This window comes from Equus quagga, chromosome 11, assembly GCF_021613505.1.
Source record: "Equus quagga isolate Etosha38 chromosome 11, UCLA_HA_Equagga_1.0, whole genome shotgun sequence".
Taxonomy (NCBI): domain Eukaryota; kingdom Metazoa; phylum Chordata; class Mammalia; order Perissodactyla; family Equidae; genus Equus; species Equus quagga.
In genome coordinates, this window is record NC_060277.1 from 98,832,875 (window position 1) to 98,883,610 (window position 50,736).

The 50,736-nt window shown below is 56.3% G+C and overlaps 2 protein-coding genes across 2 annotated transcripts; both read left to right on the forward strand.

The window, feature by feature from the left end:
- The first annotated feature begins 6,554 nt into the window (after window positions 1-6,554).
- Window positions 6,555-31,070, forward strand: CRHR1 (corticotropin releasing hormone receptor 1). The gene is made up of 12 exons (XM_046676320.1): window positions 6,555-6,669; window positions 13,783-13,902; window positions 18,696-18,781; window positions 25,698-25,804; window positions 26,572-26,692; window positions 26,894-27,047; window positions 27,352-27,412; window positions 29,288-29,360; window positions 29,611-29,696; window positions 29,937-30,072; window positions 30,248-30,289; window positions 30,930-31,070. Exons 1-12 carry the CDS (start codon window positions 6,555-6,557, stop codon window positions 31,068-31,070), a joined length of 1,242 nt encoding a protein of 413 aa, XP_046532276.1.
- Window positions 31,071-39,991: 8,921 nt separating this feature from the next.
- On the forward strand, window positions 39,992-42,043 carry SPPL2C (signal peptide peptidase like 2C). The gene has a single exon (XM_046674825.1). The coding sequence runs from the start codon at window positions 39,992-39,994 to the stop codon at window positions 42,041-42,043; it is 2,052 nt and encodes a 683-aa protein (XP_046530781.1).
- The last annotated feature ends 8,693 nt before the right edge of the window (window positions 42,044-50,736 follow it).

Below are 50,736 nucleotides of genomic sequence, written 5' to 3' on the forward strand. Positions count from 1 at the left end.
GTTCTCCCGGGGCCTCGGGGGCTCCCCAGGCCAAGCATCAGCGGTAGTTGTGAAGGGGAGGGAAGGTAGGCCCCCTTCTCCTCGTTCCTCATGAACTTTTGGGGGGAGGGGGCCACCCCAGGTGCCTCCAGGCCACCCCTCTTCTCCCTCCAGTGGCCCTTCAGGACGTTCCCTAAAAGGTTAATTACCACATCATCCTATCAAAGGAAATTGCACTTTTCTGCCCTAAAGACCAAACTGAGCTTCAGCAACATAGTTATTTATGGTCTCTAATAAGCATTTTCTGGGTGTGATTAACCTTTATGCCAAAGTCACACTGGGAATTGGGATGGCAGCTTCCATTCCAGCCACGCTCTACCCGCTCTGCGCTGGCCTGGGGGCGGAGATGTGGGCAGCAGCTGGGGCAGGCAGCTGTCAGACTCTGGCCCTCCCGATCCCCCTCTCCTGGGGCCCCTGAGCCCTTCCCTCCCCTCTGCCCATCGCTTCTGCCAATGCCCTATCCTGACCCGGGCCGCCCCCTCCTCCATCTTTAACCTCCTTGAAAGACAGACCCGGGTTGCCTGTTTGCTCGATCCCAGTCCCCACTCAGCTGCTACAGACAGTTCCGTGACGTTGGGCGCCTCAACTATCAACCCCTGTAAAATGGGGGGCGTGAGACTGCCCCGTCTACCTTCTGCGGGGCCTCGCCCCTCCCATGACGGGACCCACTGGGTCCTTGGACACTCATTTTATGTGATGCTGTAATCAAGCTCAGCACACCCTTGGCCTTCTCAGATTTAATGTTCTTTGGCAAGTGGTGAGATTTGTAGCTGAGGTGCAGGTTTTATTTGGGGCCTGGGGGCTACCAGGCTGGCGTACAGAAGCAAGGTACTACCCAGTGAGATAGCCTAGTGCCCCATCACCTTCCATCCTCAGTGCCATTTGGGTGTCCTCTGCCAGCTGTTGGAAAATGAGAAACCTCACAGAGTCCAGAAAACTTGGCTTGTCAAAAACGGTTCTGAAAGGAAAGCCAGTGGCTCGGGTTAATGACGGAGGAGGCAGCAGACGGAGGGGTCCAAGAAAGTGGGGTTCTCAGGCCAAAACCCCATTTGGTTTGCTGTAAGAGAGGATGACTTGTCCCATGTGGGGAGCCCAGGCCTCTCATGTAACCCATTCACCACATGCTCCGGTCGTATTTTGGGGGGGGCTAGACCTCACTGAGAAGTAGACAAAGCTCTCCACCCTCCCCAGGAAAATGGTTCTCATTCCGGGCAACATTCTGCATTTAATTACAGGGTTTCCCGCCCCCTGCCCTTGGGTGTGTGGACCCCAGATCGAGAACTCTCTGCTTTAAAAGGAAACAAACAACATCCCTGAAACTTTGGGGGCCTGTTCCTACAGGGCAGTAAGTGCCTGTTGATGGAGATGGAGAACCATGGAGGACGTTGAAGAGGAGACCAACGTACGGTGGGAGGAGATACACAGGGAAACTCCAGGCTCTTGGTGGAAAAGTGATTCAGGAAGAAGCCAAAAGCCTTCACAAACTTTTCCGCCGAGCGAGAAGTGACACAGGCACAGATTCCTGCAGAGCCGAGCTTTCCTGAGAGGAGAGGTTGTTGGGGAATTTTAAGAAGGCTTTTTCTTTGCATAATGCAAAACCAGCCCTCTATTGGTAGAAAGACTTTGTGAACCATCACGTCCAAGAAGGAGACGTGAGGGTCGGGGTTGTAGGCGGCCAGCCCAGCACAGGCCAGCCCTTCGCCTGTGGTGTCTGGTTGGGTTTCATGATGAATCTGGATTTGCTCTGCTCCTCCATGAACCCCAGGACATTAAGATGCGAAGCTCAGACCTTCTGACCTGTGTATTTGCCAGTTAATTAGAACCCTGGGGTGTAATTCTTTGTACAGAGGCGGTTTCATGCATTTGGGAGTAGTCTGAGGTCTCTGTTTGTGAGTGTCAGGGGCACCAGGGCGTACTGAGGCGACATGTGCACATTGATGGGGTGACTGAGTGGCTTTGCTTTTGCATGTTGGGGAAGATGCTGCCCAGGACAGGGGCCCTGGAACTGGCTTTGGAGGGCTGCGGAGTTCACCAGGTGAAGGGGTGGGGTAGGGTGAGGAGGGGCAAAGAACTCCAGGGACAGGGGTGTACAGACACCAGCAGGCTCCCCGGGTGCGCTGGGGATGGGATAAGTCATTCCATGTGAGTAGAGGGTGGCGTGATTCCAAGGGGATCTGAAAGACCAAAGCAGGGATCATGGCGTCAGGCTCAGAAGGATGACGGTGGAACGTCAGGTAGCAGGGCTGACATTTTCGAATAGGGTGTTTCCGGTTTTTTTAATTTGCCTGTGGCTGAGCAGGTTCTGGGAGCCCCACGCCCATTCTGTGTGTGCATGTGTGTTGGGTGGTGGCAGGGGTAGGGCGACAAGCTGGGGGCAGAGATTTCTAGTCCCCTTCCAGAAGGGGCCTCTGACCCAGCTGAGCAGCCCCCCTCTGGGGACCGCGCAGAGCTGGGTCCCTGCTGACTGCTGAGCTGAGCAGCAAAGGTTTGTCAGCAAGGACACTGCTGTCTGCTTAGCTAACAAGAGCCACTGGCTGGCCTGTGGCTTCCTCCTCTCTCTGCTTCTGCGTTTTCATTTGGAAAATGAGGGTAAAGATATTTCTCCATCCCTCTGGGGACTGTGAAGTGTAATTACTGATTAATAAAGTGTTGGAAGTTCCTTGGGGCCAGAGAGACGAACGGGTCTGTTCTAATCACTCCGGACTCCCAGGAGCGAGGTAGCTAACCCCAGAGCCATTTGCTGAGCATCCTGAGCACTGAGCACAGGAGGGGGTGCAGGGCGGGGGCCGTGCTCGGGACCCTGGAGCTTGGCCCATTAAGAGCAGGAAGACCCCTATGATGTGACAGGAGTGTGCCAGCGAGGGAATAGAGCAAACAAGCCCACTAAGGACTCAGGCACAGCACTGAGGGGACGATATGGGTGAACCATCGGGGTCTAGGGGGGCTTCCTGCAGGAGGTGGGGGCAGGATAGGCTCTGAGCCAGAGTGGGGAGCGTTTGATGCCACCTTGGAATGTAAGGTGGGAAAGAGGGGAGCAGAGCCTGCCTTTGTCATGGGACAGGAGTGGGAAGGGGCAGGTACCGGAGAAGGTGGGTGGCACTGGTGGGGGTGGGGCAGCGTAGGAGAGGACATTCATGGCAGGTGAGCGAGGAAAGTTCTGGAAAAGAGTAGGTCAGTTTGCTTCTAAGGATTGGGGGAAGGTCCTGAGGTCCAGAAGGGGTGAGTAGGGAGGAGTCCAGGGGAAAGGAGGATGTTAAGCCACAGGGAGGGGTGAGATGGGGTGGAGTCCAGCTTAGGAAGAAGGCACAGGGGCGGGGACTAGGGTGAGGTGAGTGAGGCAGCCTCCTCAAGCACAAAATTTAAGGAGGTTCCCAAAATCTCAGTAACCAAGATACATAGTATTTAGTATTTTAATGTTATTACTGATTTTTCCTTTTACCCCACGCTGCAATATGGCCCAGCACTGTCACTGATCCTGATTTTTTTTTTAAGTTTTTGATATTTTGTTCATCATGGATTTTTTTGCGTTAATTTAGAGTTTTGAAAAATATTGCCTTAAAATATTGTCTATCTTGACTACTAAGTTTTTTGGGGTCCCCTTAAATGTTGCACCTGAGGTGAGTACCTCACTCTCCTCACCCTACTCCTGGCCCTGCAGGTGATGGCCGTGTTTTGCTCCCGTGGGCCACCGCCCCAGCTCTAGGCTAAACTGGAAACTCGCTCACCATGGGACTCGGACAAGCTGCTGCCTCTCTCCCGATCTCACTTTCGCACTGTGAAATGGCTACGACAGCTTCTGGATCTACGTCTGTGTCTCAAGTTCTGCAGAGAATTTTGCAGACTGTGTGGAAATGAGCTAGGGCTGAGATGCCACGGCTGGGGGGCCCAAGAGAGGGTCCCAGCGAGGGGACCCCGGGAAGAAAGAGCAGGGGAGCAGGGGTGGCATGTGGAGACAAACCTCGATGGAAGTCAATGTCCCGGGAGCCTAGTCAGACAGACGGAGCTCTGCTGATCATCAGCCGCCCAAGTCCCCACAACTGGAGGGAGGGGCTGGTGACAAGGCCCCCTATCCCCACCCCCAAGCGCTTCTCATCCCCTTGCAGATCAAATCCCAAGGGCAACAACTACCTGGACTCCAACCCACGGCTAAATAAAAATCACCAAATTCAAATCCATCCACGCAACCTATGGTAGACCTGAAACTCAACGTAGTTCATTACCGTGTTCAGCAAATCTGAGTGCAATGAACAAAACCAAACCCTGCCGTCAGGGAGCGTGCTGTGCTCCACCAAGGACGTCCACACACACTGCACGTGTGAGCCTGGGAGGGGGCTGTGATACCAGCCTGTGTCACTTGATGACGGGGGGTCCGTTCTGAGAAGCGTGTCGTTAGGCGATTTTGTCGTTGTATGAACATCACAGAGTGCACTTGCACAGAGCACAGGGTGGAGCCTGCTCCACACCCAGCCCACATGGCATAGCTCCTGCTCCCGGGCTGCAAGCCTGTGAGCACGTGCCGTGCTGAATACTGCAGGCGATTGTAACACAGTGGCAGGTGTGTGTGTATCTGAACACACCTCACCACAGAAAAGGTACACTAAAATATGGTATAAAAGATCAAAAATGGTACACCTGGCTAGGGCACTGACTGAGAATGGAGCTTGCAGGACAGGACGTTGCTCTGGTGGGTCAGTGAGTGAGGGTGAGCGAATGTGGAGGCCCAGGACACCACCGGACACTGCTGTAGGCTTTATAAATGCTGGACACTGAGGCTCCGCTAAATCTGTAAAAATACTCTGTCTTTGATAATAAATTAACCTTAGCTTACTGTAACTTTTTTACTTTATAAACTTTAAATTTTTTTAACTTTGTATCTCTTTTGTAATAACACACTTTAAAATACAAACACAGGGGCCGGCCCCTTGGCCAGGTGGTTAGGTTCGAACTCTCCGCTTCGGCAGCCCAGGGTTTTGCCAGTTCGGATCCTGGGCGCGGACATGGCACCACTCATCAGGCCACGCTGAGGCGGCACCCCACATGCCACAACTAGAAGGACCCACAGCTAAAAATATACAACTGTGTCCCTGGGGGCTTTGGGGAGAAAAAGGAAAAATAAAATCTTTAAAATACAAACACGTTGTACAGATGTGTACAATGAAAACTTATAGACCGTTTACACAAATATTGTACACCAGCTGTGTACAAAAGAAAAATATTTTCTTTCTTTATGTCCTTATTCTATAAGCTTTTTAAATTTTTTTAATTTTTAATTTTATTTTTTTACTTTTTTTGTTAAAATCTAAGACACAAACACACACATCAGTCTAGGCTGACACAGGGTCAGGACCATCAATGTCACTGTCTTCCGCCTCCACATCTTGTCCCACGGGAAGGTCGTCGGGGCAATAACACGCACGGAGCTGTCACCAGCATCAACATGACACAGGAGTGATGTGTGGTACTACGTCATGGCTATGAGGTCACTAGGCCATAGGAATTTTCCAGCTCCCATATAATCTTATGGGACCACCATCGTATACACAGCCCATTGTTGACCGAAACATCATTACACAGCACATGACTGTACCTGTCTTTACAGGTGAGGAAACTGAGGCACAGAGAGGTCAAGTAACCTGCCCATGGCAACACAGTGATACCAGGTCTCTTTTGACTCTAAATCTGTAGGGAGGGTGGTGACCTCAAGGGAGGGGACACACGATTGGGTGGGGATGGGAGTTGAAGAAAGGCAGCCCTCCAGGTGTGAGGCCCATCCCATTCTCCTCCCAAGTGGGCTGAAATTCTGGAATCAGAGTGACATGGAGCCCCCGGTGAGGGTGAGGGGCAAAGATTCTCCCCAGAATAGGGCAGCCGTCTTTCCACACACATTTATCCCTTCAGCCCCTGGGCCTCAGTTTCCTCATCTGCAAACAGGGAGAGCCACACCAGCCCAGGGCAAATTAAGTGCCGTCACAGATGTAAAAGGGCTTGGTAACCGGTGAGGCACAGTTTGTAGGGACCCATAATTACCAGGCCCGGGATGAGGGCCCCGGAAGCAGCTCAACAGGCCCTGAGCCCTACAGCTTGGTGGAGGGGTGCGAACTAGTGAGGCTCTTCTGTGAGCCTGTGGGTGTTCAGCAGGCAGGTGGGAGGGGGTGTGTGTGTGTGTTTGCGTGTGTGTGTGTGTGTGTGTGTGTGTGTGTGTGTGTGTGTGTGTGTGTTGGGACACAGCTGAGCCATCCTTGGGACCCCTTGGGGATGGAGGCGACTTCCTCAGGCAGAGCCTCCCTGGAGGCCCCCAGCCCTCAGGGAGAAAACTCACCTCTCCCTTGAGAACCTGGGCTCCTCCTGTTATCAGCCTCCCTTCCGGGCCCCTCAGCTCCAGACCTTCTGGGTAGAGAGGACACGGGGGAGGAGGGCAAAGAGGCTGGGGGGAGGGGTGTTTGGGAGGAGACATGCAAGGCGAGGAGAGAGGATGCAGGAAGCTGCAGCCAGGCTGCTCACGGCACAGTTTAACCATGCCCCTCGCCTCCCTGTGCCCACAGGCCCTTCTCCTCCTGGGGCTGAACCCCATCTCCGCCTCCCTTCAGGACCAGCACTGCGAGAGCCTGTCCCCAGCCAGCAATATCTCTGGTGAGTACCCCCACCAGCCTCCTGCAAGATTCCAGGTCCCCACAGGCCCCAAATCACCCCAGGTCTCCCAGGGCCTGCACACAGAGCTGTGCCCTCGGGCAGGAAGAGCAGAGGCATGTCCTCTCTAGGGCTCCAAGCCATTCATTGTAACTCCACGGAGTACTGTGTTGAGGAGGGTCCTGAGGTTGAGTGTAAGTGTGGTGGGAAAGAGAGCTGCAATTAGGGGACAGCATCTGCCACAGGCACCGCAGGGGCATGTGGCAAGTGTGCCAAGTAGTTATCTTCCCAGCTTTGGGGCGGGCAACAGGGGAAGTCGCCCCAGCCTTGCTGCATGAGAATCAACAGAGCGGAGGGCTGGGCTGTGACTCAGGCATCAGCAAGGAAGAAAGGCTGCTCTTTTCTCCGCTGAAAATGCCCAAAGCGTAAGACTGTGTGATGCTAGCCCTGTGCCAGGCCCTGCTGGGGGTACTGGAGGTACATTAACCCAGTTTTCACAACGACTTTCTGAGGTAGTGCTGTGATTCTCATCTTACACATAGGGAAACTGAGGCACAGAGGAGGATTAGTCAGTGCTGGAGCCACAATCTGAGCCCAGGCAGCCTGGCCTCCTGATATGTTCTTTAACACCCTGCTCCACAGCCTCCTCAAGAGAAAATACCGCGTGACTGCAAACGTTACTGACACTCGTATAACCTCACCATTGACAAAGTGCTCTTGTACAATTATCTTAGTTCATGCTCACAAGTGTCTGAGACCCAGCATCTGTACAGACGAGGAAACTGAGGCACAGGAGAGTTAGGTCTTCGGCTTCCAAGACCAGACCTTTCCCCACTTTGGGTGTGGTTTCTGACCCCTCACCCTGGCCCCTGTCACCAGGTGGAGAGGGTCCCCTGCACCCGAGGGTCCTTGGGGGGCTCACTGTACTTGGGTGATTCCTTTTCCTCTTCAGGTCTCTCCAGATTCAACCTAACTCATTAACTGAGCAGCTACTGTGCGCTGGGGCCCATGCAAGGCACTCAGGGGACAAAGAGGGGCTTGCAGTCTTGTCCGGGAGTCAAGTCCACCAGCTTGAGTACTGGGAGGCGGCACGCAAGGCGTGCGCTGGCAGAGGAACGACCTGGGGCAGCAGGGCAGCTGACGCAGCAGTCTTGGCACCCAGGCCCGCAGGAGAGGCCTTTACCACTTGGAACTGCTGCCACCAGGCCCGCCGTACCCTGCCTGGGGAGGCCGCAGGGAGAGGAATGAGCACTGCACTGGAGAAGGCCCACTGGGGTCCCGTGCTCACAGGGGCACTCGATCTTGTCCTGTCTGCCTGAGGGGCCCCACTGGTAGCAACAAGGATGAGCATGCCCTTGACGCCCTTGAGCCTCACTTTGCCCAACTGTAAAAGGGGGTGGGGGCAGGAGGGGTGATGCCTGCCTCAAAGATCTGTTTTGATTGAACGCACTACATTTTATGGTGATAATTCACAAACTGAGTACTATCTATTATTGTTGGTAACATCACCAGGCTTTTTAAAGTGCTTACTGTATAGCTGGAATGAGGGGAAGGCACTTGCCATGAATTGCTGACTACAGTGGAGGTGGCAGGAGGTTAGATCAGGGGTGGTGTGAAGCCAGGAAGGCTTCCTGAAGGAGGAGGTTTCAAGGTGAGTCTCTGAGAGGCTCTGAGCATGGACCGGCAGAGAAGAACCAGTGCTCTGAGCCAAAGCTAGAGCTGACTGAGGGCCAGCAGGTGAGTTTGGTGGAAGAACAGGGGAGGGATGAGGAAGGAAGAGCAGTAAGCCTGGGGAGGTACTGGGAGCCCGGAGCATCTGGCTGCAAAGCTGGCTAAGCCGGGTCATGGGGAACAGAAAAGTTCTTGAGCAAGATTCTGGAGTTCTGGCAGAGAGAAACTGGGAGGAAGGAGACGTGCTCCGAGGCTGGGCCTCAGAGGAAGGGCCCGGCCTGCGGTCCCCCACGCACAGGGGCCAGGTCAGGCTCCATTAACTTGCTTGTGCTCCAGAGGAGTGACATCCCTGAGCCCACGCAGGTGTCACCTGTCCTTGGAGGCAACAGGCCGTGATGAATGTCGTTCATTCCCCAATGGTTTGTACTCTGTGCGCCTGCCCCCAGCCCAACCCAGCCTGGCTGGCTCCATGACGCACGATCCATCACCCTCCACAGCAGCCTCTGATAATGCGCTATTTGTCTTCTGACACCGAGACCTACCATCTACTGACGGGCACTGGTAGAGACAGATGGTGAGGGTGGGGCGGAGGGACCAGGACAGATGGATGGGCGTCTGGCTGGGGTGGCTGGCACTGAACTGGGGCCTTTGGAGGGCCTCTCACATGCCAGGAGCAGGGAGGCGGGGTCCCCAGGGCCGAGGCTCCATCATGTGGCAGATCACAGACTTCGCAACTCATAAAATCATGGCATGAATACGACAATGCCAGAAAGTAATAGGATTATTGACTAATGACATCAGAGACAAGCGGAATGACATCGTTAACAAGGACCCAGGGTCATCAGTTCCCATCCCCTGTCTTACGGTCATGGATGATAATAATAATTCATGATAGGTAATATTTCTTCAGTGCCTACTATGTGTTAGACACCATTCTAAGTGCTTTAATCTCAGTGAAGCATCACAACGATACTGTCAGGAAGAATTTTTATCCTCATTTTACAGACGAGGAACCAAAAGCTCAGAGAGGTTAAGCAACTTGCCCAAGCATACACAGTTACTAAGCAGTGGCTCCAAGATTAGAATCAAATGGGCTTGATTCCAGACTTTCCCACCACCACGCATGTGGCCACCCAGAGAGCCATAGTGCCCAGGGCCCAGTGTGGTCAGTCATCCAGGAGCGCAGAGTCATCTTGCAGTTTCCCTCGCCCATATTGGGTTGGCACACAGCCCCCAATTTTCCTCGGACCTACTATGTGCCTGGCACTGTACTAAGTGCTGAGAATGCCAGAATGAAGCCCACAGACCCACAGGGCAGGAGGCTCCCACCCACCTGTCCTGATGAATCAGAGGCCTTACAAAGGCATCTTTCCACCCTGCCTAGCCGAGGAGGAGCCCAAGCACAAGGCAGCGAGCGAAGCGCAGGACCCCCTCCCTGCCCTCTGCCGCCCTCTCCATGCCAGGTGACCCAGGCAGAGCCCCCGCCCATCCATCTCAGCAGCACCTTCCTCTGAATGGGCGAGATGCGTGTTCGGAGGCCGCCCTCGGGCCAGCTGGCTGCTCCCGCTCTGGGCGGCCTTGGCTGAGTCCTTCTCTTGGGCTTAAACCAAACGGGGGGGATGGGTTTCTTAGCCGCAGGGCTGCTGCCAAGCGCCCACCTACGCTGGTTCCTTCAGAAGCGTGTGATGGGAGCCCGGACAGAACTGGGGACAGGAGCCAGGTTCCCGTTCCCCTCTGAAGTTACCGACCGCGGAAGGATCTGCTGAGCACACATGGACCCCGAGTCCGATGGGAAGGGAACTATGTCATCCACCTGGGGGGAGAAACCGGTGCCTGACTGTGCACAAGCATTAAATGGGCCACCTTCAAAGCGTTCTTCTCCGTTCATTAAAGCAGGCCCCGGGACCCTGACTGAGCAGGGTGGTTTCAGAGGCGGGTGGCAGCCCTCCACACTGTTCCTCTCTCCTTTCCCCCCATTCGCAGCGATTTGGTGCAGTCCCACCACAATGCTCCCGACAGCAGTCGGAGGCTGGGCCCCGTGTGTCTGCTCTGCGCATGTGTGGGGAAGGAGGAAGCCACCAGCCCAGGCCTATGCGTTACTTTAGTCCATTTGACACACACACACACCCCTACCCACCCACTCTCTCTAACCCCCCCCCCCCCCCCCCCCCCACGCCAAAGACCCTGAAGGGATCTAGCTGCCCTATGAAAGAGGGGCTGAGCCACCAAGTGATGTCAACACCTCAGATACACTGAGCATACACCTGCCTCAGGCCCTTGGTACTTGCTGTTTCCTCGGGCTAGAAGATTGCTGGGCCTGCTCCCTAAAACCACAAGGCCAACCCCCCTATTGAACTTTCTTGCCATGTTTCCGAGCCTGAGTTCCGCCGCCACTCCTGATTGGCCCTCTACCTCTGGCCACGCCCCATCTGGCTCCACCATGCCCTCGACCCGCCCCCGCCCCCCATTTGTCTCCTGACTGCTTTAGTTAAGCTTCTCTTCTCTCCTGCAGCCTCTTCCTGTCTCTCACACAGACTTTCATTCCCTCCAGGATTTTCTGGGCTCTTAATGTAAAGGTCACGTTTGCGGCAGTGTCCCTCGCGCCGCCTCCACGCAGCCTTCTGTGCAGGAGGAAGGGAGGGAGGGGGCACGTTGACACGGAGGAACCCCGGGCGCAGAGACGGGTGCAACCAAATGCTATGAGAACCAGTTGCCCAGACCGGGGCTGTCTGTGGTTCCCTGGGAAGAGCCCTGGGCTGGCGTCAGAAGACCAGCGTTCAAAACCCACTTCTGCCTCTTAGTGTCTGACTGCGGATAAGTAATTTGACTGCAAAACAGGAAGAATTAGCGCCCACGTTGGCAGGTGGTGTGAGACCCATAGTGGGTGCTATGGAATCCTAATCCATACAACAGACTAGGGGCAAATGGCATCTGCCCTGTGCACTCCCACCCCCATATCCCACGAGCAGCTGTGGGCGAGGTCAGGGCTCTGGGCAGGGGCTGGTACCTGGTCCCCAAGGCCAGAAGGGCCACCCGCTCAGTGGCCGGTCCCTGCCTTGGCTCTGGCCTGGTCCTGGCTGTTGTTGGTGCCCAGTCCTACCCTGCCCTCTGTTCTTTGCAAGAGGAGCTCTGGGGAAATGTCCAGGGCAGGAGAGAGAGGGAGGGAGAGAAGGCAGAAGCCATGCTGACTGACGGGGTCTGGTAGGCCGTTCCAGCTGCTGCCCCACCGGATATCCCATTTAATCTTCCCAGTGCCTGGCTCGGGAGATGCTGTGCATGAGTGAGTGAGTGAATGAATGACCAGCCTCTAAGGAAGGTACGATGGTGTCCTTAAAAGAGATGGTGTACGCAGAGCACCTTGCACGTGCCTGCACACAGTCAGCCCTCAGTAACTGCTGCTCCCCTCCGCACTGCCTCCTTGATGTCCCCTCCCTCTGTTGGCACACCACGTGGTGTAATGGAGAGAGCACTCAATTTAGAGTCCAAAGCACCCGATCCTGAGTCTCGTTCCTTCACTCATTGACTCGTGAACTTGGGCAAGTCACTTGACTTCCCGAGGCCTCAGTTTCCTCACCTGTAAGAAGGGAATGCTGACATTACAGAGCAGATGAGGATCAAACAAAATATATGAAGAAGGGCTTTGAAAAAGCTGAGCACAGGCCGCAACATCCCTCCCTCCCCGCGGCCATGTGCCTCCGCCTCCCCACCTCCTCTGGACTCCGCACTGGCAGCATGACCCGGGACAGATTAAAGTCCCAACCAGGTGCGCTCTTGCCACGCACGGCCCTGCTTTCCTGGCGTTCCGGCCCCCACCACTGTTCCCTGAGGCGTTCTTGGAGGCTCTCGGTGGCAGAGCACCAGGGCTTGGCCCACCCCAGCTGCCAGGCCTGCCGGCTCCTCGTGTCCATTAAGCCCCGGTCCAGATTTCTTTCTCTTTCAATTAAACCACTTGGCCTCAAGGCCTCTGCCCTTGAGCCCTGATTTGCACGAACACCCTCTGAATAGCTTTGATTAGAAAGAAAAAGCAGCATTTGGTACAAGTGGTGCTCAGCGCTGCCCTGTGTCCAGCAGGGAAAGGAGGCCAACTGAACCCGGGGCTGTTTCCTGAGAGACTGGAGTCAGGCTCATCTGGGCAGGAGAGGGCAGGCGGGCGCCAGCCAGGGTTTGGCAGCTGCTCATGCCCAGCCCTGAAGAGGCTGCCCCCACTGGTTCATGGCTCTGCCTGGCTTGTCTGTGCATTCCTGTGCCAGTCCCAAGAATTACTCACCCTCTCCCATCATGATGGGCACACTGGTTCTTACAGGCCCCGTGTGCCAGCCTTACGCAGGAGAGGGGCATCCAAGGGCAGAGAAATAAGGGGCAGCATCAGGGAGGGGAATGCCAGGACTGTCCTCAGCCCAGCGCCCACCTGTTGGAGACCAGAAGCGCCCCCCTGCTCTCCAGAAGTGTTAGCATGGCCTCAGCTCTGTCCCAGCATAGGCACACACACACACACTCCACTCCAAAAAGCTTTTAATTCAGGGCAAATATTTGGAGGAGGACTTTGACATTCTCTTTCCGGTTCAACTGTGTACATCCTTTTCTGAGTCACAGACCCCTCTGAGAATGTAAGGAGAGCCTTTCCCAATTAAAATACATGTATAAGCCAAATTTTTCATTTAATTTCCAAGACTGTGAACCCTTAAAGCTTCCAGTAGACTGAGATTAAGAATTTCTGATCAGATCCAACCACTTCATTTTGTTAGAGATAAAGACACTAAGGCCCAGAGAAGACAAGCAACCTGCTTACGGTCGCATAGCAAATTAGTAGCACAGCCCAGTCTGAAGCCAGTGTTCCAGATTCCTAGTTCAGTGTCCTTTCTACTCCCCCAGATGGTGTCTTCCTCCTTTTTCTTCCTATAGTCCCCTCCTCAGGCAGTCCTCTCTTAGGGCCCAACACAGATCAGAGTACAAACAGTGTATGTTCAGTAAATGCAGTTTTCAGGCCAGCTGGAAGGTGGGCTAACTGGTTCCTCCCTTAGCTGGGTCCTCCCTGCAGGCCAGCGCAGATGTGGTTTGACTCTAGAGTTGTGTGAGGGGGCTGGGTTAAGGGTTGGCTGGGTCTGTTCCAAGCTGTTCCAGGCCATGAAGTCAGGGCAGGGGACCTGAAGCATGTGCAGCCTTCCTCTAAGTGCCAGCCAGGACCTCAGCTTTTGCCATCACCTCCAGCATCTCTGTCCTCCTCTGCTCTGGAACCTACATTGGCTCCTTAGTGCCATAGCCTTGAATTTAGATTCCATCCCCCGGTGTCTCCTCTGCATAGGATGCATCTCCTCTGCATCTCTGCTCTGGGGTCATTGCTCATGCTCTGTCCTCAGCTGGCGTGCGAGTCTGGGCCAGTGGGGAGTGGGGTAGGACACTGGAGTGGGGCTCTCGCTCTGCCTCACCTGCCGTCTCTGCCCCCAGGACTGCAGTGCAATGCATCCGTGGACCTCATTGGCACCTGCTGGCCCCGGAGCCCCGCGGGGCAGCTGGTGGTTCGACCCTGCCCTGCCTATTTCTACGGTGTCCGCTACAACACCACAAGTAAGGGAGCGTGTGGAGGGGGGGCCACGTGCCGGGAGGTGGGACAGGATGGGGACAACTTGGGACTCGTTGGAGGTGGGGAAATAATAATGATAATGACAATAACAATAATCACAACTATACCTCTCATGGGTACAGCTACCATTTACCAAAGGCCAGCTCTGTACTCTGCTGGGCGCTGTGTGCTCTTTACTGCTGACTCATAGCACCCCCTGCAAGACCCTGCATGGAACTGTGTAGTGCTCAGCATGCAACTAAGGCCTCTGAGGCTGAGAGAGGTTAGAGAACTTGCTCGAGGTCACCAACCGGTAAGAGGGGCAGCTGGAACTGCATCCAGGTCTGTCTGACACTTTCTTCTGCAGTTGACAGACTGGGCCAGTCGATGTGACCCCACGACACCCCCTGAGGTAGGGCAGGAATCGTCAGAATAGCCCCAACGTGGCTGACGAGAACCCTAGCCTCAGAGAGGTTACGAGGCCTCCCCAGGGCCCTCCAGCCAGGAGGTGCGGACTCAGAGTTTTAGATCCGAGGCAGGGGCCTTGGCCCTGCGTGCAGGCCCACAGGTGGGTGGGGCGGGAGAGGACAGACCCAGGGTCAGTTTGGATACTCGATCCCCATATAAACACCTTGCTCCCTGGGGCCCTGTGCCTGCCCCTGAGGGCTTTGCAGCTCCTTGCTATACCACCTGCCACCCACAGAATTAATTTGCTCTCCCCCGTCAATGACTCACTGACCTCTGCTTATCAAGAGAGCAGCAGCTGCAGGCCATGGGCCCTGAGCTATCTGAGGGGTGGGTGGAGTCCCTGGGTGGGCCCTTGGGCTCTGGTGGGCCTGAGCTCAGAGCCCCAAGAGGGTCCCGAGGGTGACCAGTGACACGTGGTGGTTCACTCCAAGACTCACTGCGTGACCTTTAGCACATTTCCCCCTCTTATGCCTCCAGCCCCTCGTCTGAGGACGGAGAGGGCTGGTTGACATGGCTTCTAAGACTGTCCAGCTCAAACTCCCAATTCTTTCTCCTGCCCCTCTCTCCTTTATCAGCTGGAGGAAGGGGGTTGGGCTTGGGGGCTGCAACCAAGGAGGGGTGGGAGAGCCCTGGGGAGCCGTTGAGCCTGGGCAGGAGGCGGGAACAGCCGGAGCACGCATTTTCACATGTCTGCAACCACATCCTGGACCCCAGAAGGAGAAGAAAGACTGGGCGCGGGGAGAGGAGGAAACACGGGCAGGAGGACCTAAAAGGAGATTTGGAGTACACAGCCCACCAGCCTCCAATTTAGCAGGGCCCATTTTACTGTTATGAAATGGAGACAGAGAGGCTGGTAGCTGACGGAGGTCACAAAGCTTGGAGGTGGAGCCAAACCCGGAAATCAGGGTCCTCCCAGCACCCCCTTTGCATGCTGTGCGCCCACTGCTTCTGGGCTGGGGCATGGGTGCTTCTAGGAGGAGGCCCCTCTTTCATGACAGCACTAGGTCCTGTCAATTCCACCTGCAAAGTGATCCTCGTGTCTGACCCTCCATCCCCAATGCCGCTGCCCCGTCTGAGGCACCCCAGTCTCTAACCCTAGTTCCTCATCTGACCCTGTCACACCTGTGCTTGGAGTCAACCTTCTGTGGCTCCCCACTACCTCCATGGTCTAGTCCATACCCCTGAATGGGGCCAGCCAGGCTTCCGGTGGCTACGGCCCTGCCTACCTTTGCAGCCAGCCTTGGCCACTCTCCACGAGCTCCTCCACTTGTGTCCCTAAGGGTGAACTGACAGGCCCCAAATAAACTTTTAGTGCCTGGGCACATGCTGCTCGACTTGCCAGCCCGGCCTTAAGTGGAAGCCGGGAGTCCCGGGTCCCAGCCCCAGCTCCGTCTGTAGCTGGTTAAGAAGCCCTCGGCACTGGCCCTCTCCCGGCCTCGGTGTCTCCACCTGCAGGATGGGTGGGAGATTTGGGTGAGGTGCTCTCTCTCGGCCCCCTCGACCTTCCCTCTGTGATCCCAGGAGAGGAGCTTGGGAGATGGGTCCCTGACGTGGGGGCAGGGCTGGAAGCCTCCCCAGTTCCAGGTGCTCCCAGAGCCAGAATGATGAGGAACACACCCGTATAATCAGTAGCAACTGGGAACCCAGAGCTGCACCTAATCATTAGGCACTAATTAACCCATTTACTGATGAGGTGCTGCCAGGCCTTCTAGGCCTTTCCTTAATGTCCTCCCTCCTGCTGCATCTGATCTTCAAATGGATGGGAAGCATTTCCAAAAATATCCATTTTCCCGTGATTCTCCCGGAGGACTGCTCAGCTCAGCAATTAAAGACGAGGAGGTCGCCTCCTCCTTGGTAACGGCTCGCTGCTCGTTCCTTGGGCCTATTTTCTTTCAGGATCCCCTGCCCCCTTCCCAACAAAGCCTACTTCCCCCCTACCCCAGCCCATGACCCGGCCTGGGAGGGACTCCAGGCTCTCACCCCAATGAGGGTGCGAATATGGGGCTTGAGCCAAGGGGACTCCTCCCATAATCCCCACTTGTACCCCCTTTGATAGAAATAAGTGACATGCTCTGAATCTTATGTAAGGTTGTATAAATACAGCTTCAAGACAATAATAATCAATATCACAGCCCCCACCACACGCCAGGTAGAGCTCCAGCACTCCGCTCGTGTTAACTGAAAATGTTGAACGAGGAGCCATTGTTAAGATCGTTTCCATCCTGCAGATAAGGAAGCTGAGAGGTTGAGTGACTCGCCCAAGGTCACACGGCTAGCAAAGGGTGGTGCCAGGATTTGAACCCAGGCTGTCTGGGTCGAAAGCCATTCTCTTAACACTACTTTGTCCCGCCTCTCCTAAGGCAAGAGACCCCCCTTCGCCCCCCACCCACGTGCCCCTTCCAACCAGCTCTCTGCCCCCAAGCCCCTTTCTTTGCAGACATTCCGGAGCAGCTTCTGGCCCATGGCAGACACACTGGATTCCCCTGGTTCCTTGCCTCCCCCACATGTCCCTGAAAACCCAGTCCTGAGCTCTTAGCCCCCTGGTAGCTTATCCCTCATTTAGCAATTAGGAGGGAATCAGCCGCATCTTCGTGAATGCTGCCCAAGGGCTCAACTCTGCAGAGACTCAGGCCTTCTGGCAGGGAAGCTGCGCGGAGCTTTAAAAATCCACTTAGCCTCATTTCCCCACTGGCGTGCTGCGGCGTGAGTAGAGGGGCCGGGAAGCGGGATTAGAGAGGAGGCCTCCGCGTGGGAGCCCTGGAGGCCAGGCCGTGGCTCCCACTGAGGGGAGGCAGCAGCTCCCCTCCACTGCCCCCCCCCCCCGTCGTCTCCCTCCAGGCCTGATGCTGCCAGCAGAGAAGAGCGCTGAGGCTGGACAGTGCCTTGGGGATCAGCTGGTCCAGCCCTTCCTCTTACAAATGAGGAGAGGGGCCCGAGAGGCCGCTGGCTGAGGTCGCTGCCATAGTGCAGTGGCACTGAGCTGGGCCTAGGGCCCCGCCTGTGGCTCCCACACAGTGCTCTGTCTCTGCCCTGGGACTCAAGCAGCTTCCCCAGCCCTCCTCCTGCCCCGCTGGGGTGGGGCTGTGATGTGAGGGTCACCGGGAGCCATGGAGCCTGCAGTAGGGCAGGGGGTCCAGTGGAAATAGCTAAGGACTCAATTTCTCTTCTAGCTAGATCTGCCTGAAGTCAGGGCCAGAATTAACTCAAGGAAACACATCTAGAGTCACTGATGCCAGAGAGGGGCTTGGGGTAGGGCAGGGTGACCGCTGCCAGCAAAGGAGAAAAGACTCAAGATTCGGAACCCCTTGGTCTTTCCCCTCTGGGTTTCAGGGCCCTGGTGCCCCAGGGGGAGGCAAGAGGCAGGGGGCACTCTGTGCAGCTCCAGCCATCCCAGAGCCCTGAAGCCAGGCCTCAGTTCGGACCACAGGGCCCCTCCCCACCTCCTTAGAAGGTGACAGGTTCTGGGCTGCAATCCAGGCTGGTGACCGCATGGCTCCCCGCTCCTCCCCAGGCCACTCTCCTGTCTTGTCTCCCAAGTGCCATGTGCCAGGCTGGGAGCCAGTTGCAGCAGACCCTAATAATAAGGTCCCTGCTACATGTGCTACATGAAAGCCACCCCCTGTGACATCCCCCAGCACACTCCTACCACCTGTCATTTTCCATCCCAGGAAACCTCTACCATGGATGTCCCTACAACATGACCCTCTGGCATAAGGCCTGCTGTAGGGAAATGCCACCATGGGGACCTTCCCCAACACCTGCCCTGGGAGCCCCACCCCATGTGAAACCTGCCATGTAAGGAACCCCCACGGGACACCTCACCACAGAGAGTCCACCATACGAAGCCCTGCCATTTCAGTGTGCCACGTGAGCTGTCACCACACATCCTTCCGTCACGTCATGCCCAGCCACATGAACCAGAACTGACTCATGAGATCTCACCATTCTTTTTGCTGCCACGTGAGACCCCAGAATGGGAGATTTCTCAGAAGGGCACCCACCACGTAATCTGCCACCGCATACAGGCTTGCGTGGTGAACTGGTCAAGCCTGCCCTGGGCCAGTCCCACGGGCATGACCATGCCAGCTTGGGTGGGCAGAGCCGTGGCCCTATGGGCAGGTGTTAGGGTCACCACTGTACCCCTGTTGGGGGCCAGTGGGCAGGAGGGTGGGGGTGGCAGGGAAGCCCCTCTCCCCACTTCACCCCAGAGCTGCCTAGCCAGCAGGCCCTTGTGCTGGCCCAGATGGATGGATAGATGGACAGACAGATGCCCAGGCTACTCTTCGGGAGAGGAGTCCAGGGTCACTCTGACTCTCTCTTCTTTTTCCAGACAATGGCTACCGGGAGTGCCTGGCCAATGGCACCTGGGCCGCCCGCGTGAACTACTCCGAGTGCCAGGAGATCCTCACCGAGGAGGTGAGGCAGGGCCCAGCGAGGCTGCCCGTGTTGAGGGGTCTGTGCCTGCTTCGAGGCCAGGGGTGGTGGTGGGCAGAGGCTGACACCAAGGCCTGGCGCAAGGGAAGCCGACTGGGGAGCCAGAGCTCACGCCCGGAGCAGGCATCCCCCGGGGGAGGGCGAGCCAGACGTGCAGTGGGCGGGCTCTGGCAGGCATGAGTTGGGCCTTCGTCCCTTCCTCCCCTCCTCCTTCACTCATTGGGTCGGGTTCTCATCCGTTTTCCACCACACCCACCTGTGTACCACATCCAGGTCCAATGGGGGCCTGTAACGGAGTGAGGGATGGGGTGAGGGGAGCAGTGCCGTCAAAAAAGCCCTTAGAGAGCTTTTTAAATCTTCAAATGTTTCTGAGAAGATATTGCTTTTGCATAATACAAAATTCAAAGATACAAATGGAAATACAGAGAAGAGTCTCCCCCCCTGCCCCACCCTCCCCCCTTCCCAGCCACGGGTTCCCTCCCCAGAGGCAACCATTTTGCAGCTCCTTAAGTGCTCTCCCAGAGACATTCTCTGCGCATGTGTGTGATCGTGTATATATATTCTTTTTTGTTTTTGCTCAAATGCTGCATATTACACACACTCTTTGGCACCTTGCTTTTTTGGTGTAATCATCCATCTTGGAGATTGTTCTGTATCAGTCCATAAAGAGCATCTTCATTCTTTTCTACATTTGCATAACATCACGTTGTGCAGATGTACTGTAATTTATTTAACCATCTTTATTCTCAGTCTTTGGTTATTACAGACAGTGCCGCAATGAATAATCTTTTAAGGGTGACATTTAGCAGGTGCACGGGTGTATCTATCCTCCTGGTGTTGCTGCCGCCTCTGTGCCCCTTGCCCCCTCCCTGGCATCTCCACCCACCCCTCAGTGAGTGCTGAGGAAGGTGGGGGTCATGTAGCTGGAAGAACCAGTGGGAAGAAAGTGAAGGGCAGAAGGGAAGATGCCCCAAGCCGTCCGAGGGCCCCAGGTTTCCAGGGTGTGGAAGAGAGGGGCTGGTCCAGGCAGTCCTGAGAATTCCAGCACCTAAAAGATATGAATCGGGAGGGAGGTTGCGGACGCTCCATCCCATCTTGTGGTCCCTAGACCTGCATGGTTATAAGAATCACCCGGAGCCCTTGTTCAAACATAGGTCCCAGGGCTACACCCAACACCCAATACATCAAACTCTCCAAGGATGAGTTCGGGATCTGTATTTTTAACAAGTGCTCCGGGGGAGCCTTCTGATGGGGAAAAAGTGAGAAGCTCTGATGTAGTGCAACCCATTCACCTCACAGACGGGAAGACTAAGGCCCAGGAAGGGGGAGTGACTCACGCAAGGTCACATGGCCAGAGTGAGTCAGAGCCTGGAACCGGGGGCCTTGGGGTCCAGCTGTCCTTTGCCCACCGCCAGGTACTGGGTGTGAAGCGAGGTGGGTGGTGAGAGGACAGCTTTCTACCCCTAGCACCCTACCCCGTCCTGAGCGCTTTGTTAGCCCCTCCACCAGGCTGCCTGACCTCACGTCCCTGAGATCTTGGGGCTCTGCTGTCTCCTTCCAGAAGCTGCAAAGAGAGGGTGAAGCTTAGTCTGAAAGAATAGTGCTGCTTTGGCAGGATGAAAAGGTTCCCTGGGATGCAGGGGGAGAGGCTCCCTGGCATTTCAGATCACACAGGCCAGAACATGTGGCCCACCCAGGCTGGGGTGGCCTGGCTGGCTCCCTGACCACCTGACCTCAGCAAAGAGAGCCCCCAGGTTGCTAAGCATGCACACAGTGAGCCCACTGGGAAGTCCTGGGGTGGGGGATGAGGGCACTCCCTAAATGGGGGAGGGAAGTGGGGTTCCAAGTCAGGAAACAGTTCATCCAGAAGAGCTGGGCTTGGATGGGGTGGGGTACTGGCAAGAAGACCACTCAGCAGGGTGGAGAACTCCTTACCTGGCACACAGTGGGGCGTGGGGAGGGCGTGGCACGGGAAACGGGGCTCATGCTTAGAAAGGCAGATCAGTGCAGTCGGTGACTCTTAGGACCACAGCTGATGCCCAGAGAGGATGGTAGGAGGGAGGGATGGCGAAGGCAAGGAGTCTTCAGCCCCACCACTGCACCCCACCTGGTGTTCTGAGCATCCTGCTGGGTCTGCAGAGCCTGAGGCAGACAATGTATCTCCAACTGGATGTATCTCCAGTTGAGGGTCTGGTCTCCAGCCTCCTGCCTTAGGACAGACACCCCTGCCCCCACCCCAGCAGAGCAGGTGTCTGTCCCCTTCCTGGACAGTGGCAAAGCTGGAGATGTCGCAGCTGCTCCCAGCCTCGCTCCCTGCACTGGAGCCTCCTGAATGTCAGGGGAAGTTCATGGTTCACCCAAAGCTCTCCTGCTCTAATTTAAGCCCTTTTCTTGTAGTTGGCTGACTGGCGGCTCTCAACAACCTGCCTTTCCCCCAACACCCTTCAAACTCAAGGTCTTTGACAGCTGCCCTCAGCCTTCCTTTCTCCTCGTCCTGCAGCTCCCATCCCTTCCACCGGGACAGGGGTCTCTCCCTCTCTCCACCAGCAGGGTAAGGGCCAGAAGGATGGGGGAGCACCAGCTTCTCATCAGTCCCCTCTTGGGCAGTATCACAGAACAGTGTGAGCTTTGGAGGCGGACGGTTTGGGGTTTGGATTCTGGTTCCAACACTTGTGCTGTGCAACCCTGGGCAGGTAATTCAGCCTCACTAAGTCCCAGCTTCCTTGTCTGTAAAAGAGCCGAGAGTAACACAATCTCTGCCTCCTGGTAGAGGGAGGGTGGGGTCCGCCTGTGTCTTGGCCTGTGGAGGGCACTCCATCCATCTGCCACTCCTCTGCCTCTCACCTCACCTGGGGTCAGGGGAAGTGGCAGTGTACACCTGGGGTGGGGGTGGGGGTCATCCATGAGGAGACCACAGGTAACATGGGCACCCCCTTCTTCTGGTTACCGACAGGATAGGGGCTGCCACCCCCATCCCAGCCTGCCCTGCCTGGCTTTGCCACCCACCCCCTTCCCCCGCAGTCCCTGCCACCTGGTTGCCTAGCACTCTGGATAATCAATTAATTTAATTAGTTAAAATGCCATCCCCTTCTGCCAGCTGCAGCCTGGCCAGACCCCTCCCCACTCCCAACACTCTCTGTCCTCTCCCGGAGTCACTGCGAAGAGGAAAGTCTCCAATTAATGGAGCAGCCCCGTTTCTCAGCTCTGGGCCCAGGCTAAGCCCTAATTAAGCACCAGCACCCCAAGGGGATTGCAGATAATGGATTCGCAGGACGGCTGCCTGTGAAATGGGACTTGTGAGGGCGCCCAGAGGCCAGGCGGGGAGGAGATCTGCTGACAGCCATCACCACCAGGGATGAGCCCCCAGAGAGGGAGCTTGGCTTGTGCATGGCCCAGCCCCTAGGGATGGCACTGACCCCCCAGCACCACCATACATGGGCCCCTGCTCCCCATATCAGCACCCCCGCGCGCGCACACACACACACACACACACACACGCTGTCTTTTCCACTGCAGGGACCTCCCGACTGCCCCAGACTCTCCCCTCCCCCGTCTCACGAACCTTGCACGCTCTGCTCCCCTCCCCCACACTCTGCTGAGCACAGGGAGCCTGGGCCTTAGGCACATCCTGGGAGGGCACACCGTGATGGGACATGAAAGGGACTCAGGGGCATAGGCTTGTGGGCCGGGGTTCCCTGCTTACAGCGGGGGGTTGTTGGACCAGGGCTTCTGAAATGCTTTGGAATCATCTGGGCTTCTTGCTAAAATGAAGATTTTGACTCAGTGGGTCTTGGGTGGGGCTTAAGAGTCTGCCGTTCTTAAGATTTCTGCAAGCTCCCAGGTGATGCTGATGTTGCTGGAGTGCCCACTGGTAGGGTGAGGGAGTAGCTCAGGAAACCCAGGTGGAAAGGAAGAGCCACAAAGTGGGGCCAGCTGGGGATGGGAGAGAGCCCAGGCAGCGGGGACTCTGCCCCATCCCGAAAAGGCTTCTAGACAAGTCTGACACTGCTGCCGTTTGGGACAAGATGTGTCTTGCAGAGAGTCTGGTCAGAATTGACCCAGCACTAATTACTTATTGGATTCTGGTCACTGGGGGTGCAGCAGAGTGGCCTCTGCCCAGTGCCACACTGTGCCACCTTCCTCAGGGTAACTGCCAGTCTTAGGTCTCCAAATTGGACAGGGACAGAGTACTGATCAGGTCCCCGGAGATTGGCTGTGTCCGTTTGTCCTTCAAACACCTAGCTGCGTCTGCAGTGAATGGTGGCTTTCTCTCAGGAGGTCACTGATGTCTCTTAGGGTGTCATTAGGGTCTCTTGGAGTGTCACTGGGTATCTCTTACGATGTAGCTGGCTGTTCTTTCTGGTGTCACTGACCGCCTCTCAGGATATTGCTGGCCATCTCAAAGGGTGTCTCTGGCTATCTGTCCTGGTGACTCTGGTCGTCTCTTGGGGTGACACTGCTGTCTCTCCAGCAGTCTTCTCGGCCTCTCTCTGCACTGTAACTCCCAGCTGACTCGCTGTTTCTCAGCTTCACACAGCTTGAGTCACGCAGACACGGCACCCCGAATGGTTTGGCCGAATTCTCCCCTTTGAGCCTCGGTGGAGAAAATCCCTGTGGAGCCCCATCCTCCTGCAGAAGCTCTCCAAGGATCCTGGGCCAGGATGGACAGAATGCCTCTGTCTTCAGCCCCTCCTTTTCCCCCAAGAAGTGCACTGTGGGGACAGGGCACGAGAGTCTTTAAGGTCAAGCAGACCTGAATTCCAGTTGCTGGCTGGGTGGCTTGGGCCAGAGATGCAGCCTCTTCAGCTGGAAAAAAGGACAGATGGATAGTCTCCGAGGGCAGCAGCGACAAGGAAAAGCAATGACGTCTGTAAAGTGCCTGATGCAGTGCCCAGTATACAGGAGGTGCTTAATAAATGACCCATCCCACCCTAAAGCAAATGACCCAGGCATGGCCTGCTGCAGTGGCCGGGGCGGGGGGCAGCTGACGGCAGGTGGTGGCAAAGGGCCTCCCTACACACTCTGCTGTCTCGTCCACCTGAGCCTGTGAACAGAGCGGGGACACCATGTGGGTCTGGGCTCCCACAGACATTGTTACTACCCAGGGGCTTCACAGGGTAGATTATGGAAAATTTAATAAAAGGAAATGAGGTACCAGCTGCAGACAGGCTGGATGTGTGCACGTCTTCTGGAGTCTCTGGATTTGGCATCTATGACAGCCAGGCACTCAAGGACGCTCCCCATTTGCGTGGCAGTGATGACTACCCTCTGCCCTCTGCCCTCTCTCGCCTGCCTCCATTTACAGCCCCCTGGGTCTCGCCCCTTCCGAGACCTGAGTTGCTAATGTGATTTCCTGCTATGCTCCTGACAGCCTCTGCCAGGAAAACCAGGCCCTAGCACAGAGCTCCCTGGGCCTCCTGGACCCCAGAGCTTCTTCAGTGAGGACGCCCCTTCAGAAGGGATGCGGCGGGGGCCAGGGAGAGCAAGGAGGGAGGGCTTGGCCCCTTCTCAGATGCCTGCTGGGGTCCTGCTGCAGAGGCGCATCCCTTGTCCCTGGGTGGGTGAGTTTGGGCCTCAGTTTCCTCAGCTGGAAGATGGGTGGGGCTGGATTTGATCCCTTAGGACTAGCTATGACATCCGTGGGCTCTCTAATTCTGACAGGAAGGTCCACGGAGAGCCAGGAGCTCTTTGGTGGCTCAAAAAACACACAAGTCCTCTGTGAGCTCACCTTTTTGTCAATACTGGCCAGTTTCTGTGCATCATCATTCCCTAGCCCCATCCCAGAGCTTGGAAAGGGTAAGGGAGGGGGTGCTAACAGGGACTTCTCTTTGAAAAGCCGGTTGTTTTCCAACATCCACACTCTGGCTCTCTAGCCCTGCCCTCACAGGACCTAGAAAAGGGTGAATGGGGGCTTTGCTCTTGGGGAGCAGAGGTCTGCATAGAGCCGGGCACTGGGGACCACCAGCCCCCCATTATTGGGTGGGGACCATTTGCAGCCTGAATACCTTGTGCAGGTAAGAAGCGGTTTGAAGTTGAGTGGCCTTGAATGAGTCGGCATACTTCTGGGCCTGGTTTTCTGCAAAGTAAAGTCCACACCCCTTTCAGCTGTTCCCACGGGGTTCCTTGAGGGGTTGAGAAGATAACAGATATGAAATACTCTGTAAATAGGAAGGCTTCGTCACTCATGGAGCTTACATTGCTTGGAGACGGGACCACGATGTTTCCAGCTTCCTTCAGTGTATGAAATGAACTAATAACACTGGAGACTCTGTTAGAGTCCCGGGTCAGGACCCTGTTCACTTCGAGCAGACCTCCTGGGCCAGGGGTGGGACCGAGGAAGCGAGTTATGGCCCCTGAGAGATTTTCTCTGGTTTCTAATGATTCTCTGGATGCTGCTCCACAGCGACCACCCTTCCTCTCCTTACCGATAGGAGCGGCCTCAACTGTGACAGGAGGGAGTTAGGGCTGATGGAGGAGATGGTGGGTCAACTCAGAAATGGGTGCAGGAAGGAAGTCCTAGAGGTCTGCACCCATGAGGGCCCCCCGGTGCTAGGACTAAGTGGGAATGTGAGCGTGAGAGCACAGCTGTGAGCTGTGCACACGCGTTTGTGCACGCAGAGTGGGGAACCCTGCGTGATGTGGAGACTCAAGGTCACGGATACTTGTCTGACAGCACAGAGCAGTGGACAGAGCGTGGGATTCCAGGGCAGAGAGATACCCTCAAATTGGACGCCGCTGCCCTCGGCAATGCTTGACACGGGTCGGGGCGCAGGAAGAGGGATAGCTTTGTTACCGTGATCACTCTGTCCCGGCCGCCCATGGGGCCGTCCTCACACGTCCGTGAGCGCAGGGGTGCGGCTGTGTGGAGCCTCACTTCTGCCCCTCTCTCCCACCTCAGAAGAAGAGCAAGGTACACTACCATGTCGCTGTCATCATCAACTACCTGGGCCACTGCATCTCCCTGGTGGCCCTCCTGGTGGCCTTTGTCCTCTTTCTGCGGCTCAGGTGAGAAGGTCCCAGCACTGTCCCTGGGCCTTAAGCAGGGTGGAGAAGTAAGAGGCAGGGCAACTCTGGGCTGCAGCTGCTGGGAAGGGGGATCCTGACCCCTCACCTCAGTGGGAGGGGTGACAGATGTAGGAGTCCCAAGTGTCTTGGAACTCCTAGGAGGGGCGCTTCTGCCCCTGCCCAGTAACTGCTGGCGGGAAGATGGGATGGCCAAAGCCCAGGCTCACCTGTATCACCCACTCCCAGACCAGTTGCACACATTTAAGAGACCAGGATGCTGGAGCCCCTTTGGGTTTACACCTGCCTTGGTCCAGCACTACTGCCAAGCATGCCAGTGGCAGTGCCAGGCAGGTCAGTGCCAGGAATGGGGGGGAGGGAGCAGAGCTGAGCATGAGGCTGAAAGCTGGGAGTGAGGCATCTGCTGGAAGCCTTTGATGTTTTCTGGCCCTCAAACCTGGAACCATAGGGAGCAGAGGGGCCCCCGGGAGAAGGGGCATCTCCAACAAGTAAGCAGCCCCTGGTCCCTGGAGCACCACCTAGGTGCCAGGCTCTGCCCCAGAGCTGGGCAGGCCACAAGTAGGAAGGGCCCTGTGGAGCATCAGGAGAGCCTCTGCTACCACCTCCCAGTGTGACCTAGCCAGTCAGCTCCTTGCTGAGCCTCAGTTTCCTCAACCATACACCTGGGCTGGGGTGATGCTGGCAACTTGTCCCTCATCCTCTCTCTCCTCCCCTTGCTTCTATCACCCACCCTCCCTTGCTGCTCCTAGGAGCATCCGATGCCTGAGAAACATCATCCACTGGAACCTCATCTCGGCCTTCATCCTGCGCAATGCCACATGGTTCGTGGTCCAGCTCACCATGAGCCCTGAAGTCCACCAGAGCAACGTGGTGCGTCCTGAAGGGGCAGGCCCAGGGTCAGAGGAAGGGAGAAGGAGGGCCAGGGGCCAGGCCTTATGGTCCATAGAACAGGAGTGGAGCCTGGGGGGTGCCCCATCCTGCCGAGAGGAGGCCCAGGCAGAGGGTCGGTGCTGCTGCTGCCCCCACCCGTGCCCTGGCTCATCGTCATCTCTGATGGGGGTGGGGCTGCAGGGCTGGTGCCGGTTGGTGACAGCCGCCTACAACTACTTCCACGTGACCAACTTCTTCTGGATGTTTGGAGAGGGCTGCTACCTGCACACGGCCATCGTGCTCACCTACTCCACCGACCGGCTGCGCAAGTGGATGTTCATCTGCATCGGCTGGGGTGAGCGGGCCAGCCCCCTGCCCTGGCGGGGCTGCCCTCTCCTCCCCCACACTCAGCCCAGCTGGCTGGGCACCTGAGAAGTTGAGGCCAGCTTGGGGTGGGGGTATGCACCACAGCCCTCTGCCCCTACTTGGGGGTTGGGGGTGGCGGGGACATCTTGAAGGGAGCATGTGGGCTTAGAGTACAGACTCTACCCCGGGGAACCACTGCCGGCCTCTAGGCCCTGGGCTGCACGGGGGGCCTCCAGGTCCTGCATCCCCCAGACCCCACTGTCAGGCTCTGGGACAGCCGGTCTCTCCCCCAGGTGTGCCTTTCCCCATCATCGTGGCCTGGGCCATTGGGAAGCTCTACTACGACAACGAGAAGTAAGTCACCTCCTTCCCTTCACTGCCCTCAGGGCCCCTGAGCCCCGAGGTCCAGGCTCCCAGCCCAGCTCTGCCTGACACTCCCCAGGGCCCTGCAGCCACATCACCTGCCCTGTCAGGGCCACAGTTTCTCCATCTATAAATGGAGGATGCTGGGGCTGGTCAGTCCGGGCTCCCGACTAGTGCTCTGCCTGAGCTGGGCTAAGCATTTGGAATAGTATCTGGCACATAGTAAACGTCATATAAATGTTTTCTATTAATATTAAGATTGACTTAACAAAAGATTCCATGGATTTAATAGAAATTGATCCAGACCATCTCAGAGGCTCCTTCCAGCTCTGCAGTCCTGAGGTGCCTGGATAAATGGAGGAAGGTGTTCCCAATCACCCCCAAAAACTAAGTTTCCGCTGCAGTGGGTCTCGGCCTCAGCTCACGTCAGAATCACCCAGGAAGCTTACAAAGTACTGGCGCCCGGGCTTGACCTCTGGGTAGTTGGATGTAATTGGTCTGGAGTGTGGCCTGGGCACTGGGGTGTCTTTTAACTGCCCAGGTGACTCTGATGTGCAGCTAAGATCGAGACCCACTGAGAGAGAGACAGAAAAAGGGGACATGGACAGCTGAGGGAGGGGCCAGGATCTTCTCTGCCCAAGTGTTCTCAGGAACCCACCATCTGACTGGGGTGCCAGGCACCTCCGTCACAGTGACAATTCTTCCCCCCACATAGAAGGGAGCGGGGGCCGCCGCAACCTCACTGGGCTCGACAAGGAGCCTGGAAAATGATATTCATGTTTATCAGGGTGACTCTTTCCTGCCTTGGGCCCAGCTGGCGCTCACGCCTCTGCACAGCTGGTGGAGCTGGGAGGGTGGCCAGCTGACAGACAGAACTGGGGGTCTGGCAGTGATGCCCAGAGTGGTGGCCTGGGCAGTGGTGCCTATGCCTGGAGGTGTGCAGGTGTGAGTACAAGGGAGGAGAGGAAGAGCTGCCCGGTGTGGGTGTCTCTGTGTGTGTCTTGGATGGAAAATGTCGCCTAAGCTGAAGTTCCTCCGAGCGGCTCTGGAGCCCCACCTACTGGTAAGATGCTGACACTGCAGCGAAGGGATCCAGGGCTGAGACATCAGAAACAATCTTGACATCCCGAGGCCAAGGCCTGGACCTGGCCCTAGACAGCTTGCGTTTGGTCTGCACAGTGTTTGTTGAAAATTTGAATTTGTTGCCAACCTTTAAAAAGTCAAGAGGTTTCACATAAAAATCTCAGTTCTGGTTTATGGAAGCATCATGAGATCTAGGCACATGCACGAGTCTGCATATCCCCGGGGCCATGGTCTCTGGACAAGGACATGGGACCTCCCTGTCCCTGACCACCCCCCAGACCTCCCCAGAGCTTGCTGGAGGGAAACTCAGGAAAATGCAAAGTGATTCTGCCTCTCCCAACAGGTGGGACCTGTGGAATCTGCCTCGAGGTGGTTCAAGCTGCAGTTAAACGGCTTTAGAGATTGCTAGCTGTTGGGTGCCCACTGTGTGACAAGGTGCAGTGCAAGGCACCACATGGGCATGTGTCAGAGCCGCAGTGGGGACCGAGGGGAGCAGTGGTGTGTTGGGCCCTGCCTGTTCTGCTCAGTGGTCTTTTCCACAATCCCCTCCTGCCACAATTCCGTGCCTTCAGCTTTACACCTCCTAATAGAGGATGCTATCCATTCTGCAGGTGGGATAGCTGAGGCACTGTGGTGGGGTCAAATGGCTTGACCTTCTGCCAAGGTTGGAATTGGGGCCCCCAGAGCCTGGCTTTCAGCCCCAGTCCTACCCACTACCCCTCCCTGTGCCACTGAACTGGACCCACATGACCCTCCTCTCGCCTCCCCTCTGTGGCCTTCTAGGTGCTGGTTTGGCAAAAGGCCTGGCGTGTACACCGACTACATCTACCAGGGCCCCATGATCTTGGTCCTACTGGTAAGAACCTGGGCAGGTGGGCAGGAGAGAAGGGCATGGGGGGAGGGGCCATCAGCACCTCCCTAGCCAAAGGATCCCTTTGCCTAGAGGTGGGACATGCAGGGCCAGGATGTGCCAATGCGAATGACAACAAGGGAACCAAGACCAGACCTGAGATGGCTGAGTCCCTGACCTGTCGGCCCAACCTCCTGCCCCTAACATTTTGCACTCGTACATGCCCACACCATCACACCGTGTGCTCAAATTGCAGATCAATTTTATCTTCCTTTTCAACATCGTCCGCATCCTCATGACCAAACTTCGGGCATCCACCACGTCTGAGACCATTCAGTACAGGTAATTGGTCCTGCTTCCCCCACCCATGGGGGCTTCGGAGAGCCTAGCCTCTGAGCCAGGGTCACCCCCCAGGCCCTGCAGTCCCTCCTGAAACCCCAGCTCCCCTGTCTCAGACCTTCCTGGGACCTGCCACCCACCTCCCCCAGACCCGGTCCTGTTCACCAAGACAGAGGCCCCAGCCCCATCCTGGGGTGGCCTGTGACCCTGGGCATCCCCACCCCTGGCACCCTCCTCCTCCAGGAAGGCTGTGAAGGCCACTCTGGTGCTGCTTCCCCTGCTGGGAATCACGTACATGCTGTTCTTCGTGAACCCTGGGGAGGACGAGGTCTCCCGGGTCGTCTTCATCTACTTCAACTCCTTCCTGGAATCCTTCCAGGTACAGCTGCCCCACCCTCACTCCCCCCACCGCCCCACCCCACGTCCCCTGCCCCTCCTTGGGTGGGGATTCTCCTAGGCAGAGGCACAAAGCTGGGGAGAGGAGGGGGGCAGCCAGAGGCTGGGGGCGCCACACCCACCCCAGGCCCTTGACCCGCCTTCTCCCTCCACCCCAGGGTTTCTTCGTGTCTGTGTTCTACTGTTTCCTCAACAGCGAGGTAAGGACCCCGGGCTGGGCCCAGGAGGGCAGGAGGCCTGTCAGACCAGAGCTTGTCTGTAGCCACCTCCTGCCCTCCACATGCAGGCTCTCTCCTCCCTGCTCCCAGGTCCCTGTCGGGATGCTGCTAGGAGCCGAGGAGGGCCCCTGGCCCCCTTTCCACACTGCTCCTGCAGTAGCAAGCCCACCCTCTTTGTTCTCATAGGCAGCTGACATGGGGGGCGGCACAGAAGCTGGGGCTTCAGTCTCATCAATGAGTCTATGAAATGGCTTATTTAAACTCAGGAAGCTGAGCTCTCCAGCAGGGGATTCTTGTGGGCTGAGGGTAGGGGTTCTTCATGGCAAAGGCCCTGTGGCACTTTTGTGTGGATTTAAAAAAAGCACCCCTACCTCAGAACACTTGAGAAAATTGTCCCAACAGATATGCAAATCAATAATGTTGATGATGTGAATGTCGCCACCTCCTATGTGGCCCCCTATGCACCTCACACCTGTATACTGCTCACCTGTCCCGCTGCTCACCTGTGCAGCTGCTCTCCTGTGCAGCTGCTTACCTGTATAGCTGCTTGCGGCAGCCCTAGGGGAGGGAGGAGGGTCCTGAGACCCAGGCTCAGACCTTATGCTCTGCTCTGCGCCCACAGGTCCGCTCTGCCATCCGGAAGAGGTGGCACCGATGGCAGGACAAGCACTCCATCCGTGCCCGGGTGGCCCGCGCCATGTCCATCCCCACCTCCCCGACCCGTGTCAGCTTTCACAGCATCAAGCAGTCCACGGCAGTCTGAGCTGGAGGGCCAGGGAGCAGCCCCCGAGATCTATGGTTGGGAAGATGATCACCAGGCTCAGCCGGCTGCCCCGTCTGCAGAGGGACCAGCTCCTTCCCACACGTTGTACCCCCAGGAGCAGCTGGTACTGAGAGCCTGGGAGGCCCCCCCAACCCCAGGCTGGGCAGCAGTTCTAGACCTGAGAGCAGTCTGGGCCACGGGACGACGGACAATAACTGATAGTACCAGGCTGGGCCACAGGCCCCCTGGAGAAGAGGCTGAGCATGGCGTGGAAATGGGGAGACGGGAAATTCAAAGCAGCACATGGGTCCCTCTGAGAGGAGTCTGCTCCCAGAGCACAGAAAGGTCAGCCCACCAGAGCCCTGGGGCCATCCTCAGCAAATGTCGGGCCGCTTGCTGCCCCGGGGGCATCACAGGAAACTCCTGCGACAGCATCCAACATGAGATGATGCCCCTGGGCCTTAGCAATGCCTTCCAGCACCACTGGGAACCAAGGCCACGTTGTCAGAAGCCCTGGTGACATCGTTAGAAATTGGGTGACATCATCAGACATCAGGCCACATCACTAGAAACCCTCCCAAGCCACCAGAACTTCATCCAGCACTGTGGCACTGCCCCCAGAAATGCCCTGTCTTGCTGCCTTGCACCTGTGGACCTTTGCTACCCTGCTGGCCACAGGGCCCCCCCCCCCCACCCAACCACCAACAATAATCTCACCCTGATTGCTGTCACTGCCTGCCCCAGGGGCATCCCTTTGTGAGCAGATGGGGGTGGGGGAGTGACGGAATGGCCTGTGAGCAAGAGCCAAGGGGTGTCTCAGCCAAAGCCAACCTCTCTTTGAGGGGCAGAGAGTATTTGGGGCCATCATCCTGCTGGCTTCAGGGGCCCAGCCTCTGGGGCAACCCCTCTCCTGGTCAGGGAGCTCATGCCCCTGGATGGCTTCTGGGACAGCATCATTAGCTAAGCAAAGAAAGGAGAAGGGACAGGTGCTCAGCACCTCTCTGCCCCCAGTGCCCCAGAGCCGGACAAGTGGCTCTTGGGGCAACCAGTCAGTGGACCACTTACACCCTGGGGTGGACTGGCCCAGCACCCCCTGGACCTACCCATGTCCAGAGGCACTGGACAGCCAGAGCAGAGCCTTGGGGGTACAGGGCTGGGAGATGAGGGTGTTGGCTGTGAGGTGGGTGGTGATGGAAATAATAGTATTTATCTTTTCAACCAGCATTTGTGAAGGTCTGGACTGTGCTGGGGCTGGGTGGAGAGGGCCCCCAAGAGAAATGGAGGCCATCTCAGTCTTCAGGGATGCTGTTGGCTGGGAAACCTGGTAGCACTCACACACTGTCAAGGATGGGGTGCTAGGCGAGTCCCAGAAGGCTAGTAGAGGACTTAGGAGAAGGGCAAGGGTCTGGCCAGGCCCAGTTAACAAGGTCAGCTCTGTAAGCGGGCGAGCTATAGGGAGAGAAGGGCCAAGGGCCATGGGTGAAGGGTGCAGGTGAAGGACACCATGGGCGGGGCACAGCTTGAGCAAAGGGTGTGGCCATGGGGCCTGGGGAGGAGCTGAGCTGGAAACAGGAAGCAGAGTTAGGAAGCTGGGGGTGGGGGGCTGAACAGGCTTGAATGCTGTCTTAGCTTGGGCTCCCCAGAAGCACACTGGAGCACAGGGATCTGGTGAGAACGTGAGGCCAGGAAAGGAAGGTGGCGAGGAAGGGTGGGTGTGGCCACAGGGCCACCGCTGTGGGCAGCTGGAGCTTAATCCTGCTGGAAGCTTGGGGACCCAGAGTGGGACAGACACTTCCATCATCCCACCCAAAGGGTGAGGGCTATTTATCCACCAACTCCATCAGTCACGGGTGAAGGCTGCACCCAAGGGGCATTAATCCCTCTGCACTTCCAGTGGCCACATGGGCCACAAGGAGGCCAAGAGAGCGCGCTCAGACACAGCAGTATGCGGTGGAAGCCAGCGTGTCCTGTGACCTAAGGGGTGGGGGGACACCAAAACTCCACCTCTGGCACATACCAGGACCGGGGCATCCCTGTCTTGCCTCTGGGTCTCTGACCAAGGAGGAGGGCCGTGCAGGTGTAAGTGTGTGCCCAGGACACACAGACCGAGACGACTCGTGCTGAGAGCTCTGAAGCTCCTACTGAGGGAGGGAGATCTGATGGGGGAGGGTCTGGCCCCAGGGAGGGGCTGGGGGTGTCCCTGAAGGCTGTGTTGGGTACCCTGCTCTGCCAACTCCCCTAGCTCTGTCCCCTTAAGTAGAGAGATGGGGGGACCAGCTGAGCAGAGGTAGACGTGAGGGGGGGGACTAGGGGACACCGGGATGGAGATAGGCTGACAGCTTCCAGAGCAACTTGGGGGTGGGGGAGGAGCCCCATAAAGGGTCCTGACTGACAGGAGGGACCAGAAGTGACCAATGAGTCTCAAACGGCCTCAAATTGAAGTATCTTTCTCAACTCACATTTCACCCAAGGAAGGAGGAGAAGTGAGACAGCGAGGCTGTTCCTGGACAATGACACAAAGAGGGGGCAGGGGCATCCCAAGGAGGGAGGAGTGGGGGCACTCTGTGAGGGGTTCGCATAGACAAGGGGTCTTGAGGGGGGCAAGCCGGGGCAGTGCCCCACTTTCCTTCTTGTGCCTCCTCGTGGCTTTAGCTGATGGGCTCCCTCCAAGCGCCTACTGTGCGCTCAGCACCCCTGGCCGCTGAGATGGGGACAGAGATGAGCAGCTCCCCGGGACCCACACCAGCAACCGACTATGAAGCTCAGAGCTGCTGGCTCTGGAAGGTCATCAGAGGACACCCCCAAGACCAGGCTGGTGGTCATTAGAGAAGCTGTAGGTGGTCCCTGGGCAGGCAGGGGCTGGTCCAGATGAGCCTTGGGACCCCTTCCATCCAGGGATTGTGAGGGTGGAGGGGCTGCTTCAGGGGCAGCTGGGAACATCTGGACCCCAAAGAACTTCAGCCCCTCCTGTCTGAGGCAGGTGTCCAAGGGTTAACCCTTCCACGGCTGGTGTGTGTTCTGGGCTCTGGTGGTGGGGTCAAGGCACACCCCACCTCTGCCCTGAGGTTTGACTTGTGGGTGGGTGGGAAGAGGACCCTCGGGGGTGAGTCTGGTGTGATGGGCCCACAGACACACGTCACTACTCTGCGGGGAGGGGCTGGACAGCTGCAGGGTGGGGGTCACTGTGGGACAGGCTGCTCTCTCCAGCCTGGAGGACTTCTTCTCCACGCCACACCCAGAGGCTGCAGTCCCCTAAAACGCCCACCGCCTGAGCCCATTCCTCCTTGAGACCCTCCCTCATGGGTACAGATCAGCAGTAGAGGAAAAGCCACACTGTGGAGCATGGTTTTCCAGTTCAGGCTCCTCCTGCCTGCCTGAGTAGGACAGCAGAGCCCATGCCCTGGGCTCCTGAGCTTCCCCTCCAGGCCTCCTCAGGCCCCCTGCTGCTGATAGGCAGACCAGGACTGGGGACGGAGTCAGATCTGGGAACGAGGGAGGTCTTGGAATCTGGATAATAATACCTTAATTGTGGGCATTTGTAGATTGCTTTGCAATCCACAAAACCCTTTATAACATTTATCATCTAATCCTCAACTAGCCCACGGAGGGAGGAACCAGCCCATTTTACAGCCGAGGAAACAGGTGTAGGGACTCCCCTGAGATCACAGGTTTTCTGGCTCCAAGTCCAGGGCTCTTTCCAAGCGCTCGGTTGACTGAAGTTATTGAGCTTGGGTTTTGGGAGGCTGCGACTAATAAAGTAGCTCCAAGGGGAGGCAGCAGGGAGGAGACCTCAGGGTTTCAGATTGTCTGTTTGGGGACATGTCCCAGGGGAAGATGGGACCACCCAAAAATGGCCCAGCTGGGGTCCAGCTGCTGAGCCTGGCTAGGTGGGAGCAATGAGGGTTGGGTACATCCATCCTGGCACCCAGCAGCCTCTTCCACTCCTTCCCAACATCCTCCACCCTCTACTCCTTAAAATGATGCTTAACTGTAAACAGTGCAGCCCAGGCCACCAGAAGCCTCTGTGGGTCTCTCTGCACCCACCCAGGCCCTGCCCAGACCATGCGAGGGTGTCCCTGGCCTCCAGCTCAGGGGTCTCTCAGGCTTGTCTCATCTAGCCCCCTGACTTCAAACTCAGCTGCTCATCCCTGGTCAAAACAGAGGGGGTGCTTCCAGCATTTCACCAACAGCTCTCCTGACTGTCATTGACTGAGTGCTTCCTGGGCTCCAGGCGCCAGAGCCCCTCATGTGTGGATCTCACCTACTCTTCGTATCGCCTTATGAGGCCGGTGAAGCTATCCCCACTTAACAGATGGGGAAAGTGAGGCCCAGGGATGTGCACCCAGGCTGGCCGCACTCAGCCTCCAGTGTTTAACCCTTCTGCAGCAGGAGTCCTTTGTAGGGTGCCCCTCCCTGCCCCACTGCCCCCCTAATACCCTCCCTAAGGAAATTCTTCACTTTCTCCAGTTTGTGAACAAACAGCATTCAGAGATGAAGCTGGATTTAGGAGTCTGCAAAGCATGGGGCTCAGAGGCCCACTCCCTGAACCCAGCTCAGCCTCCAGGCCAGCCACCAGCTACCAGCTCCCCAGCATCCTCAGCCCTGTCCCTGCTCCATCTCAGAGCATCACCTCCTGGTCCCTACCCTCTACAACCCGCCAACCCCTGCAGATCCTGCTGGGCAGGCTCGGGGTCAAGAGAGGCCTGGACCATGTGTATTTTTCAAAGCTCTCAGTGTGTTGGAAACACCAGTGGGATCATCATTTGGGGATAACTCCAGAGACCACCTTTGGTCACCAGAATGTCACCCACTCCCTCTGCCCCTCCAAGGAGTCATGGACAGATGCCTGCTGCCCAGCCTCATTGCCCATTGGGCCAAGGCAGGGGAGAGCAGGAGCAGGAGCAGGAGCAGGGTCCGGGCACTCAGTGCACCTAATAGGAGACTGGGAGAGCACAGCGGGCACCTGACTAGGGTGGGAGGGCATGGGACCCGCCAGTGCGCTCCTGCCTCTCTCGCCTCCTTTACTAGGGTAGTGGGCGAGAAAGCAGATGGCAATCCAGTCCCTTCTCAGCATCTGCACCATCTCTAGAGCATGCAGCTAGGAAGACACTGGGCCAGGAAGTGGGGTCAGTGACTGGGCCAGGTGAGATAGGCACCCTCCCCATCCTTCCTGAGCAGCCACCCTGGGCTGAGACCCACTGCCTGGGGTCTGCTGCCCTCACTGCCCCGAGTGGATGAAGAGAAATGCTCCAGGTGCCACCTGCATCCCAAAAGGAAGGCAGAGACATTCCCCTTGGCCTGCCCTGGGTAGCGATCCTGAGAGCCCAAGCCATAGCTAAGGGGGGCGGCAGGAGGGAGCAAAAGCTGCAGATTCAGGGGACGCCCTTGAGGAAAGGGATAGAATCTGGGGGATGTACGGGTGGGTGCTGCAGAGTCTTGGAATAGCAACAGACTTGGGGAGTGGGCCAGAGCCCCAAAGGGCATCGCCCACTTGTGTGACCACACCTGCCAGGGCAGCACACACCAAGCGGCCCTGGAGAAGAGCAAGTCCAGGGCTGCTGGATCGGGGGCTTGGGGCTGGTGGCAAGATGGGGAGATCTGAGGAAGCAGCGATTGCACAGACACCCAAAAGCCTTCAGTGAGCTGGGTCCCAGCAAGAGCCTTGGAGGAATGAGGCTACAGAGAATCTGAATTCAGGCCACTAAGAGCCCAAGGGTAGATGTTAGAGGAAGGGCAGGAGCAGGCTCTGTTTGGGGTGCCCGTGTTTTCTGAGCCCCAAATCAGGTGACGTGCTCGTCTGACAGTTCCAGAGGAGCTAAAATGAGGCCTCTCCTGTGCACAGTGCCCCTGGAGGGGACTGGAGTTGGTCCTTGTTTTGTTCTTTTTAAAATGTGGTAAAATACACATAACTTAGAACTTACCTTTCCAACCATGTTAAAGTGTACAATTCCGTGTCATTAAATACACTTGTGCAACCATCACTACCACCCAGTTACAGAGCTTCTTCATCAGCCTAATGAAAACCCCACACCCATTAAGTGGTCGCTCCCCACGCCTCCTTCCCCAGCCTCTGGCCACCACGAACCTGCTTTCTGTCTTGATAGATTTGCCTATTCTAGAGATTTCACAAGAGTAGAATCATACCATATTCGTCCTTTCGTGTCTGGCTTCCTTCACTTAGCATAAAGTTTTCAAGCTTCAGCCACATGGTAGCCAGCATCAGAACTTCTTTCCTTTTTATGGCTGAATGATGTCCCATTGTATGGGTCCACTACACTTTATTTATCCGTTCATTGATTGAAGGACATTGGGTTCTCTCCACCTGTTCCGAGTTATTGTGAATGGTGCTGCTATGAACATTGGTGTACGAGTTTTCATTGGAACACTCCTTTCCAGTTCTTTGGGGTACGTGCCCAAGTGTGCAATGGCTGGGTCACACGTTATCTCTGTGTTTGTCTTGTTGAGGAGCCGCTAAACCGTTTTCCACCATGGCTGCGCCATTTCACATTCCCACCAGCAACATATGAGGGTTCCACTTTCTCCACATTTTTGCCAAAACTTGTTATGATCTCTGTTTTCAATAATAGCTACCCCAGTGGGTGTGTTTGTCCTTGATTTTTAAAAGACCTGAGACTCCCTATGTGGAGAGCGGAGCCCTGAGTGATGATAAAGGCTGAACATAAGCAGTTGGGGGGGCCAGAAAGAGTTTTATTATCACAGCACACAGTAAAGGGCTGGCGTGCCCTGCTGTGCCTAGCACCTAGCTGCTCGGACACAGAGAGGTGCACCCACTCTAGACACTGCTACGATCTAATAAGAACTGCAGGGGCCAGCCCCGTGGCCAAGTGGTTAAGTTAGCGCGCTCCGCTTCGGCGGCCCAGAGTTTCGCCGGTTCAGATCCTGGGCAGGGACATGACACTGCTCATCAGTCATGTTGAGGTGGCGTCCCACATAGCACAACCAGAGACACTCACAACTAGAATATACAATTATGTACCGGGGGACTGTGGAGAGAAGAAGAAGGAAAAAAAAAAAAAGATAGGCAAGCGTTGTTAGTGCAGGTGCCAATCTTTATTAAAAACAAAAACAAGAACTACATAAGCTGCCCCCTTCCCTAACCAGCCCTGACCAATGCCATACTGAAGGGGCAGCTGGGAGGCTCCTCCCTGGGCCTGCCAGCTCTCCCCACATCAGCTGGGGGTGCGCCCCCCAGTCACTTGACTTTGTTTCCTAACACATTTCTGACTGTTAACTTGCCCTTGTACTTACTGTTTGTAACCTAATTAAATGTTACAGTAATGCATGAAACAGAAGGACACAAGGAGAGATGCTGTTTCTTATGAAAATGCAGTCAGATGCTTTGAAAGACATAATCTGTGTCATGTAAAAAATTAGCTGTCAAATTAGGTGCGGGTGAGACTAACGTAAATAATTGGGTGGGAGGAGATTGTCAAAGTCTACACGGCTCCACTTGCCAACCACTTGTAAGGTCCTTTCAAGCTCTCCCTCTTCTTCAAAGAATCCAAAGCTGGACGTTGGAGATGGCTCATGGGTGTGGATTTCACAAGGAAGGCGACTGCTCCTTAAGGTGGGGCCTTAAGAAAGATCAGTGACCGCATGCTTACTCCTTGGAAGTTAAAGTAAAATGTGTTTTATGGGTTGCATTGTGTTTTCAAAAATGATATGTTGGAGTCTCAACCCCCAGTACCTGTAAATGTGACCTTATTTGGAAATAGGGTCTTTGCAGATGAAATCAAGATAAGGTCATTGGATGGGCTCTAATCCAATAAGACTGGTACCTTATAAGAGGAACAGAGACACAGAGACACAGGGAGAGCACCATGTGACAAGAGGGGCAGAGATTGGAGCGAGGCAGCTCCCAGCCAAGGAGAGCGAGATCTAGGGACTGGGCTGGGCCCACTGGGTGGGCCTCTCTGAGCCTCAGTTTCTCTCACCCATGAAGTCGGGGTATGGGGGGAAGGTTAACTGCTGGAACAGAGGCCCACAATAAGCCAGTGGCTTAAGGAAGTCCGCGGTGAGCATCCCACACCACTGCTCCGTGCAGACACCCGGGGACCCGGTTCCTTTCACATCCTTTCTCCTCGCCCCTTGGGACAATGTCTTCCTCTCCATAGTCAAAGGCCCGCCCATGGCTGACTTGTGAGAAAAGGAAAGAGATGAACAAGGAGCCCCACAGTCTCTGTCCAGGCCCCTGACGGGCTCACATCATTTCTGCTCAATTCCATGGACAAGAAATGGCCACGTGGCCGTTCCTAACTCCAAGAGAGGCCGGGAATGAAATTCTACTCATGCGCCCATAGAAAAGGGCATGGATTTTGAAGGACTGCTTGCAGCCCCAGGCTGGGTGGATATAGTAACATCTCCTTGCAGGGGTGCAATGAGTATAAATAAAGTATCTGGCACTTAGTAAGTGCTCAATAAAAGTGTGCAATGTCATTGAGGTCAGGGCTCCCAGAGGTCTTAGAAACTCTCTGCTCTTACGTCCTCATTTCTTTGCAGCTAAAGAAACAGGCACAGAGAGGAGAGGCACCCGCCTACGTCACCCCATGGGCAACTTTGGTCCAGAATCCTGTCTGGGATCCTCAACCCCTCACCCTCCCAGCGCTTATTTCAAATTACCTGGTCCCGCCCCACTGGGGGCTGGGCAGAGAGCAGGGACCCAGAGGACCTCTCTACCTGGAGACAGGACTGGGGGACAGGATTCTGAGAGTGGCCCTGTGCTCCACGACAGTGCCCCGGGCCCAGGCTGCACAGCTTTATGACTAGATAGGTGTGGCTCTGGTTTCCTGGAAGGGAGGCCAAGCTGCTCTGTGACAGAGGGCCACACCCACTCCCTGGGAGGGGGAACTGGGCTGTGAGCAGCTGCGACGTTGGGATGCAGCGATAGGTGCCTGAGGAGGATGGCGTGCCTGGGTTTCCTCCTCCTCCTCGCCAGCACTGTGGCCCAGGGGGAGTACGGTGTGGTCCACGTGGTGTCGGAGAACTGGAGCAAGGACTACTGCATCCTCTTCAGCTCCGACTACATCACCCTACCCCGAGACCTGAGCCACGCCCCACTCCTGCCCCTGTATGATGGCACCATGGCACCCTGGTGCCCGGGCGAGGAGGACTCCTTCCACCAGGCCCAGCCCAGCTCCCCCAGCCAGCGGCCCCTCCGCCACACCACTGCCATGGTCATGAGGGGCAACTGCAGCTTCTACGCTAAGGGCTGGCTGGCTCAGGGCCAAGGTGCCCACGGGCTGCTCATCGTGAGCCAGGTCAGCAGCCACCAGTGCTCAGACACCACCCCGGCGTCCCAGGACTCCCACCAGCCCCTGCCAGACCTCACCATCCCAGTGGCCGTGCTCCGCTACACTGACATGCTTGACATCTTCAGCCACATCCGTGATGGCGCCGTCGTCCGTGTGGCCTTATATGCGCCCCCAGAGCCCATCCTTGACTACAACATGGTGGTCATCTTCGTCCTGGCAGTAGGCACTGTGGCCATGGGCGGCTACTGGGCCGGCATGACTGAGGCTGACCGGCAGCAGCGGCACCGGGCCCGAGGAGGAGGGGGGCCTGGTGGTCACCATCAGCAGCAAGCAGTTGCAGCCCAGGGAGGGCAGGAGGAAGAAGAGGACGCCCCAGTGGACTTCACGCCGGCCATGACGGGCACAGTGGTCACCATGTCCTGCTCCATCATGCTGCTACTCTACTTCTTCTACGACTGCTTTGTCTACGTCATGATCGCCATCTTCGGCCTGGGCGCAGGCACCGGCCTCTACAGCTGCTTGGCACCCCTGGTGTGCCAGCTGCCCCTGCAGCAACACCAGTGGCTCCTGCCTGGCCGCCAGGCCCGTCTGCAGCTGGCCCTGATGCTGCTGGCCAGCCTGTGCACAGTGGTGACCATCCTCTGGGTGGCCTACCGCAACGAGGACCGCTGGGCATGGCTCCTGCAGGACACGCTGGGCGTGGCCTACTGCCTTTTCATCCTGCAGCGCGTGCGGCTGCCCACACTCAAGAACTGCACCTCCTTCCTGCTGGGCCTGCTGGCCTTTGACGTCTTCTTTGTCTTCGTCACGCCCCTCCTCACCAGGACTGGCGAGAGTGTCATGGTGGAGGTGGCCTCGGGCCCGGCAGATTCCTTGAGCCATGAGAGGCTGCCCATGGTGCTCAAAGTGCCACAGCTGAGCTTCTCAGCCTTGACCCTGTGTGACCAGCCCTTCTCCATCCTTGGCTTCGGTGACATCGTGGTCCCAGGCTTTCTGGTGGCCTACTGTCACCGCTTCGATATGCAGATCAGCTCACGCCAGGTCTACTTCATGGCCTGCACAGTGGCTTATGCCGTGGGCCTGCTGGTCACTTTTGTTGCCATGGTCTTCATGCAGATGGGCCAGCCTGCCTTGCTCTATCTGGTGTCCAGCACGCTGCTCACCAGCCTGGCCGTGGCTGCCTGCCGCCGGGAGCTCACCCTCTTCTGGACTGGCCAGGGCAGAGCCAAGATGCCTGCCCGGCCTGTGGCAGGGCTCTGCGGTGCCCCCTCTGTTGGCTCTGAGCAGAAGCAGGGGGATGCAGCAGATGTCCACACAGTCAGCAAGTTTGAGGGGGCCACCAGCCACCTGTCAGGGGATTTAGACAGCAACCTTGAGGAGGACACAGCTGAGATTGTCACCATATCTGAGGATGAAGCCACCAGCCCAGAGAGCCACAGTGATAGCTCTGAGGGCTGGAGTGATGCCAATCTGGATCCTGATGAGCTGCCTTGTGCCTCCCCTGGGGCCTCGGAGGAGCTGATATCAGTAATGCCGATGGCCATGCTGATACCACTGATACCACTAATGCCTCCGCCCTCGGAGCTGGGCCATGCCCATGCCCAGGCCCAGGCCCACGATGCCGGCCTGCCCTGGATGGGGTTCCACAAGAGGAAAGGCTTAAAGATAAAGAAAAGTATGTCGACTCAGTCCCCCTTGTGAACCGGGGTCCCGGGACATGTGCCTCTGCAAGGGCACAGAATATCATAGAGCAAAGTCATGCGTGGCAAAAAGTAATCAGGGCATTAAAGATATTCCATATCTACCCAAAGGAGCCTCTGTGTTTGTTAGGACTGTAAGAAAGCAGCGACCACGGAATAAGTCCATGCGAGGCCCAGAGGGCCCTTAGGATAGGCACCATCGCCAAATTGTGCAGAGCAGGAAACAGGCTCAGAGAGGGCACGTGACTTGCAAAGAGCTATTCAGCAAGGTCAGGATTTGCCCCCAGGGCTTACTTGGCAGTGACTCCCCTCTCCCTGCCTGCACAATGCCCCCCACAAGCCAGAGTGCCAGCCCCTTAGCCTGGTGGACAGGTCCCATCCCGTCCCTGCAGCCCCACCTCAGCCTCATTGCCCATCTTTTCCTCGTGCTCAGGTCCAACTGAACCATTACTGCTCCTTGATCGTGCCACATCCTCTCCCTCTTTCTTTGCACATGCTGTTCCCTCTGGCTTGGATGCCCTTCCCATCCCAGACAGAAACTCCCCAACCCAGCTCCCTGACTCACTATAAAGCATTTCTAAGCATCCTTCAAGCATCAGCTGACATCCATCCTTCCCTGCTCAAGACGTCCTGGACAGCAGCACCCAGCCCAGCACGTTCCTGCACTCATCCACCTGTCCATCCACAGACACCGAGTGTGCACCTGCTGTGTGCACTGCCCTGTGCTGGGCACCGAGGGAGGCTGCTGTCTAGCTGGGGGATGAGTAGGGGTGGAGAACAGCCAAGAAACAACCTGAGAATCATCTCGGATGGAGAGGTGGCAGCTGGAGTGGAGGAATTTAGGAGACCACACTCTGGTTCCCTTACTGGCTCTGGGTAATGGACAAGCCTTTTAACCTCTTTGGGCATCAGTAGTCTCGTCTTCAAAATGGGACTTACAATACCATGTCCACCAGGAGGCAGGGGCATGGACAAGATGACCTCTTGAGGACCCTACAGGTTTTCAGGCCTTATGGTGTGTTTATATGTTACTTAAGCAGAGTAAACAAACTCTGGGGTGAGGGAAGCCTTCCTGGAGGAGGAGTGTCGGAGGTGAGGGAATCATATCCTGAGAGGCAGTGTGGTACAGTGGTTAGGGCTCCAGAGCCACCTGCCCTGTGAATTCCAGCTCTACCACTGACCTGTAGTGTGTCATTGGGCAAGTGACTTAGCATTTCAGTGCCTCAGTTTCCTAATCTGTAAAATGGGATATCAATGGGACCTGTAGATATTGTAACAGGGTTTGGGGAGGTTTGAATGAGTTGGCTTATGTAAGGTGATTGACACCTGGTCCTGCACGCAGGACGAGCTATATGAGTGGTAACTGTTTATATTACTCCCCTTCATGAAAGCCTTTCAGAATCAAATCCATCTCCTACAAGGACTTCGAGTTCTGGCTCCAACTTCCTCCCCTCCTCTCCTCCACACTCAGCATTCCTGTCCTGACCACCACCAGCGAGCACACACTGGACCCCACCACAGGGCTTTCTCACGGACTAGTTCCTCCACCTGGAACTTTCCACTCCTCTCACCCCCAGAATTGGGCCTAGCTGCCTCCTTCTCCTTCTAGCCCCATATCACATGTCCCCTCCTCGGGGAGGCCCTCCTTGATGACCCCTTCTAAAGTACACATTACTGTACACCCTGTTCACTAGTTTTCTCGTCCCCCGTCCAGCACCAGCTTCGTGAGGCATGGACCTCTTGAGCCCATTAGCCTGTGTAGTTCCGGGCCGGGCCTGGCATGTAGGAGGGGCTCGACTGTGTTTGTCGGAGGAATGAACGAATGAATGAATGAATGAGGAGTCAATCCAGCCTGGCGTGAACAGGAAAAGGGGCACCTCGAGGGAAGGCCCCACCGCCCAGGCCACTTCCCTTGGTTCCTGCAGGGATAGACTCAGAGGGGTCTGGTTGGGCTCTGGGGTGGGGAGCAAAGGAGGAAGGTAATGGGCATCTCAAAGAGAGCCCCCCTCGCTGGACCCCTCAGCAAACGGCACCTGAAGGCCTGGGCCGGACAAGGGCAGAGTGAGGAACCCAAGCCAGGACGCTCACCGGAGGTGTTGGCAGCCCCTCCCACTGGAGCCAGTGGCCATCTGGCCTGGACAGAGGGGCCTCCGCAGGCCCTGGCTTGTCCCCAGCCTGGGCAGCCTCCCCACTGCTGACCTGCGTCACTGGGCCTGCCAGGGGTGGGCTACACCCCTCCGCCAGGCTCGAGGGCAAGGACCAGACAGAGCCAAGCCTTCTTGACCCCCTCACTCCCCCACAAGGGGGACAAGGAGATCCCTCTCTCCCAGGAATTGGCAGTCAGGGTGGCTCTGAGGACGCTGGACTAGAGTGCCCTGCGGTGGGGCCGGGGCCTGCCTCCAAGGAGAGAGCTCTAGGGGAGGGTCTGAGGAGGGCCGCTCCCCTGGCTCTGTCTACCCAGGGGCCTAAGGGGGAGGCAAGGGCTGGCGTGTGGTGTTTGGGCAGCAGGAATGGAGCGTCCACATGGGTCCTGAGCCCAGGCCTGGGGTGCGCAGTGGATACTGGGGTGTCCAGACCCTGTCCTCTGCACAACCTGACAGCTCTGTTCCTCACAGGGTAATCATCCTGGTCACCCAAAGCCTGGCTGCCTCCCAGGGCTGGCCTTGCCTGGTCAACATGAGGGAACCCATCTGAGGGGCGCCCCAGCTCCAGAGCTCCCCCTGAGCTCTCTGAGGCCTCACCCAGCCTGCGCCCCCACCCCCCCACAGGTGTCTCCCCTTAGAGCACTCCCCATGTATCTCCCACCCATGACTCTCCTAACCCCGGAAACCCAGGACATCTGACGTCTATGTGGGAAGTGGAAGAACTGTCTAGATTCCCCACATACCACCAACAGCTCCCGTTACGCTCCTCTGTTCTCCTCTGGAAGGGAGGGTGGGGGGGCAGGAGATGAGCCAGGACCTTTCTTTTCCCTCCAAGAACACTCTGCAGCCAACGCACCCATTTTACAGATGGGGGTGGATTCTGGGCCTAACAGACAGCGAGGTGTCTAGACGATAGTGCCCAAGCACAGCCACATGTCAGGGTCCCCTGGTCACCTGCTGAAAACAGAGAGTCCTGGGCCCTAGCCCCACAGATTCTGATTTGACAGGTCTGGGGCAGAACCAGGGGCTGTGGGACTCCTGCCCCCACCCCAGGCTGAACACCTGTGGAGTCCGTCCCGTCTCTCACCTCAGCAGGGCCAGGAGGAGTTGGGCAGGGGGGACCAGGGATGAAATTGCAGCGCCCACCTCCCACCCTGACACACACCTTCTGCTGGGCCTGCCCCCCTCACCCTGCGCCCACCTGGCCACACCAGAGGCTCGGCCGCCACCCCTCGCCCCGGCCAGTCGCTGTCTGAATCAGGAAGAATTGAACCAGCCTCACCCACCCACCAACCCCTCCTTCAGACCCCCGTTCAGGGAGCGCAGCTGGCCGACAGCCTCCTCCAGGGCTGCCTCTGCCTTCCAGCCCAGGCTGCTCTTGGGGACATGGGGATGGGAGGCCAGCTAATGACTGAGCAAGACAGCGGTGCCAGGGCCTGGCCATCTCCCCAGACGCAGGCCTCCCCCAACAGGCAGCCCCTGTGCCCGAGCCCCCGGGGCTGGTGGAGGCAGCGGAAGACCTGCACCCCACCTGAGGGCGCCCCCTGACGTCACCTGCCTCCTCCTCTTCTCCTTTGCCCTCCCAACTTCATCTCAGCACCTGCTTCCTGCTTCCCAACCTGTGACAGGGGACGCCTAAGATGGGACCAGGGCAGGAATAGACTCCCTGAGGCCACGCTCAGGGCTCCGGGGGACCCAGCCTCGCCTCTGGGGCTGTGCTTCGCTCAGGCTGCCCAGCATTTCTCTTCACGGCTTCCTTCAATCCCAGCTAGAACCCTATAAGCTGAATAGTCACAGCCCTGTTTTTGTTTTTGTTTTGTTTTTAGTTAATGAAAGGAGTTTGGTGCTGGAACTTCTGGACTCCCTGGACAGTGAGAACCAGCAAGGACCTATGAAACGCTCTCATCCACGGAGGAGGGAAGGAAGGCTCAGAGAAGGTTGGGACCTGCCCAAAGTTGCACGGCAATGGGACAGCAGAAACAGAACGCAACTGTGATCTCCTGCCTCCCAGCCCAGCAGCAGGACCAGCTCTCGTCCCCAACACCCCTCCCCTCCACACAACCCAGTCTGTGAAACAAGCCTCCCCCAGCAAAACTCAGTCTACCCACCCCTTTGTCCTGAGCCCTCAGTAGGCCCAGCCCTCTGTTCTCACTGAGAAGTAGTTGTGTGTGCTGCATGATAAGGAAAGTTTGTGACCAGCACTGAGCGTCTCCTCAGCTAGAGCAGGAGGACACAGCTGGACTCAGTCACTGAGACCTGGATTCAAAGGCTGGCATTGCTATTTGCTTGCTGTGTGACCCTGGACAATTGAGGTCAGCCCTCTGTGCCTCCGTATGCTTGTCTGTAAAATGGGCTGCTAAGATTTGCCTGGCGAGCTTGTCCTGGGGATTTTTAAATGAGGTATGTGTATAAACAGCTAATATTCGCTGTTTATAGTAGAAACAGAAACAGGCACTAGAAACAGGCTAGATATATGCGTTATCTCATTACATAATGCCCAGGTTTTAGAGCCAAAGTTTCCAGAACAGCGCTTGGCATTCCCCCAAAGGCCGCATTTCCCGAATCAGCTACGGGTCCTCGGGGTTGAACTCCCAGAGGCGGGGTCATCCTCTTCCCTTGGTCTCCCCAACCCGGGCCCGGTGGGACGTGAGATGTGAGTGGGCGGCTGGCCGGGAGCAGGGGTTCCGCGACAAGCCAGGAAGGGGTCCCTCTGCCGTTAGACTGAAACGTGGAGGTTTTGTGCCTTTTTCCTGCAACCCTGAACTTTGAGCGCTCCTGTGCTGCCACCTGCTGGAAGGTAAGATAAGAGCAGGCGGGATCGCCCTAGGAGCCCAGGCATTCCGTTAGGGAACTTCTGAGTAACCACAGGCCCTGGTGACCTAACCCACCCAGCTCCTAGCGGACCCAGGGTTAACCCTTTAGAAGCCGGTCGTGAAGACAGAGGTGTCCCGGAGAAGGGTCTGAGAGAACTTCAGTATTTTACGAAGTGAAGCAGCCCCAACACAGCGTCACCGAGTGTCCCTAACGCTTGAAGCGGGTCCACGACGATGCTTGTCCCACCCCACAGAATCAGGCCGCTGTGAATGAGCGTTCGCAGACCCCAGCACTAGGACCGCTTCCAGGAGGGGGCACTCTCACCCCGAGGCCCAGACCCAGCGCTTGTCCTCTGGGCCCACAGATGGCCCTTCCCGCACTCACAGCTGCGATTGTGCATTTTGCTAGGGAGCAAGTCCCCGCCCACCGCTCGTCCGCTCTCCAAACGCTGCGTCCCATCTTTAGGAGAAACTCTCCGCGGGACCTTCCCTCAGGCCTCTAGGACTCTCATCCAGGGCTCTTCCAGGCATGTGAGTCTGAGCCCAGGTCCCACACCTCACTCCTGAGCCCATCTAGGATGAGGGGACACAGTCTTAGAGAGACCCCAGGGAGGAGGCGGGAAAGGGAAACTGAGGCTGCCAGAAGAACCTTGGGCTGTTAAATTTTGAGGAGTTGTTCTGAGAAATGCCTTTAAGCAGCTTCCCCAGCCTCTTAAGGACTTAAATAGTGGAGAAGATGGGGGGGGGGAAGGCAGTGTGTGAGGACCGAATGAGGGCGTTGGCAGAGTCTCCAGAGACCTTCCAGAACTCTCCAGAACTGAGGACAGAGAAGGAAAGCAGCCTGCCCAAGGTCACACAGTGAGCTGGTGACAAGGCCAAGGCAACCAAGAACCTAGAAACTAACTCAAGAATACTTGGAAAACAGGAGACCCTTTCCGGAATGCAAATGCTTGCCTTTCAGGGATTGTCTCAAGAGGTCCCAATTTACCCCACCTACTTGGCCTTCTTAAAGCAGGAGGACCCTGGGTCTAAAGAGAAAAGAACTACTCTGGGCAAAATCCTTGGCCCCTTGTAACCCGTGCTGGGTGAGGCCTCACCACTGCCACAGTTCTGACCCAGACAGTGAAGTGGACTCAAGCAGGAGGGCAGCCCTCCCAAGGATTCTCGCCCATCACTGCTCAGCTTGCCTTCCAGGCCACACTCTGCCGCAGTCACAAGAGTGAAAGCCAAGGGCGGGTCTGGTCTGGACGCACCTTGCTTAATCTTTAAAGCTGGTTGTGGTCAACTGAATCATGTCCCCCCGAAAGACATTTACGTCCTAATATCTGGAACCTGTGAATGTTACATTATATGGAAGGGAAAAAAGGACTTTGCAGATGTGATTAAGTTGAGGATCTTGAGATGGGGAGACTACCCCATATTAGCCGTGTGGGTTCTAACTGTAATCACAAGGCTCCTTAGAAGAGGGAGGCAGAGGAGGGTTACACGCACAGAAGTGGAGGAGGCAGCGTGATGATGGAAGCGGAGATTGGACTGATGAGGCCACAAGCCAAGGATTTTCGGCAACCCCCAGAAGCTGGAAGAGGCAAAGAAGGGACTCTCCGCTGGAGCCTCCAGAAGGAGCCCTGGCCTGCCGACCCTCGGTTTCAGCTCCGTGACACTGACTCCAGACTTCTGGCCTCCAGAACTGTGAGAGGAGAAATGTCCGTTGTTTTAAGCCCCCAGGTTTGTGGCGATTTGTTACAGCAGCCGAGACATCCACGGCACAGGCTGCCAGTGTGCCCAGCGCAGCGCTTGAGAATTAAATGTCTCACGGAGCAGGAAAGACAGAGACACAGCAAAGCACCAGAACTCCCAGTCTGCCCACGTGTTGCTTCCTGCTGGGGAGCTGGGCACAAGGGAGTCAGAGAACGAGGGGCAGGAATTGGGGTCTCAGGTACAACAGCCAGTGAGTGGGTTCTCAGTTCAGGCTGCTCTTTCAGGCTCCTGGGACTTCTTTGTACTGTATTTTATTGTGCTTTGGAGAAAAAGTAGAAAGGACAGAAAAGTAGGAAAAAGCACAATTACTGCTAAACTTCTGGTTTATTTCCACCAGTCATTTTTCCCAGGCATAAGTTCTCATTTGTGTGTTCCATTTACATAATAGTTACAATCGCACTGGATATATAAATTGGCATTTTGCTATAGATATTCTATGCACTCTTCGAAGCTTTGTTTTGAATGGCCTGTGTAGTTCTCCATGGCAGGTGGAGCTACGGAGATTTCACATTCTCTTCTTGGGCGTTTGGTCTGTTTCCTGCACAACATGAGGAATGTCTTGGCTTTGAACTACTTTATATATTTTAGGAGATTTCTGTAAGACACATCTAGTAATTTTATTTCTGGGAAACTAGGGATATGAAAATCTTTAAATGCTGTAATGCATTTTGTTAAATTACTTTCCAAATCATGTTTGTGTCAATTCATCCTCCGTAAATGCTGTCAAATATGGAAGTGACCATTTTACCACGTCCTCACACTCTTTGCTAATTTGATATGATGAAAAACAGCATCTCTTTCAATTTTCATAGCTATGATTAATGGTGAGGTTGGAATTTTATTTCCATATTCTGGTTTATTAATGGAATATTCTCCATTTCGGGGCTTAGCACAATGTCCAACCAGTTACAATTTCCTGTCGATTCTACACTAGGAAAATCTCTGGGATCCCTTTTCTCCTTCCCATTTTTACAGACTTATTTCAAGATGTCATCTCTCACCTGGGCCATTAGAATCCTTGTTAAAGAAAAGAGCACAACTCTTCTTGGTCATGCCCCTTGAGCTGAAAGCCCTCAGATGCCTCCCTACTGCCTGTCAAACCAACCCCAACTCTGTGGCCTGGTGTTGGAGGCCTTCCACGATCAGCCTTCCCTACCAGCCGACCTTGCCTCCTACTAGCCCCCAGCGCCCCGTGTGTGCAGTTCTCCACACATGCTCCTCCTCGCTCCACGCCTCTGCTCTGTCCTTCCACTCACCTGGGATGTGCTTCCTCCACCTTTCCTGACTCCTATGCACATGGTATCCACCAAGACGCATTCCACACTCTCCAGCACGCCTGTGCGGGGCCCTGTCCAAGGTTCTGGAGATGAACAGTAGACAGGAGGTAGTTCTTGACTCGGAGGTTTTCACCATCCGGAGAAGGTGGAGGAGGTCACATACATCCTGATTAAGTAAGGGCCTTTTGGCTTCAAGGAAAAAGAAACCACTCAAAGTATCTCAAGAAAAAAGAGGAGCTTATTGGAAGGATATGGGCTTTCTCAGAACATAAGGGCAAACAGCCCAGTGGGGCTCATGGGAATTGGAATGAGAAAGCTGTCAGAAAGCAATCCCGCCCTCTGCCTCTCCGGGCTGCATAGTCTGCGTGCATCCACTTCCTCTCCTCCTCTCCCCAAGCCAGCTGCCCCTGCACACTCATTTTGTTCTTGGCCCATCGTGGTACTGTCCCCAGCTCTACATCATGGTCTCTCAGCCCACGGATCCCCACCAATGGGCAATGGTCTTTATTCAGATGCCACTCAGAATCTCAAGAGAGAGAACTGACTTGCTTAGATTGACTCTACTTGGTCAGGTCCTGTCATCGGCTGTTGGTGAGCCCACCGTCCCTTCTCAGGCATCGCACAGTGGTTCAATCAGCTGTGGCTGGAGATGGAGGGTGTGGAGAGCAGGGTCAGACAGTAAAAGAGTTGTCAGAATCTGAA

Excerpts from the sequence above, each read along its gene's own strand:
- SPPL2C (XM_046674825.1), top strand. The coding sequence starts at position 39,992 with ATGGCGTGCCTGGGTTTCCTCCTCCTCCTCGCCAGCACTGTGGCCCAG.
- CRHR1 (XM_046676320.1), top strand. The coding sequence starts at position 6,555 with ATGCCCCTCGCCTCCCTGTGCCCACAGGCCCTTCTCCTCCTGGGGCTG. Across the intron at positions 13,903-18,695 it reads TGTCCGCTACAACACCACAA|ACAATGGCTACCGGGAGTGC; the intron begins GTAAGGGAGCGT and ends TTCTTTTTCCAG. Across the intron at positions 30,290-30,929 it reads ACTGTTTCCTCAACAGCGAG|GTCCGCTCTGCCATCCGGAA; the intron begins GTAAGGACCCCG and ends CTGCGCCCACAG.